The sequence below is a fragment of the Aegilops tauschii genome, chromosome 5 (genome assembly GCF_002575655.3).
Source record: "Aegilops tauschii subsp. strangulata cultivar AL8/78 chromosome 5, Aet v6.0, whole genome shotgun sequence".
Lineage (NCBI taxonomy): Eukaryota > Viridiplantae > Streptophyta > Magnoliopsida > Poales > Poaceae > Aegilops > Aegilops tauschii.
In genome coordinates this window covers 41342718-41414482 of record NC_053039.3, presented here as the reverse complement: position 1 = coordinate 41414482, position 71765 = coordinate 41342718, and the positions used below count along the sequence as shown (strand labels likewise).

At 47.6% G+C, this 71765-nt stretch overlaps 3 protein-coding genes across 3 annotated transcripts in view; all 3 read right to left on the bottom strand.

Annotated features, from left to right (window-relative positions):
- Positions 1-73, bottom strand: part of LOC109735116 (tubulin-folding cofactor A) — a 2200-nt gene extending 2127 nt beyond the window's left edge. Inside the window, exon 1 of the mRNA XM_020294327.4 lies at positions 1-73. This exon is cut by the window's left edge and continues 151 nt beyond it. The gene's annotated coding sequence lies outside the window, so the exon portion shown is untranslated.
- Positions 74-16307: 16234 nt separating this feature from the next.
- LOC109735105 (K(+) efflux antiporter 3, chloroplastic) lies at positions 16308-22056 on the bottom strand. Its single transcript, XM_020294318.4, has 18 exons — positions 21444-22056; positions 21247-21348; positions 21055-21135; positions 20577-20678; positions 20170-20247; positions 19845-19913; positions 19679-19729; positions 19222-19335; positions 19021-19122; positions 18800-18934; positions 18437-18618; positions 18211-18349; positions 18056-18127; positions 17874-17975; positions 17624-17785; positions 17422-17511; positions 17156-17317; positions 16308-17036 (listed from the first exon to the last, which is right to left on the bottom strand). Exons 1-18 carry the CDS (start codon positions 21804-21806, stop codon positions 16803-16805), a joined length of 2340 nt encoding a protein of 779 aa, XP_020149907.1. The 5' UTR covers positions 21807-22056; the 3' UTR covers positions 16308-16802.
- Positions 22057-41433: 19377 nt separating this feature from the next.
- On the bottom strand, positions 41434-51231 carry LOC109735098 (serine/threonine-protein phosphatase BSL2 homolog). The gene is made up of 21 exons (XM_020294306.4): positions 50559-51231; positions 49328-49388; positions 49112-49190; positions 48913-48992; positions 48735-48829; positions 48533-48632; positions 47944-48013; positions 47320-47421; positions 47127-47208; positions 46468-46647; positions 44782-45049; positions 44421-44655; positions 43982-44152; positions 43540-43778; positions 43356-43440; positions 43175-43273; positions 42887-43086; positions 42732-42807; positions 42511-42646; positions 42285-42424; positions 41434-42193 (listed from the first exon to the last, which is right to left on the bottom strand). The coding sequence occupies exons 1-21, from the start codon at positions 50950-50952 to the stop codon at positions 42104-42106; spliced, it is 2982 nt and encodes a 993-aa protein (XP_020149895.1). The 5' UTR covers positions 50953-51231; the 3' UTR covers positions 41434-42103.
- Positions 51232-71765: the final 20534 nt, after the last annotated feature.

Here is a 71765-nt window from a genome sequence, read left to right as displayed (position 1 = left end):
CGGCTTGGTCAGGGGGCAAATGGGCTGCGGGGTGAGGGTGTGAGGGAAATTGTGAAGGGGATGAAAATAATAGGGCATTCTTTCTTTTTTGAGAGAGAATAAAACAACTAGACTAGGTTTTACAACTGAGTCGCTGTTGCATCTCCCTCGCCGCAACAACTGTTGTGTTGCGGGATCTGGATCCCCTGAATAGCAGTCGCCATGTGTGCTCCTCCCGAGGTCCTCATCAGGCTGATGCCTCGTGCATTGTTCTGACCACTGACGCTCGCCGCCGGCAGCATGCCAGCGTCGGTGTGGCCGCTGCCGCCAGGCTCCACCATGAACGTCGGGCGTCGCGGTGTGCTCGAGCTCAAGCTGCATTCGTCGTCCCGCGGGAGCACCAACGTCCGCGCCCGTCCACCGTGAGTTTCCGCGTCCGACGTCAGCGTGTTACTGCTCACTGTCCGGCGCCGGCGTGTTGTTGCTCACTATCCGCGTGCACCGTAACTATCCGCGTCCAGCGCCGGCGTGTTACTGCTCGCTACAGTGAGTTTCTGCCATGCCTCTGTTGCAAATAAAATTGTAACAAGACTTCTGTTGCAAAAAAATAAATTCCAACGGGACCTCTGTTGCAAAAAAAATCGCAACAAGACCTTTGTTGTTAAAAAAATGAAACAAGACATTTGGTCAAAATATAATCTGCAATTTAACCTATGTTGTAAAAATTTCTATTTTTGTAACACGACATGTGTTGCAATGATAGGAGGTGACGCTCGGCAGCTCAATCCGCTAGATCCGACGGCTCGCGAGGCGGCGGGTCTTTTAAAAGGACCCGTCGATCAGCGCGTAGCAGTGCCCTAGAACCTAGAAGCACCAAAAGGCGAAGCATATCTCAAATAAAAAGGCAAAGCCCGGAGTTGTAAGTGTCACTAGAGCAACGACGACGGTGTGAAGGTGGAAAGAGACCACGCTAGAGTGACCCAAGAACAATGACATGAGCGAAGCCTAGGGTGAAGGATATCGCCGTATGTTAGAGTAATGGGCTACGGGTAGCCTAACCCGAGCCCCAGAACCTTTCAAGACATCGGGGCCGGCTGCGCCCCTCAAAACGTCAAGGTAGAGCGCAGCCTTCTGGCGGTCGGCTGGCCAAACGGCCGACTGCCAGAAGACGGCCATGCTCAGGAAGGCAGCTCCAAGACGGGCCGACTCCTGGTAGGCGGCCTCCAGAGAGGCCAACTCCGAGCAGTCGGCCCATGGCACCCTCAAAGTCTGCGTCCCCATTAAGAAGACAAGACAGGGTGAGGCCACAGTGTAGCCCGTCACCCCCGTATCCAGGGCCGGGCGTGGCCACAGTGCTCCGTACAGGCGGAGATCTTCGCCCGGCGCGACACTGTTGCCACTCCGCCCCTGACATCACTCCTGTCAGGCGAAGCCCTGTTCCCACGACCGTCTGTCGGTACGGCCCGAAGACGACGGGCCCTACCGGTCAGAGAGAGCCCGGAAGACGGCGAGAGCCTCACCAGTCAGACCCGAGGGAGGCCGGCCCCCAGCAGTCGGCCCGCTCCTTCCTCGGGGCCCACACGCCATTAACCAGATAAGACGCGGAGTGGCTACAGTGATCTCCCGACCAGGCGGCGGGACTGTACCCACGCTCCCCTGACCAAGCAAGCGTCGTTAGCATTACGGCTACAGTAATCAGCAGCCGGCAAGACCCGCGAGCAGCGGGGACGGCCTGTCGGCTCCGTACCAGACCAGGCGGCGGGACCCAGCAGTCGGTGGAGAAGCCGGCGACCAGAGAGACTGACAGCCAGGTCCTACACCCGGTCAGATTACCATTGTACCCCTGGGGGGTAGGCCTATATAAACCCCCCAGGGCACCCATGCAAAGGGTTCGAACCTCTTAGAATTAGACTCATACCTAGGGAGAGAAGAGAGCAAGCCTTGCCTTCTTCTACCTCTAGCATACAGCTCGAGGAGCACCATTTGTACTCACTAGTGCCTTAGTGATCATGCGGAGACCCCGCAGAGCAGGACTAGGGGTGTTATCTCCTAGGAGAGCCCCGAACCTGGGTAAAGTGCGCCGGTGTTCGTGTCTACGCCTCATCCCGCTTCCAGGCACCGGCGACGTTCTACTCGCTCCCACCATGATAAGCCATCCATTGGCATATGTCGCATCCAACCCCCGACATTTGGCGCCCACCGTGGGCGAGGTGCATCGTCTCCCGGAGACCTATTCTGGACGGGAACCCTGTTCCTTCCTGGCGAGCGCAGCCAGCCCGGCACGCTAGACGGCGTCTGCACCGATGCGCTGCACGGCGCGGAGGTCGCCTGCGTGGCGAGCTGCCTCGCCGATCTTGTCGGCGAGATTCACCTCTCCGACGAGCCCGCGTCTGATGCGGGCACCAATGGCCCCGAGAGCCACCTCGTGAGCCTCCTCGATCAGCTCCATGTCACCAGCGAGCCTGTTGTTGACTTGGAGTCGGTTGGCTTCACCGACCCGATGTTGGTCGACTCCGACACGGCGTCGCTCGACGCGTTCCCCACCAACGTGGTGGTCTACGACGATCCGCTCCCTCGCGCGGACAGCGGCGGCAGCACCGTCACGGAAGTGCTCGTCATCAGCCATGGCGAGCGCTCTGGCGGAGGTGGCCAGGATCCGTTGCAGACGGCGATGCAAGACCTTACTGCGCCCATCCCGAAAGACGCCGACGCCGAGACGCTGGAGGCATGCCGCGTCCAGCTCGTCGAGAGCGCCAACCGGTTGGCCAGCATGAGACGCCTCTCAGAGGCTTACCAGCGTGAGATGGACCGTGCTGTCGGTGGCACGCCGGCTCCTTGTGGGCCTAGCCGCATTGGCCAGATCCGGCAGCGTGGCACGACCATCGCCAGCATGTTCGGGACTGATCGTCCCGTCTACGCCACGCCTGCGGAGAACATACGAGCTGCCCAGGCGGCAGCAGACGAGCTAGACAAGCTCGAGGGCGACGAGCGTCGCCACATGACGGAGCGAGTCCAGTAGCTCCTGGACGCGGCTGCTGAGCAGCAAGAGGCCGGGTGCCGCACCGAAGCGCCCAACCGGCGAAACGACGACCTGCCTCCTCGCCAAGACCAAGGCGCGACATCCCGGACGCCGACTGGTGGCGTCCATGATAGAAGAGACAAGGAGTCGGCTGCTAGCCGCAGCCGGACTCGCATCACCATCGAGCGCGACCAAGATGGCCGCCCAAGAGCAGTGCAGCGACGAGACGACTGTCCGCCACCTCCTCCCCGCAGGGAGAGGCGCATTTCTCCGCCGCCTGTTGATCACCCATCACTCAGCGACCGCCTTGGCCGCCGAGAAGGAATCGGAGAAAACGATGCCCGCCACCGGATCGATCGCCTCAATCGATCCCTGGCGCTAGAAGAAGAAGATGAGCTGGGTCCGCCTTGCTTCGGCCCCCGCATCCGAGACGAACCTTTCCCCAAAGGGTTCACGCTCCTCAAAGATACACCCAAGTACACCGGCTCCGTGAAGCCGGAGGACTGGTTGGTCGACTACTCCACAGCCGTCAGCATCGCGAACGGCAACAAGCGCGTTGCCGTGAAGTACGTTCCGCTCATGCTCCAGGGCACGGCCCGGACATGGCTGAACAGCCTGAAGCCCCGCAGCATCAACAGCTGGGTTGATTTCACTGAAGCATTCATCCGCAACTTCACGAGCACGTACAAGCGGCCGCCCAAGCCCCGCCAGCTCTCCTTGTGCGTCCAAGGCCCCAACGAGTCGACTCGCGACTACCTCACGCGCTGGGCCGAGCTGCGCAACTCTTGCGAGGGCGTGCACGAGGTGCAGGCCATCGAGTACTTCACTGCCGGGTGCCGAGAGGGCACCCTCCTCAAGCACAAGCTCCTCTGCGACGAGCCGACAACCCTCGACGAACTGCTGATCATAGCAGACAAGTACGCCACGGCCGACTCCTCCATGAAGGCGGAGATCCAAGTTAACGCGTCGGGCAAGGTGGCCCCTCAAGCTCCTCGGACCCCGGCTGGTGACACCAGCCGACGACAGCAACCAAACGACAACAAGCGCAAGGCCATGCAGCCGGCTTCCACGAGCCGGCAGGTGACAACAGTCGAAGATCAGCAGCCGGAGGGGCAGCCTCCTCCCAAGCGCCAGAAGGGCGGCAAGCCCAACTGGTTGCCCGCCTTCTCATACGAGCAGACCCTTGATGCACCCTGCAAGTTCCCCAGCAGCGCGAAGCCATCTAACCACACTACTCGGAAGTGCCACTGGCTCACCAGGATCGCCAAGGGTGACGGACTCCAGCCCCCTCCGCCTGCCGGCCCGCCGCCTCCTCCTCCTCAGCAGCCGGCGGTTCGGCCAGTCGGCGCGATACAAGATGAGTACCCTGAAGAGCATGGAGCTTATGTCGTGTTCACCAGCGTGGCCGACGACAGGCGCAGCAGACGGCAGCAGCAACAAGAAGTAAATGCAGTAGCATTAGAGACCCCCGAATTCATGCATTGGTCTGAGAAGCCCATCAGCTGGAGTAGAGCCGACCACCCGGAGGTGATGCCCAATCCCGACTTTTATGCTCTGGTGTTGGATGCCACCTTTGCCACGGAGAGGCGAGCTGCTCGCTTCTCCCGAGTTCTGATAGATGGCGGCAGCAGTATCAACATCCTGTACAAGGATACCATGGAGAAGTTGGGAATCAAGCAGAGACATCTTCAGCCCAGCCGGACTGTTTTCCATGGCATTGTTCCAGGCCTTTCCTGCTCACCAATCGGCAAGACTCAGATAGATGTCCTCTTCGGGGACAAAAATCATTTTTGCCGAGAGCCAGTCTAGTTTGAGGTGGTGGACCTTGAGAGCCCTTATCATGCATTGCTCGGCCGGTCTGCCCTGGCCAAGTTTATGGCGGTCCCCCACTATGCTTACCTAAAGATGAAGATGCCGAGCTCCAAGGGAATCCTGACGATAGCAGGAGACTATAAGAAGTCGTCCGCCTGCGCAGCAGAGAGCAGCCGGTTAGCCGAGTCCCTCGTGATCGCGGCTGAGAAGCGGCTCCTTGACCGGGTTGTGGCAATGGCCGGCAAGCAGCCGGAAATATCACCCAACCCCAAGGAGTCGGAAGCTGAGGGCTCGTTCAAGCCGGCAAAGGAAACAAAGAAGATTCCCTTGGACCCGGAGCACCCGGAGAGGCACGCTGTCATAGGTGCAAACCTTGACAGCAAATAGGAAGGCGAGCTCGTCGATTTCCTCCGTGAGAATCGGGACATCTTTGCATGGTCTCCCAAGGACATGCCGGGTGTTCCGACGGAATTCGCCGAGCACAAGCTACACGTCCGGTCTGATGCCAAGCCAGTCAGGCAGCCCTTGCGCCGCCTGTCAGAGGAAAAGAGAAGAGTTGTTGGAGAAGAGATAGCCCGGCTTCTAGCAGCCGGCTTCATCATGGAAGTGTTCTTTCCAGAATGGTTAGCCAACCCGGTCCTAGTGCTGAAGAAAAACAAGCAGTGGCGCATGTGTATTGATTATACCAGCCTCAACAAAGCATGCCCCAAAGATCCCTTTGCCTTGCCAAGAATTGACCAAGTGATAGACTCCACAGCCGGATGCGAGCTGTTGAGCTTTTTGGATGCATACTCAGGGTACCACCAGATCAAGCTAAACCCGGCCGACAGGCTGAAGACCGCCTTCATCACGCCATTCGGAGCCTCCTGCTACCTGACCATGACGTTCGGCTTGAGGAATGACGGCGCCACTTTTCAGCGTTGCATGCAGAAGTGTCTCCTTAAGCAACTCGGCAGAAACGTCCACGTCTATGTGGGCGATGTTGTGGTGAAGACGGAGAAGCGTGGAACGCTGCTAGAAGACCTCAAGGAGACCTTTGAGAATTTGCGCCGATTTCAGATCAAGCTCAACCCGGAGAAATGCGTCTTTGGAGTGCCAGCCGGCCAGCTTCTTGGCTTTCTGGTCTCAGAGCGCGGCATAGAATGCAACCTTGTGAAGATCAAGGCCATCGAGAGGATGGAAGTGCCCACTCGACTGCTGGACGTGCAAAAATTCATTGGCTGCTTGGCATCCATTAGCCGTTTCATCAGTCGGCTAGGCGAGAGGGCTCTTCCCCTGTACCAGCTCATGAAGAAGACCACTTTTTCGAGTGGAACGACAAGGCGGATGAAGCTTTTCTCCAGCTCAAGAAGATGTTGACCACTCCGCCTTTCCTGGCGGCTCCGACTCCTAAGGAGCCCATGCTCCTCTACATCGCCGCCACCAGCCGGGTGGTCAGCACAGTCATAGTGGTGGAACACAAGGAAGAAGGCAAAGCACTACCAGTCTAGAGACCGGTGTATTACCTGAGTGAAGTGTTGTCCGCCTCCAAGCAAAACTACCCCCACTACCAGAAGATGTGCTATGGCGTGCACTTTGCCGCCAAGAAATTGAAGCCATATTTTCAAGAGCACCCAATCACTGTGGTCTGCACTACTCCCCTTACTGAGATCATTGGAAGCCGAGATGCCTCAGGCCGAGTGGCCAAATGGGCCATAGATTTGGACCCCTACACCATCTACTACCAGCCTCGCACCGCCATCAAGTCACAAGCACTAGCCGACTTCCTCGCCGACTGGGCCGAGACCCAGTACTTGCCACCAATGCCAGACTCCACCCATTGGCGAATACACTTTGATGGTTCCAAGATGCACACCGGTTTGGGAGCCAGCATCGTCCTCACCTCTCCCAAAGGCAACAAGCTCAGATATGTGCTGCAAATTCACTTTGCCGCCTCCAACAACGTTGCTGAATACGAAGCACTCATTCACGGGCTCCGGCTTGCCAAGGAACTCGGCATTCGCCGGATCCTGTGTTATGGAGATTCCGACTTGGTGGTCCAGCAGTCGTCAGGTGATTGGAACGCCAAGGATGCAAACATGGCGAGCTACCGCTTCCTCGTACAGCAACTCAGTGGATACTTTGAAGGGTGCAAGTTTTTCTCCATGTGCCAAGAAATGACAATGAGCAAGCTGATGCCTTGGCACGGATCGGCTCCACCCGGCAAGCAATACCAGCGGGCGTCGCCCTACAACGCCTCCTTAAGCCGTCCGTCAGGCCATCGCCAGAGTCGATCACCTCGGCCGAGTCCTTGCCGTCCTCCGGGTTCAGCCCGAACCATTCTGGTGGCGCCTCGGCACCGTTCTCGACCCGCTCCGGGATGAAGATGCTGGTGTTGGTGTACTCGGCGATTGCCGCCACCCGCTTGACAAGATCATCCTCCACCGCCACCAGCTCCTCCTGGGCCTCCTATCGAAACATGGTCAACTGGGCTAGATTCAGCCCAGGGTACCACGCCTTGACAAACTCCAAGGCCCAGCATGCTCCAGCCCGGGCCGAGGAGCCCTTCCAGGCCTCAAGACGGTCGGCCGCCACCTCCAGCTAGTCGGCAGTCCGACTGGGAGTGCGCGGTGCCGGCATGTCCGGCCACAGGGCCGCGATCGCCTGGGCGCCGTGATACGTCCATTTTGCATCATGCTTTTAAATCGATATTTATTGCATTATGGGCTGTTATTACACATTATGTCACAATACTTATGCCTATTCTCTCTTATTTTACAAGGTTTACATAAAGAGGAAGAATGCCGGCAGCTGGAATTCTGGGCTGGAAAAGGAGCAAATATTAGAGACCTATTCTGCACAACTCCAAAAGTCCTGAAACTCCACGAAAGTTATTTTTGGAAATAATAAAAAATATTGAGCGGAAGAAGTACATCAGGGGGGCCACCTGGCCACGAGGGTGGGGGCACGCCCTACCCCCTAGGGCGCGCCCCTGCCTCGTGGGCCCCCTGTTGGCCCTCCGGTGGCCATCTTCTGCTATATGAAGTCTTTCGTCCGAAGAAAAATCAGAAGCAACCTTTCGGGACGAGACTCCGCCGCCCGAGGCGGAACCTTGGCGGAACCAATCTAGGGCTCCGGCAGAGCTGTTCTGCCGGGGACACTTCCCTCCGGGAGGGGGAAATCATCGCCATCGCCATCGTCATCACCAACGCTCCTCTCATCGGGAGAGGGCAATCTCCATCAACATCTTCATCAGCACCATCTCTTCTCAAAACCCTAGTTCATCTCTTGTATCCAATTCTTGTCTCTAAGTCCAGGATTGGTACTTGTAGGTTGCTAGTAGTGTTGATTACTCCTTGTAGTTGATACTAGTTGGTTTATTTGGTGGAAGATCATATGTTCAGATCCTTTATGCATATTAATATCCCTCTGATTATGAACATGAATATGCTTTGTGAGTAATTACGTTTGTTCCTGAGGACATGGGAGAAGTCTTGCTATTAGTAGTCATGTGAATTTGGTATTCGTTCGATATTTTGATGAGATGTATGTTGTCTATCCTCTAGTGGTGTTATGTGAACGTCGACTACATAACACTTCACCATTATTTGGGCCTAGGGGAAGGCATTGGGAAGTAATAAGTAGATGATGGGTTGCTAGAGTGACAGAAGCTTAAACCCTAGTTTATGCGTTGCTTCGTAAGGGGCTGATTTGGATCTATATGTTTCATGCTATGGTTAGGTTTACCTTAATACTTTTGTTGTAGTTGCGGATGCTTGCAATAGAGGTTAATCATAAGTGGGATGCTTGTTCAAGTAAGAACAGCACCCAAGCACCGGTCCACCCACATATCAAATTATCAAAGTACCGAACGCGAATCATATGAACGTGATGAAAACTAGCTTGACGATAATTCCCATGTGTCCTCGGGAGCGCTTTTCTCTATATAAGAGTCTGTCCAGGCTTGTCCTTTGCTACAAAAGGGATTGGGCCACCTTGCTGCACTTTATTTACTTTTGTTACTTGTTGCTCGTTACAAATTATCCTATCACAAAACTACCTGTTACCTATTATTCAGTGCTTGCAGAGAATACCTTGCTGAAAGCCGCTTATCATTTCCTTCTGCTCCTCGTTGGGTTCGACACTCTTACTTATCGAAAGGACTACGATAGATCCCCTATACTTGTGGGTCATCACGCCGACACGCTGAAGACGGCGCAGCATCCGATGAGCCGGCTGGAGACGGGCCTGGATGCTGAGAAGCTGCTCACTGAGGGTTCGGGGGGCGTCGGCAGCAATCTCTGCACCTTCCGCCCTCCGCCCTTTGCGGTCGGCCTCGATGGCCCGATTGGCAGCGACGGAGTGACCGGGGAAGAAGTCTGCTCAAACAGAAGAAAAAAGGCAAAGTTAGGAACAAGAAGCCGGCCTGATCAGAAGTCGGTGGCTCGAAGAAGAGTAAAGAGGGAAGCTCACCGTCAACCATGTCTTCAATCTCGCCGAAGCCGGCAGTCAGCATCGCCTCCTTGTCGGTCCAGGCGGAGCGTTCGGTCTCGAACTCAGCTAGGTGATTGGCCTCCTTGTCCTCCGCCTCCTTCTGGGTCTTCTTGAGAAGCTCCGCCTGCTCCGCTAGTTGCGTGACCAGCCGGTCATGCTCTTCGGTCAGCTTGCTGCAGTCCGTCTCCTTGGCACGAAGCGCGGTGTTGGCTTCGCCCAGCTGCTGCTGCAGGGCGGCGTTGGCCTTTGCAAAAGTACAAAAAGAAAAGGACATCAACAATCAACAAAGAGAGATATAGTTGCCGGGAAGATCTGGCCCGACTGCTCAGCAGTCGGCCCAAATCTCGGGGACTACAGCCAGTGAGCCCCCGCAGAGAAAGAAGTCATCAATATCAACGAAAAGAAGAACAATCGCCGGGGAGATCTGGCCCGATTGCTCTGCAGTCGGCCCGAATCTCGGGGACTACAGCCCACCGGTGCGCCAGCGTGCCCCCGCAGAGAAAGAAACAAAGACTTACTCCGGCTTTCCGACAAGTCGGCGGTCCGTTGAGTTAGCTCCTGGACCTTGGAGTTGAAGACGGTCGCACGGAGGTTGTGATAATCCTGCAATGAAGATATCAGATAATGTTAGTACTCGGAGCTTGCCAATTAAAGTTCCGAGCCGCCTGCTCAGCAGCCGGCCCGAAACTCGGGGACTACACCCAGTGGGTGCGCTGGCGCGCCCCCACGGAGAAGTATAAAAATCAAAGAAGCAAGAAGTATACCCGGAGGGCTGCTCGCGACTCCAAGAACGCATTGTTGCAATGCTTAAGAGCGTCGGCCTCGGCATGAAGCTTGGCTTGGACGTCTAGGATCGCCCGGTTCAAAGGGCCCGTCCCGCCTCCCCGCACCCAGCAAGTGGGCGCGGCGCTGGACGCCTCGGCTTCCGAGATCGACGAGCTCGCGGCGCCGGCTTCCAACAGACGTGGCGCCGAGGCCGCCTTCGCAATCCGGCGGCGCGTCGGGGTGCGGACCTCAGGAGTTGGGCCCGTCACCATCTCGTCTCCGGCTGGTGGCGCCGGCGGATCAGCCGGCTGCTTGTCTCGCGCCTCCTCAGAAGGAGGTGGCAGGGGCACGATTACGTCCGGCATGGTGACATCGTCGCCGTCCCTCTCCATGATCAGGTGCTCGTCGCCGGCTCCCCCAGTCGGCGCCACGAACTCTGGTGGTGGCGGCACGGAGTTCAGGGGGGTGACGAATATCGCCGACTGGTGGCGTGCGGCCTCTTCGGCCTGCTTCTTCGCCGCGGCGGCAGCCTCGGCCTCTGCCAGCTTCTTCAAAGCGGCAGCCTCCGCCTTGTCCGCCTCCGCCTTCTCCAGGCGGGCGGCCTCCTACTCCTTGCGCGCCTCCCGCGCGTTTCGCTCTGTCGCCTCCCGGAGGTCGACGGCCGGATCGATTCGACGGGTGGTGGAAGAGGTCTCCGCCGATCCAATGATGGAGGCGGCGGCCGACTTCTCGAGAGAGAGCGGAGCCCTAAAATCAAGAAAACAGAGCAAAGGAAATTCAGAAAGAATCAACAAGGAAAGAAGAAAAGCGCAAGAAAAGATACTTACGCCGACACCATGGGAGGCACCTTCGGGAGCTTCTGAAATTTGGCCGCCTTCGTGGCGGCCTCCTTCCGCCGGGTCGCGGTCGTCGGGTTCTTGGCCTTCTTCGGCGTGCTGCCGAACAAGGCGGCGCCCTGTTTTCGCTTCCGCGTGCCGCCTCGAGCAGTCGGCTCAGCGGAGGGGCCCACGTCCGTCTTGCCCGCGCCTCGTGAAGGACACGGCTCGTTTTCCTCATCGTCGTCGTCGGGCCAGGTCTCGATGCCGCCTTCCTCGGAGCCACCGGCTCCACAGACGCTGCCTGTTGCAGTGTCCTCCAAGGCGGCCGCCCCCAAGTCGGGGTCGTCCACGTCGCTCACGGCCCGGTCCGGCGCGTAGTCACCACCCGGCCCCACGACAGCAGCCGTCGCCGGAGACATGTATATCTGCATCCCAAAGTCCGACTGCTCAAGACCACCAGACGGAATCAAGATGAAGTATTAAAGAAAGGAGAGACTGAAAGACTTACGGCGGGTGGCAGGTCCGCGCGGGAGTACGGCGGCTTGCCGAACTGCCAGGACCCCTCGAGCTTGAAGCCGGAGATTTCGTTCACCAAGTTGGCCACCTCGGCAGCCGGCATCTCCTTGGTGCTCAGCCGGCATGGGTCGCGGTGCCCGCTCATCCGGCTGATCAGGTGAGGCCGGCCTTGGAGCGGGAGAACCCGGCGCACGACGAAGGCAACGAACAAGTCGGTCGCCTTGAGGCCCTCGGTGTTGGTCAGCTCCCGGAGTCGTTGGATGGCGGCGGTGCCGTCTGCCGACACCGGCTTCGGCTTGTAGCCCCAGCTGGCCCGAGGCTCAGCCGGCGGGCCGGCTACATAAGCCGGCAGGTTGATGAAGTCGACGGCCGGGTCCACGTTCTCCACGTAGAAGTAAGATTGCTGCCACATCTTAACCGACTGTGGCGGCTTGATGGTGGGGAAGGCGTTCTTCGAAGACGGCCGACGCACCGCGATGAAGGCACCACACTGGGCAGCCACCTCCCGGGCGGAGGTGCCCAGCTTGGTGTAGAAGAATGCTCCCCACAGCTCGATGGTGGGGAGGATGCCGAGATAGCCTTCGCACATCGTGACGAAGGCGGCCAGGAGCATCACGGTTTTGGGCGTGATGTGGTGAGGTTGGAGATGGTAAAATTCGAGGAACAAGCGGAGGAAGCCGCTCACCGGCAAGCCGAAGCCGCGGATGAAGTGCGAGCGGAAGACGACCCGCTCGTTCTCCCCCGGCGCCGGCGAGATCTCCCCCGCTGGAGGCATGCGCGCCTTCACGTAGTTTGCACCGGGAAGGCGCCGCGTGTCGCGAAGGAAAGCAATGTGGTCTTGTGGACATTCGACCCATCCCAGTCTCCTCCATGCTCGCGCGCCATGGAGGGCTTGACGAAGAGAACGGCGCGGCGGGAGAGCTGAGATTGGGGCGGGGCCAAGAGGGCTCGGAAACGAGCAGCGGCGGCGCTCCGGCGGAGCTCGCGGGCGCTGCGACGAGAGGAAGAAGGAGGAAAAATGGGGTGGAGGGGCAAGCGTGCTTTGCCGCTCCCTCTCCTCCCCCTACTTATAGCCTACGAGCTATGAAGCCGAGGGGGCGGGCGTGGGATCGTGGGATTAACTGTGCCCATGACCCCACGCTCCCGCCTTTACCGCGCGAGTTACTGCGCGCAGTAACTCCGCGGGGAAACCCAACCGCCCGCCTCGGCCGCAGCGGATCCGCTTGCGTGCCGAGGCCCGGTGGTGGCGGGCCCACTTGCAGTCGCGTCCCATCACGCGCGTGGGCTGGCAGGCTGGCCCGGCTGGCTGGCGCCATGTGGCACGCCCACGACGGGCGGCGGGCCTAGAAGCTTAGCTAGCACGCCACCTAGTTCCCGCCGTTACATTCGAAATTCCAGATAACTCCGACTGGACGTGGCCGACTCCCTCAGGCGGCTTGCCAGGAGTCGGATGAAGCTTCCACCCATAGCACCCGGAGGAGGAAACTGTTGAGGCTTCTCGGCTCCTCAGACGCGACGCCTCACCAGCTTCGGGGACTACTGTCGGAGTAATGGGCCACGGGTAGCCTAACCCGAGCCCCAGAACCTTTCAAGACATCAGGGCCGGCTGCGCCCCTCAAGACGTCAAGGTAGAGCGCCGCCTTCTGGCGGTCGGCTGGACAAACGGCCGACTACCAGAAGACGGCCATGCTCAGGAAGGCGGCTCCAAGACGGGCCGACTCCTGTTAGGCGGCCTCCAGAGAGGCCGACTCCGAGCAGTCGGCCCATGGCGCCCTCAAAGTCTGCGCCCCCATTAAGAAGACAAGATAGGGTGAGGCCACAGTGTAGCCCGTCACCCCCGTATCCAGGGCCGGGCGTGGCCACAGTGCTCCGTACAGGCGGAGATCTCCGCCCGACGCAACACTGTTGCCACTCCGCCCCTGACATCACTCCTGTAAGGCGAAGCCCTGTTCCCACGATCGTCTGTTGGTACGGCCCGAAGACGGCAGGCCCTACCGGTCAGCGAGAGCCCGGAAGACGGCGAGAGCCTCACCAGTCAGACCCGAGGGAGGCCGGCCCCCAGCAGTCGGCCCGCTCCTTCCTCGGGGCCCACACACCATTAACCAGATAAGACGCGGAGTGGCTACAGTGATCTCCCGACCAGGCGGCGGGACTGTAGCCACGCTCCCCTGACCAAGCAAGCGTCGTTAGCATTACGGCTACAGTAATCAGCAGCCCGCAAGACCCGCGAGCGGCGGGGGCGGCATGTCGGCTCTGTACCAGACCAGTCGGCGGGGCCCACCAGGCGGCGGGACCCAGCAGTCGGCGGAGAAGCCGACGACCAGAGAGACTGACGGCCAGGTCCTACACCCGGCCAGATTACCATTGTACCCCTGGGGGGTAGGCCTATATAAACCCCCCAGGGCACCCATGCAAAGGGTTCGAACCTGTTAGAATTAGACTCATACCTAGGGGGAGAAGAGAGCAAGCCTTGCCTTCTTCTACCTCTAGCATATAGCTCGAGGAGCATCATTTGTACTCACTAGTGCCTTAGTGATCATGCGGAGACCCCGCAGAGCAGGACTAGGGGTGTTATCTCCTAGGAGAGCCCCGAACCTGGGTAAAGTGCGCCGGCGTTCGTGTCTACGCCTCATCCCGCTTCCAGTCACCGGCGACGTTCTACTCGCTCCCACCATGATAAGCCATCCATTGGCATATGTCGAACCCAACCCCCGACACCGTAAGTGGTCATGGATAAGGGGATCCCCATAGCCCCTCGGGCCTAGACTGATGCATGACCTGTTGGTGAGAATTGCTAAAGCAACTAAGTGAGAGGTCGTGGCATTGGGGGCCGGGAGTCAATGTGTGTGAAAATAGGTTAACATAAAGTGGGGGTGAGATGGTTGAGCCTGAGGCTGGGACAATGCTAACGGAGGTTGCATCATCAAAGGAGGCTAGCATGATGGGAGAGGGGCAGGTGTGTTTCTAGAGGCAAAGAAGAAGATAGGCGCGCGGGGGAAATAATCTTGAGGGGAAGAAAAAGGCAAGTTGGAACGGTTGGATCAAAATCCAATGGTTGTGTGCCCTTATTATTGGGTGCATGCTATGCGTCCAATGGGTGAGTTTGCCCACCTCCCAGACCATCTGATAGACTTGATCACTATATTATGGCGTCCGATATTACCGAAAAAGGGTTGCCCCCCGCTTTATATTATAAAGCAACGACCACACGATACACTGGCTGGGGCCTCAGCACAAGCAAGCCCAAAAGAAACGAAAAAGGAACTGAAGAGAAAATAATGCCAACAACGGCGGATCAACGAAAACGATGAGGACCCGCAACCGCCGCGCCCACCGGAAAATTCCACCACGCTCCTAGCACTCCGGACCGCCGCATACCAAACAACACCTTCAAGAAGGATCGCGACGATGACGACGCTGTCGCCCGGACATGTCCTAGGGTTTCCCCCGGTACGCGAGGGGTGAGGTGGAAGGGGTATGCCCGACGCCCTTCAGGAAGGCATGGCGGCGCCCACGGGCGTCACCGCGTCGGTGCCGGCCCTGCCGACAAGGATTTCTCCCGACCACCCACCAACCACGACCCCAGACGATCCATCCCGCGCCACCAAACACACCGCCCATCAACTTGCGCCACCACGGTCGAGCAGTCTCCATCGTTGTCTCACCATGGCAAACAAAACGGGACCAACGGAAACAAGATGACGCAACCAGGAACCAGGAGCGGCAACATCAGCAGCCTCGCGGGAGGGGACATCCTCCACCGCCCCCGACGGGATCCGGCCGGACGCAGCACAGGGGCAAACCGGGCCACCCCCGGCCCAGCCGAGCCCGAAACGGGCTCGCGAAGCCCCCGTCGCCGCGCTGCAGAAGGCGAGCCACCATCGCCACCACCCCCAGCACGAGTCACGCCCCCGACCCGCCGGAGACGCCGCAAGCAGACCGGGCCAGGCCCGCCCATACCCAGATCGAGCCCAAAAGGGCCCAGATCTGGGCCGGGGAGGCCCGCCGCGAGCCACCGCGCCGCCCCGCCGCCAAGCGGCCGCGCCACCGCCCGCACGCCACCCAGCACTCCGCCGCCCAGGGAGCCGCGCCGCCGCCGGATCCATTGTCGCCGAGGAGCACCCCCGTCGGCCGCCGTCCGCCCGAGCCGAGGCGCCATGCGGGGGGGGGAGACCGGGGCCGCCGCCGCCGGCACCACGCGGGCAAGGCCCGGTGGCCCAGGCCGACGGCGGCGGAAGGGAAGGAGGGGAGGGGAGGGCTGGGAGGGGCGACAAGAGCCCCAAGTCGCCCCGCTCGGGGAGGCGACGCGGGGGAGGAGGAGGGGAATGGTCCTTAATACCAACCTTCGGCGTCCGATATTCAAACATCAAACTCCGATAGAAAAAGAAATTTGTATGTGTGCACCACAAACGCAATATTCGTTTTCAGTCCAAAGACATGCAACAATATCACAACATTTCAAACCTATCATGTAACACTCTTTGTCTTCCCTATGCAACAAATCATTGTGAAAACTGATTTAACTTATGCAACATAGAAACAAACATGCGCAACAACATGAAAACAGCTTTGAAGCATGAACATAGACATTGGCAGCAGACACCTAGAATTATTGCAACATACCACAAGTGTGTATGCGATAAAACATAGCCAACCTTGCCACATATCGACACTTCCATTTTAGTCTGCTGCATGCAGGTCTGCCTCCATTGTCAGTTTATCACACCCTCCGGCCTTCCATGCCTGCAGAGGTTAACTATGCATTTTTTCAAAAAAAAAACATTATTAATGATGCATGGTACTCATTCAAATCTTGCGAGTAGCAAGATTTGAACTCCTTAGTTCCTGATCTTTTACTCCAGCTGCTATCAATACAAAGAGCCGAGCAAAGCAATGCTTCAAGTTCATTCAGAAAGTTCAACTTGTCGCGGCAAGGACAAACCGTTTGGTCCAGTATTATTATACATTCACTAGTTTCTGCGTGTCTGCATGTACATTTATTTTTTACAGGAATTGTTTGGCCTACTGTCCTAGTAGTATACAACAGACACAAATTAGAGAAATGTGATACAAATAATTATCTAGCCATACAGGTTACTTCTGCTTGCACAAATCACCCTGCCAATAATGCTTTTCAGGGATTCTGAAATGTTGATACTTCAATTTCTAAATGCCCGCCGAGAATTCAAATCACGGCTATAAATCTCAATCTGCCCAAATTGGCCTGCCCGGTTTCAATTTGCGAGCTGCAAATCTCAGCTCGCGCGATGCGGTGTAATCGTCATATCCACAGATTGTGTGCCTCCAGGTTTCAGTACTTCAGTCTCCAGATGTGCTGTACAAAGAGAGCTATTACCTATGAGAAAACCACAAGTTCAGTGCCTTCGCTTCATCACCCCTACAAAAACTGGTCTGGTCCATCATCTCCTTGCTTCCGCTGGAGGCTCCACCGTTTCCTCGCCGTCAGCGGTTTCCAGGAGACAATATTTGACACCGTCTTCAGATTCATTTTTGGTGTTCAAATTAGGCATGGGATTCTCTGGAGTCGTTTTTATCACCCGTACCTCCGGGCGACTGCTTAGACCTAGCGATTGCTCCCGGGGAATCATTCCGGAACCGTTCCCATTGGACTCGACCAAGTCCGATACCCTAACCTGCAACAGGTATTTTATTCAGGTCATATGGGGAAGTGAAGCATCATGAAAATAAGAACTACTAATCTGTAGGGAGTGTAATATTAGAGTCGGTTTTGAGCACTAATGATTTTATGAACCTGAAGTGACTCCATGGTAGTAGTTTCACGAGACTCGACGTTGTTGAGTGCCTCCTGAGCTTGTAACTCCATCGAGTCCCTCACAAGCTTACTCAGGAAAGATACATCATCAGACATGACACCCAGCCCTTTCATAAGCATCGAGCCGAGTTGCAAGCTAGTCTGCAGGAAGGGGTCAACAAAAGAAAAGAGTTGATGCAAATTTTTGTTACACATATCCATACATAAGGAGCTTCTCAGTCGATGCAAACGTGTTTCTATATTACCTCAGCATTTTCCAGAACAACATCGGTCGCACCTGCTTTCCTTAAATCCAACAAATGAGACATGTCTTGAGCCCTAACATACACGGGAACCTGGGAAAGCAAAAGGTATTATGAAAGCATTCGTTTGTTCACAATGCATTTATAACAAGTACTATGTGCTAACTTGATAAATAAATCATGAGAAATGGATCATATATTTTACCGCAGGAAAAGCTTGTCGCAATCTGTCGACAGACTCGACTGTTTCTTCCTTCCCGGTATACATGATCATGACAGCTTTAGGAGAAGATATGCCAGCAGATTGCATAACGGCGGGGCGCGAACCATCTCCATATAACACTGGAAATCCTGATTTTCTGGCTGACTGGTAAGGAATGAAGACAGATGCTTTAGTTTAACATATGTATGAAGACGCATCAACTATTAATACCAAATATTCTCTTAATGTCAACCTTTACAACAGCAGGATTTAGATCAAACGCGACATACGGCCATCCTTCTGTATCTCGCTCGAGCCCGAAAGATAATGGTGCAGCCAAAAACTTTGCAAGGACCTGTAAGAATATTACGAGGCATATGATATAACAGTTCAGTGGCCAGCTTTAACAACAAAGGAAAATATGATGTAATATACCTGTCCCATCTCTCCAAAGCCAAGAATGACAATAGGTTCAGTCGCACCATAATTTGCCTCCTCAGCTGGTTTCTGTAAAAGATTGCCTTAAGAATTCACGAAAATAGGCAGCAACCATGACCGTTGTGAGTGTATAAGACATGGCAGTCACGTACTACTTCTTTTGTTTCAGATCTCTCATCAATGATTCCTGCTGCTTTTCTTCCAAGGTCATTCAGTAACGGAGTTAATGCCATTGACAGCACAACGACGATAATGAGCAGCTTATTCAGCTCAAGCGGTAGGACGCCAAGCCTGTTTCAATCAAAGTACCAAGGGCTGAAAACAAGATGTCTGAGAAGACAAGAACAATATAATGGAAGACTTGTAATAAAAACTGACCTGTTTGCCAAAGAAAATACCACGAACCCAAACTCCCCTCCTTGAGAAAGCAGCAATCCTATCCTTACACTCTCTTGAAAAGTTAGTCCGACTCTTGTTGCTAATGCAGTAGTTATCAATGTCTTGATTGCAATAAGGCCAGCCAACAGCGATAGAACATTAGGCCACTCACGGATGAGAAGCTGCAATAGAAGGAGAAAATACAAGGTGTGTTGATAAGAACCTGCAATATGTTCCACTGAAGAAGATAAATAATGGGGCAACATTACTTTCAAAGTGGTTTCTCTTTGATGTACTGCCAAGTTAGACACATGAGACATTAACTAATGTTCACCGATATAGATGATGGCAATGTTGTTTAACCTGCATGTCGATAGAAGTTCCTGTTGTCACAAAGAACAATCCAAGGAGCAAGCCTCTGAATGGTCTTATGTCAGCTTCTATTTGCGTACGGAAGTTTGTTTCTGCAAGGAGGGCCCCAGCCAGAAAAGCACCTAGCTACATAGGACACAAGTTCAACAATCAGCAAATAATAAAAACTGGAAGAGCATAATCTATATTTGATTTCAGAATTAAAAACTTACAGTGTCACTAAAGCCCAACCACTGGGTGAGAAGTGAGGTTCCTGAAACGGTGAGAAGGCAGAGGGCAACAAATGCTTCTGAGCTCCTCGACTCTGCAACAAACTGCAGGAAGGTTTAACCAATAATCATTTTATCGAACATCAAGAGCTGATTGAAAATAACATACAAGCTTGTATTCAGAAAATTTATAAAATAAAAGACCTCAAAGATGCGCCTGATGAGATATTTCCCTCCAAGTGAAAGTATGCCAAGTCCACCCAGTGCTTTTAAGCTTTCAGCTAGTAGCATAGGCCACACACTTTGCTCCACAACATTCTGCGATAAAATGCATAATAAATACTGATGATAACCTAATAGATAAAGCGGAAACTCATATGTTGCAAAGGCAGAGCTGCATTTTTCATGCTTAGAGACCAATACAGTAGTTCACTAGGTAGGGGAACATAACAAGAATAAATATTTGCAAACCATTTGCCAATATTACCTGGCTACTCGCTCACTAAGGCAAATCTCATGCAGTGAACATTTTCCAAGTTATTACACAGAATCCTTAAGTCCTCTTAGTTAGATTATGATGTGATGAGAAAGTCTATCAGGTTGATATTTTTCGAACAACTTTCATGCAGGCTAATATCTCAAGTGCTAACCTTTTGCATACCTGACTCTCTAGAACAGGGAGTATGACCAAGAGAGGAACAACGGCAATATCCTGTGTATCAGCAGAATACATACTGGAATTAATACACCGTTTACTCTTTGGAAAAAAATCTTTAAAATGGACCATTTGGAGAAAAGGAATGGGAAAGAGGGCTTCGGTTAATCACCTGGAGGAGGAGGATTCCCAGTGTGGCCGAACCAAATCTTGTTGCAAGCTCACCTTTCTCAGCAAGAAGCTGTATACAAAATCCACAAGCATTGCACGTTGTTATCTTGTGCAGATGCAAAAAAAGAGGGGGGGGGGGGGGGGGGGGCATATTTTGTGTACTAAGAAATTTAGCTGTGCTATTGTAGCAGAGGTAGTTGCAATGTACCCAATATGGATAAGCTCTCATTGAAAGGTTCATACTTGAAAAAAGTGTCTAACGATATAAAAAAAATACCAGAAAACAGCTGATACATTGCTAGCCAGTGAGTACAATTAGTGTGTACCTGAAGAACAAAAGCAGACGAAGATAAGGAGAGGGCAGCTCCAATCACTATTGCTTCGTCGACACTCCTGATATTCACCTGCATATGTAGATCCAAATTAAATGTAATTATTAAATAGAATAAACAGCTGAGTTAGTATTGATAAGCCAGACAATTTTAGCAATACACGTATCAAGAAAAAAAATTGAGATCACAAATTGAAGAATAGTTTGTGTTATTGGTAAATATTTCAACAATGCATACTTCACGCCCCCGAGAGTATAAGCAATCAGAATAAGAAAGTGAGGAACCATTGGTAGAATATAAAAGGGAAATGAGATCACATGGAAGATTGTTTGGAAAACAATTTCTGCCTGTGTAGAAATACAGGTCACATAACTTTTTTCCGGTTTAAGAGCACTCCTTACCAGGTCAGGTCTTGAATTAAAGAGGAACTGCAGGATTCTTGTTCCAATAGCACCATTAGGGGGAAGCTCAAATGCCGCAAAGGCCAGCGTTGACAAAAGAACCTTGAGAATAAATTGAAAGGCATAAGATCAGTTCCCATGGAGTATTCCAAAATTCTACTTGAAAGTCATCAATGAACAAAACCATAGAAATACGCTGGTGCCAGGAAAAGTTCAGTTCCACAAGTGCCAAGAGAACCTTGTGCCTAATAGCAGGGCATGGCTTGGACAATAATTAATGAGATTAGAATGTACTCCTAGTAGCAATTTGATTCACACCAATCAATACAGATACTTCCATTTGTCAATGCTTATTATTGGAGTCAGTAAAACTACTCTGAACTAACATGAGAAACCGATGACAGATGATAGGTTGGTAGAAATAGTACGGTTAGGATAATGTTATAATAGATCAGTGAGTAAGCAATGGGATGCACACCTGAGGCAAACCGATCCCGAAGGCGAACTTGGCAAGGGCTTTGAGGCGAGAGAGGGAGAGCTCCAGCCCCATCTCGAACAACTGCAGTGCAGAAGAGGCGGAGCGGCAAATCAATCACTCAATCCATCAGTTAATCAATCAATAACGAATCATCTGAATTCCTGATGAGGCCGAACTGGTCAGAAGAAGTACCAGGAAGAGGATCCCCCACTCGGAGAGGAGCTTGACGTCGGTGAGGTTCCTGATGAGGCCGAACTGGTTGAGGACGACGCCGGCGCAGAAGAAGCCGAGGATCTGCGGAAGGGATCAACACGGGAGATATATAATGTCAGGAGGCGCGCGGAGCGGAGGCGGCGGGGAGCTAGCGGAGGCGCGGAGCGACACTTGACCGGGCTAGCCTTGACGACGCGGAAGGCGGGGACGACGAGGACGGTGACGCCGAGGAAGGTGAGGGTGTCGAAGCCCAGGTCGTTGATCACCTCCACGGCGCTGGCGATCTCCACGCCCACCCCCGCGCGCACCCGGAACGCCCGCCGCCCCCTCCTCGTCGTCGTCCTGATCATCGTCGTCCTCGCCGCCGCCTCCCCGAGCCCCAGGCGAGATAGGGAAGGCGACGCCGACGCCCTGCTCCTCCGGCGCGGCTGGACCACGCAGGCGGCGACCGACGTGGACGCGGCCGTCACCCGGGACCGGGAGGAGGACGCGCAGCGGCAGCAAGCGGGGAAGCACCCCGCCACCGCCGCCGCCGCCATGGCGCCAGAGCAGTTGGCTGCAGTGTGAGGCGAGGCGTGTGCCGTCCGGTGGGTGTGCGCGCGCGGGAACTCGGGAGCCGGGAGCTATCCGTTGGGAACAAGATAAGGAGGCGTTTGAGGCGGAGCGGAGCGCCGCGCGGGGTCTCCTCCGCCTCTCGCTGTCGCGCCTTCCCGCGGCCACGCTCTCTCTCGCTCGCCGGTGGACTGACTTCCTCCTCCCGCTTCGCCAGCCACAAACATCTTACCACAAGCACTGCTTGGCTTGGTAATTTGATGAGTGGATTACCACCCTACAAGCATATTAATCCAACACATGCATTATAAGAAAACCATCAAAAGAGGATGAAAATACAGTCCGGTCCAAGGGAGCCCTTCACCCCTCTCCATTCCACACGTACCGATGGTGAGCCGATGTCGCCGTCGCTCGAGTTCCGTGTCGTCGCCGGAACAAGAAAGTGGAATCCATGCAGGCAGACGGGAAGTGGCGGTGATGTCGATGTTGAAGGATCCACGGCCTGGAGAACAAGAGGGTGTTGGGTCGATCAGACCTAGACATCCATGCGAGTCAACGGGATAGCCAAATCGGCGCCATTGCTACCAAAGCACCACCAGCCCAACAAAGACGCAACAACTACCACTCTGTCTCCAGAGGAAAAGGCAAACATGTCCGTCCGAAAATAGTTGTTAGATCCGACTGTTGGGTAAGCAGTAATTTCAAAAAAATTCCTACGAACACGCAAGATCTATCTAGGTGATGCATAGCAACAAAGGGGAGAGTGTTGTTTACCTACCCTCGTAAACCGAAAGCGGAAGCGTTATGACAACGCGGTTGATGTAGTCGTACGCTTCACGATCCGACCGATCCTAGCACCGAAGATACGGTACCTCCACGATCTGCACACGTTCAGCTCGGTGACGTCCCACGAACTCTAGATCCAGCTGAGGTCGAGGGAGAGTTTCGTCAGCACGACGGCGTGATGACGGTAATGATGAAGTTACCGACGCAGGGCTTCGCCTAAGCACTACAAAGATATGACCAAGGTGGAAATCTGTGGAGGGGGGCACCGCACACGGCTAATCAATCAGCTTGTGTGTTCTAGGGTGCCCCTTGCCCCCGTATATAAAGGAGCAAGGGGGAGGCCGGCCAGCCCTCAAGGGGCGCGCCCCCAAGTAGGATTCCTACTAGGAATCCTATTCCTAGTAGGTTTCCAACAAGGGAAGGAAGAGGGGGAAGGAAGGAGTAGGAGAGAGGGAGGGAAAAAAAAAAGGTGGGCGCCGCCCCCCTCCTGTCCAATTCGGACTCCACAAGGGGGGGCAGCCCTAAGGGCCCCTCCTCTCTCTCACACAAGGCTCATGTTGGCCCATTAGTTCCCCTGAGGGTTCCGATAACCCCCGGCACTCCGATATTTATCCGGTGACCCCCGAAACTCATCCAGTGTCCGAATAACATCGTCCAATATATCAATCTTTATGTCTCGACCATTTCGAGACTCCTCGTCATGTCCGTGATCACATCCGGGACTCCGAACTACCTTTGATACATCGAAACACATTTAGATACATTAAAACTGAGCACTTTTCCAGCCCTCTCAGACCATCAGCGTTCTCGGCCGTCCGATCGTCATTTTTTAGCCTTTTCAGCCGTCAGATTAGCTGTGAATCACGTCTAATCTGGCTCCGTTCGCTAACAAGGATGTGTCGCTACTCTGGTCACTTTTTTGGGTGTCGATGGTTATGTTGGGCCTAATGGGCATGTAGCCCCCTCATTCGCGTAGGGCCTCAGAAAAAAAATAAGCGTTTCCTCCCATTCCACCCTGACCTTTCTTCTCTCGTTTAATTCCCATCCCAGATCTCTCCTCTTCTCGTCGGCGAAACAGGTTGCGCCGCCACAGATGCCATTCCGTATGGCTTGCAGCCCCTCGCGGTACTGCCTTCATGGTGGAACGAAGCCTCCATCTTCGCCCAATCATCGATGTCCTCCTTCTCCGGTATTTCCCTGAAGATGCAGTAGTGAGGGACTCTGCCTCGTGGCGGAGACGAGTCCACTTTCTGACCGGCGGAGGCACTACACCGCTGCAGCCTGGACCAGATTTTTCGTACGAATCCTTGGGTTCGCCATCGCCATCTCGATCTCCCGATCCTATGATCTATAGTCCTCGAGCACGACACCGCCAGATCGAGCACCCTCCGTAGGTACTCGCGGACATCGGGGAAGATTTGGCCAGGGCGTGCATCATTTTGCTGGACAGGTTTGTTAATCTACACCGACCAGTTTTGTACATCACAAGAAATCTGAACAGGAAGTTTTCAAACTTGAGTAACTGGATTTCATTGATTCAAATGATAATCTTGTAATCTGTACAGAGTTCCTGTGATTTCTTACCCAACTCATCTCCATACAGACGTCCTGGACTGATTGTAATTCTATTTCGGAAGAAAATATACAATCCATTGTTTCACTATTAAGGCTAGCATCAGGAGGTTGTTCATGTCATCAAAACGTGCAACAAGAATCTGAGCCCAACAGAAATGAGTTATTTTTGCATTGACCGAAAGTGCAACTACACTGCAGCTTCTTCAAGGTATGAAAATAAGCATGTCGTCTCATACACCCAGTGCTTAATCTATCAATTATATCCTAAAGATATGGGTTTACCAGTGTACGAAGTTCATCTTATTGGGATTTAAAAAAAAGATCATCTTAGCAGTGTTAGCCCCCTAATTTACTCTCTATGGAACCCTTTCTTCAATTAAGGGGTGGTATCCTTTAAAAGAAATGTATGACATGGAAGGTTGAGTTTGTGTTCTTTATGGAAGTATCATCACAAATGATAGGGAAAATTGATATTGCCAGCACGTAGATCAGAAAACGTTCCAGCTAAGAGAGCTGCCATTAGTTGTCAAAAAATTATTATTGTCTTTAGTGTCAATGAAAATTGTCTTCTTACCGGAATCCTTCCATTCTGCAATCTCTTTCCGCTTAGGTTCATGTTACCTACACATATATCATATTCAGGGCATCTAGAAGTGCAAGCTGCAAGGTGTTCAGAATACAGCAATAAATAAAAGGACAGTTAGAGAGTAAAAGTCCCAGCAGCAATACTGGTTAAGATATATGAACAGGTTGATCATTTTGTAATAAATTTTCGATTCCTACCATGCAGTTAGTCCATAATGTTTTACCTGTCTTGCCCATGAGATACCAGAAATGATTATTACCTTGGATATACTCTTTTTATTTCATCCTCTCAAGTGAATGAAAGAGTATACTATATGTAAATTTTATGGTTCTTTCCCTATTTGTAGGAAACAATAATAAGTTGAATGCAAGGTAACAGAACATGCATTATTATTTGGAATGAAGGTCCCCTTGATTCTTAAGACCTTTAGATGAGTGCTTGTTCAATATTTCACGGGCCTTCATTTCTAGAATGGTCTTTTCCTTACATTATATTTTAGAATAAACAGTTCTTACATTTTATCGGGATTCATGCAAGTTTAATGCTTGAAGTGATCTACATTTCTACAGTTGTTGTTCAGGAACCCATGTTTGCATTTACTTGACTGTTTAATGCTTCCATTCCAACATGGATGATATTTTGGCTAGCTGAAAGCAGATAGTGTATGCTCCATGGAGAAGTTCCTTTTGCTTTTCTGGATCAGCAAACACTATTAAATAATTGTGCCTACCTTCTTTGTGATAGCGCGCTATAGGTTAGACTCAGTTTGAACATTTTATGCAAGTTTTATGTACGATATATAAGATGTTGGGTAACATCTTTTCGGCAGCTCTACACATGTTGATACTCTCCTATCCTAGCATGTGTACTGAAATGTTAATTAGAGAGTTATGGTAAACCTGCAGTGTGCTATATGTAAATTAGTTGTGTGCCATGTTGAGAACTTGCTTTCTTGGTTCTTAATCTTAGGATTTCTCGCCTGGTTCTATTGGCAAGACACCCTGCCGTGTCACTTTGCCTCTAATATTTCACCATTCTGTCAGCAAGATGGATGGCCGCAGCAATACACATCTTTATTTTCTCCACCCACATGCTCTTGTTACACGTGACTATATGTCCATAACATTGTATCTCAGTGTTGGCCATGGAAATTCATATCGTTGTCATCTAGGTGATCTATATTTTAGCTGCAAGGTCAGCCTCAACAGTCAATGGGAGGTTATCCCTGCTAAAATATTCATGTGGAAAATGGAAAATAATAGTTCTCACGATTTGACTACCAAAAGTATTAGTTCCAAAGTTGTTTTGTGTGTGCAGGCTTACCTGAGTCAATCATCAATTTCAATACGCTTGGAAATGCCACAATGATTGCTCAGAATAAGTGAAACTATTGGATGCTCTCAAGGAAAGCGACGCTGAAGAACCAAGTAAGCGGGCTGCTCAATCATGAGCCATGAATTACCTTAGCAATGTTGTATTTATTTTGATTTTTTGAGCTAAAAGGTAATCGGTTATTAAATTGTGTCCGAGGGAACTTGCGTATTTGAATTAAGGACATCAAATGGAAGCATATGGGCTTTCTCAACTAGATGCTATTACTAAGGAATAATCAACTCTACCATTACTTAAGAAATAAACATATACAAATATATGTGCAAATTCCTACCATTTTATTGTCAAAATGAGCGGGCACGGCAACGCGTGTCATCCATGATCTAGTAAACTCATAATACCGATCGTCACTGAACGTTAAGCGTGCGGACCCTACGGGTTCGAAAACTGTATAGACATGACCGAGACTCATCTCCGGTCAATAACCAATAGCGGAACCTGGATGCTCATATTGGTTCCTACATATTCTACGAAGATCTTTATCGGTCAAACCGCACAATCTCGTTACCGGCAAGTCTCTTTACTCGTTCCGTAATGCATCATCTCGTGACTAACTCATTAGTCACATTGCTTGCAAGGCTTATAATGATGTGCATTACCGAGAGGGCCCAGAGATACCTCTCCGACAATCGGAGTGACAAATCCTAATCTCGATCTATGCCAACTCAACAAACATCATCGGAGACACCTATACAGCATCTTTATAATCACCTAGTTACGTTGTGACGTTTGATAGCACACAAAGTGTTCCTCCGGTAATCGGGAGTTGCATAATTTCATAGTCATAGGAACATGTATAAGTCATGAAGAAAGCAATAGCAACATACTAAAGGATCAACTGCTAAGCTAACGAAATGGGTCAAGTCAATCACATCATTCTCTAATGATGTGATCCCGTTCATCAAATGACAACACATGTTTATGGCTAGGAAACGTAACCATCTTTGATTAACGAGCTAGTCAAAGTAGAGGCATACTAGCTAGTGACACTCTGTTTGTCTATGAATTCACACATGTATTAAGTTTCCGGTTAATACAATTCTTGCATGAATAATAAACATTTATCATGAAATAAGGAAATAAATAATAACTTTATTATTGCCTCTAGGGCATACTTCCTTCAGTCTCCCACTTGCACTAGAGTCAATAATATAGTTCACATCGCCATGTGATTTAACACCAATAGTTCATACCTTTATGTGATTAACACCCATAGTTCACATCGCCATGTGACCAACACTCAAAAGGTTTACTAGAGTCAATAATCTAGTTCACATCGCTATGTGATTAACACCCAAGAGCAATAAGGTATGATCATGTTTTGCCTGTGACATAATTTTTTTAGTCTACGGGTCTGCAACATTCAGATCCGTATGTATTTTGCAAATTTCTATGTCTACAATAATCTGCACGGAGCTACTCTAGCTAAATGCTCCAACTTTCAATATGTATCCAGATCGAGACTCAGAGTCATCCAAATCGGTGTCAAAGCTTGCATCAACGTAACTCTTTACGACGAACTCTTTATCACCTCCATAACCGAGAAATATTTCCTTAGTCCTCTAAGGATAATTTTGACCAATGTCCAGTGATCTACTCCTAGATCACTATTGTACTCCCTTGCCAAACACAGGGCAGGGTATACAATAGGTCTGGTACATAGCATGACATACTTTATAGAACTTATGGCTGAGGCATAGGGAATGACTTTCATTCTCTTTCTATTTTCTGCCGTGGTCGGGTTTTGAGTCTTACTCAACTTCACACCTTGAAACACAAGCAAGAACTCTTTCTTTGACTGTTCCATTTTGAACTACTTCAAAATCTTGTCAAGGTATGTACTCATTGAAAAAACTTATCAAGCGTCTTGATCTATCTCTATAGATCTTGATGCTCAATATGTAAGCAGCTTCACCGAGGTCTTTCTTTGAAAAACTCCTTTCAAACAATCCTTTATGCTTTCCAGAAAATTCTACATTATTTCCGATCAACAACATGTCATTCACATATACTTATCAGAAATGTTGTAGTGCTCCCACTCACTTTCTTGTAAATACAGGCTTCACCGCAAGTCTGTATAAAACTATATGCTTTGATCAACTCATCAAAGCGTATATTCCAACTCCGAGATGCTTGCACCAATCCATAGATGGATCGCTGGAGCTTTGCACACTTTGTTAGCACCTTTAGGATCGACAAAACCTTCGGGTTGCATCATATACAACTCTTCTTTAAGAAATCCATTTAAGGAATGCAGGTTTGACATCCATTTGCCAAATTTCATAAAATGTGGCAATTACTAACATGATTCGGACAGACTTTTAAGCATCGATACAAGTGAGAAAATCTCATTGTAGTCAACACCTTGAACTTGTAAAAAACCTTTTTCGACAAGTCTAGCTTTGTAGATAGTAACACTACTATCAGCGTCCGTCTTCCTCTTGAAGATCCATTTATTTTCTATGGCTTACCGATCATCGGGCAAGTCAACCAAAGTCCACACTTTGTTCTCATACATGGATCACATCTCAGATTTCATGGCCTCAAGCCATTTCGCGGAATCTGGGCTCATCATCGATTCCTCATAGTTCGTAGGTTCGTCATGGTCAAGTAACATGATCTCCAGAACAGGATTACCATACCACTCTGGTGCGGACCGTACTCTGGTTGACCTACGAGGTTTGGTAGTAACTTGATCTGAAGTTTCATGATCATCATCATTAATCTTCCTCACTAATTGGTGTAGGCATCACTGGAACTGATTTATGTGATGAACTATTTTCCAATTCGGGAGAAGGTACAATTACCTCATCAAGTTCTACTTTCCTCCCACTCACTTCTTTTGAGAGAAACTCCTTCTCTATAAAGGATCCATTCTTAGCAACAAAGATCTTGCCTTCGGATCTGTGATAGAAGGTGTACCCAACATTTTCTTTTGGGTATCCTATGAAGACGCACTTCTCCGATTTGGGTTTGAGCTTATCAGGTTGAAACTTTTTCACATAAGCATTGCAACCTCAAACTTTAAGAAACGACAGCTTACCTTTCTTGCCAAACCATAGTTCATACGGTGTCGTCTCAACGGATTTAGACGGTGCCCTATTTTAACATGAATGTAGTTGTCTCTAATGCATAACCCCAAAACGATAGTGGTAAATCGGTAAGAGACATCATAGATTGCACTATATCCAATAAAGTACGGTTATGACGTTCGGACACACCATTATGCTGTGGTGTTTCAGGTGGCATGAGTTTGTGAAACTATTCCACGTTGTTTTAATTGAAGGCCAAACTCGTAACTCAAATATTTGCCTCTGCGATCAGATCGTAGAAACTTTATTTTCTTGTTACGATGATTCTCTACTTCACTCTGAAAATCTTTGAACTTTTCAAATGTTTCAGACTTATGTTTCATCAAGTAGATATACCCATATCTGCTCAAATCATCTGTGAAGGTCAGAAAATAACGATACCCGCCGCGAGCCTTAACACTCATCGGACCGCATACATCAGTATGTATTATTTCCAATAAGTCAGTTGCTCGCTCCATTGTTCCGGAGAACAGAGTCTTAGTCATCTTGCCCATGAGGCATGGTTCGCAAGCATTAAGTGATTCATAATCAAGTGATTCCAAAAGCCCATCAGCATGGAGTTTCTTCATGCGCTTTACACCAATATGACCTAAACGGCAGTGCCACAAATAAGTTGCACTATCATTATTAACTTTGTATCTTTTGTCTTCAATATTATGAATGTGTGTATCACTACGATCGAGATTCAATAAACCATTTATATTGAGTGTATGACCGTAGAAGGTTTTATTCATGTAAATAGAACAACAATTATTCTTTGACTTAAATGAATAACCGTATTGCAATAAACATGATCCAATCATATTCATGCTCATCGCAAACACTAAATAACATTTATTTTAGGTTCAACACTAATCCTGAAGGTAAAGGGAGTGTGCGATGATGATCTTATCAACCTTGGAATATCTTCCAACACACATCATCACCTCGCCCCAGGGGCGGATCCAGCGTGGGGTCGTGTAGGGTCGATCGCCCCGGGTAAAATTTTGAGACCTAGGGTACCTCTAATGCTTTTTCCAATGGCCGCCATGGGCAAGAGAGCAGCTCTCGTGGTCTCGTGTAGACATGTACGTTCAATCGGCGGAAGTTACAAGCAGGAAGAAGAGAAGATAATGATTCGCTTGAGTTGTAAGATGGGCCAATGACTAAGGCCCAAGTGCACGTGGCTATATGAGCCCATTATTTTCTGTAGAGTTTTGGCATTCCCAATTCTCTCGATATATAGGAAACCAAATCGGCCAACACGTATTGCACGATCACGCCGCCCTCCTACCGCTTCGCCTCCATGACGAGGCGCTCGACGCTGCCGGTCCGCATCCTCACCGCGGCGTTGCCACGGTCCTTCCCGATCAAGCCAAGAGAGAGAGCAAATAGCAAGTTTGTTCATTCTCCCCTAACCTTCTGCTCTCATGCTTCTATATTTCTTTAATTTCTTGTTACATTGGCCTAATTCTTGAAATTTAATTAGCAAATTTGATGCTATACTAACCTAAGAAGATGAAGCAGACATTATATTATTTTTTCGTCACATCATATATATTGTGCCTTGAGAATGAAACTACTTTGAAATATTAATTGTATTGATCGTCTTGCCTGTATCCATACTACTTGGTCAATTAATTTTGCTGATTGTCTTCTTTCAATGCATCGTGGTTTCAAAATTTTGTTTTGTACAAAAGTCCGCCCCGGATAACTTCAAATCCTGGATCCGCCACTGCCTCGCCCTTAACTAGTCTCTGATTATTTTGCAACTCCTGTTTCGAGTTACTACTCTTAGCAACTGAACTAGTATCAAATACTGAGGGGTTGCTATAAACACTAGTAAAGTACACATCAATAACATGTATATCAAATATACCTTTGTTCACTTTGCCATCCTTCTTATCCGCCAAATACTTAGGGTAGTTCCGCTTCCAGTGACCAGTCCCTTTGCAGTAGAAGCACTTAGTCTCAAGTTTAGGTCCAGACTTGGGCTTCTTCACTTGAGCAGCAACTTGCTTGCCGTTCTTCTTGAAGTACCCCTTCTTCTCTTTGCCCTTTTTCTTGAAACTAGTGGTCTTGTCAACCATCAACACTTGATGTTTTTCTTGATTTCTACCTTCGCCGATTTTAGCATTGCGAAGAGCTTGGGAATTGTTTTCGTCATCCCTTGCATATTATAGTTCATCACGAAGTTCTAGTAACTTGGTGATAGTGACTAGAGAACTTTGTCAATTACTATCTTATCTGGAAGATTAACTCCCACTTGATTCAAGCAATTGTAGTACCCAGACAATCTAAGCACATGCTCAGTGGTTGAGCTATTCTCCTCCATCTTGTAGGCAAAGTACTGTCAGAGGTCTCATACCTCTTGACACGGGCATGAGTATGAAATACCAATTTCAACTCTTGGAACATCTTATATGCTCCGTGGCGTTCAAAACATTTTTGAAATCCCGGTTCTAAGCCGTAAAGCATGGTGCACTAAACTATCAAGTAGTCATCATATTGAGCTTTTGTCAAAACGTTCATAACGTCTGCATCTGCTCCTGCAATAGTTCTGTCACCTAGCGGTGCATCAAGGACATAATACTTCTGTGCAGCAATAAGGATAATCCTCAGATCACGGAGCTAGTCCGCATCTTTGCTACTATCATCTTTCAACTTATTTTTCTCTAGGAACATATCAAAAAATAAACGGGGAACAACATCGCGAGCTATTGATCTACAACATAGATATGCAAATACTATCAGGACTAAGTTCATGATAAATTAAAGTTCAATTAATCATATTACTTAAGAACTCCCACTTAGATTGACATCCCTCTAATCATCTAAGTGATCACGTGATCCAAATCAACTAAACCATGTTCGATCATCACGTGAGATGGAGTAGTTTTCAATGGTGAACATCACTATGTTGATCATATCTACTATATGATTCACACTCGACCTTTCAGCCTTAGTGTTCCGAGGCCATATCTGCATATGCTAGGCTCGGCAAGTTTAACCCGAGTATTCTGCGTGTGCAAAACTGGCTTGCACCCGTTGTATGTGAACGTAGAGCTTATCACACCCGATCATCACGTGGTGTCTCGGCACGAAGAACTGTCGCAACGGTGCATACTCAGGGAGTACACTTATACCTTGAAATTTTAGTAAGGGATCATCTTATAAAGCTACCGCCGAACTAAGCAAAATAAGATGTATAAAAGATAAACATCACATGCAATCAAAATATGTGACATGATATGGCCATCATCATCTTGTGCTTTTGATCTCCATCTCCAAAGTACTGTCATGATCTCCATTGTTACCGGCATGACACCATGATCTCTATCATCTTGATCTTTTATCAACGTGTCGTCACATGGTCGTCTCACCAGCTATTGTTTTTGCAACTATTGCTATCGCATAGCGATAAAGTAAAGCAATTACATGGCACTTGCATCTTATGCAATAAAGAGACAACCATAAGGCTCCTGCCAGTTGCCGATAACTTTAACAAAACATCATCAGCTCATACAACAATTTATATCTCATCACGTCTTGGCCATATCACATCACAACATGCCCTGCAAAAACAAGTTAGACGTCCTCTACTTTGTTGTTGCAAGTTTTACGTGGCTGCTACGGGCTGAGCAAGAGCCGTTCTTACCTACGCATCAAAACCACAATGATTTTTCGTCAAGTATGTGTTGTTTTAACCTTCAACAAGGACCGGGCGTAGCCACACTCGATTCAACTAAAGTTCGAGAAATTGACACCCGCCAGCCACCTGTGTGCGAAGCACGTCGGTAGAACCAGTCTCGCGTAAGCGTACGCGTAATGTCGGTCCGGGCCGCTTCATCCAACAATACCGCCGAATCAAAGTATGAAATGCTGGTAAGCAGTACGACTATTATCGCCCTGTCGGTGTACAAAAGAAGGGGCACACCTTTGTACCCCTTTACCTGTGCACGGGCAGTCGGAGCCGAGCCCACGGTCGCACCAAGCAGAACAGGGGAGGTGAGCCAAGGTAAGACCGAAGCCCAAGACAGCCAGAGCAACGCCAAGGCCAAGACCACAAAGAGCAGAGGGACGAAGAAGGTTCCCCCGGCAAGGCCCTTGCCGGGGCAGCCTCAGCAGCCCCGGCAAGACCCTTGTCGGGGCAGCTGGCCCCACACCAACAGAGCGAGCCACCCTTGAGCCCACGGTCCCCAATGCCATCATCCACGTGGGGCCAGGGCTCGGGAAGGCACCTCTGTGGTGGCATGCAGATCTTTGTGAAGACATATTCAAGATCAGATGAGGATTAGAAGACGACGATCCTCGGCAAGATCCTTGCCGAGGAAGGCCACCAGACCCCGGGCAAGGTCCTTGCCGGGGACGACAGCGCGCCACGGCAAGACCCTCGCCAAGGACGCCAGCAGGGCCACCGCCAGGCCCGCACCAACCAAGTTTCTGCCGTCGTTCGCATGCAGCTGCCAGCTCAACCAGCTGAGCAGGCACCTGTGTGGCAACATGCAGCTCCCGGGCCAACTCGCCAAGCGCCTGCGTGGCGGCATGCAGATCTTCGTGAAGGCTCCACCACCGCACCACCTCAGCTGCCTGCCTGCCTGCCTACATGGCACCGCATGCCTCACTGGCCAGGGCGCGTGTCGAAGCGAGGAAGAGCGGCGACGGACGAGACGGGCCTCACCCCCGTCCCCGATAAAGCAAGGGGACACCTAAGCTGCGCATTAAATGCGTCTTGTCCTGTAATACGAGCGATAAGCTCATAGCACTGTGCGCCTTTCCACCTCCTGTGTGCCACTGTGGCAGCCCCTTTCGACTATAAAAGGAGGCCCATGGCATACTGGAGAAGGATTCAGCTCTTTCGAACCACGCACTCACCACAGCTAGTTCGAGAGCTCAAGAACTCTCTGAAATACACCCACCAAAGCAGGACTAGGGTTTACGCATCCTCGCGGCCCGAACCTGGGTAAACGATCCTCATGCTGGCTACTGATCCTCCTCTTCTTGCAACCCCGCGCCCCGGCAACCATAGTAGGGATTCTTGTGATCCCATAGGTGTCGTTTCCCCGACACGCCCACAACTCATTTGTGTTCTACTCGTGCATATAACATCTATGCATAAACCTGGCTCTGATACCACTGTTGGGGAACGTAGTAATTTCAAAAAAAAATCCTACGCACACGCAAGATCATGGTGATGCATAGCAACGAGAGGGGAGAGTGTAGTCCACGTACCCTCATAGACCGTAAGCGGAAGCGTTATGACAACGCGGTTGATGTAGTCTGATACGTCCATTTTGCATCATGCTTTTATATCGATATTTATTGCATATTGGGCTGTTATTATACATTATGTCACAATACTTATGCCTATTCTCTCTTATTTTACAAGGTTTACATAAAGAGGGAGAATGTCGGCAGCTGGAATTCTGGGCTGGAAAAGGAGCAAATATTAGAGTCCTATTCTGCACAACTCCAAAAGTCCTGAAACTCCACGAAAGTTATTTTTGAAAATAATAAAAAATACTGAGCGAAGAAAATACCAGAGGGGGCCCACACCCTGGCCACGAGGGTGAGGGGCGCGCCCTACCCCCTGCGTGCGCCCCTGCCTCGTGGGCCCCCTGGTGGCCATCTTCTGCTATATGAAGTCTTTCGTCCGAGAAAAAATCAGAAGCAAGCTTACGGGACAAAACTCCGCCGCCACGAGGCGGAACCTTGGCGGAACCAATCTAGGGCTCTGGCGGAGCTGTTCTGCCGGGGACACTTCCCTCCGGGAGGGGGAAATCATCGCCATCGTCATCACCAACGCTCCTCTCATCGGGAGGGGGCCAATCTCCATCAACATCTTCACCAGCACCATCTCCTCTAAAACCCTAGTTCATCTCTTGTATCCAATCTTTGTCTCCAAGTCTGGGATTGGTACCTGTAGGTTGCTAGTAGTGTTGATTACTCCTTGTAGTTGATGCTAGTTGGTTTATTTGGTGGAAGATCATATGTTCAGATCCTATATGCATATTAATACCCCTCTGATTATGAACATGAATATGCTTTGTGAGTAGTTAGGTTTGTTCCTAAGGACACGGGAGAAGTCTTGCTATTAGTAGTCATGTGAATTTGGTATTCGTTCGATATTTTGATGAGATGTATGTTGTCTCTCCTCTAGTGGTGTTATGTGAACGTCGATTACATGACACTTCACCATTGTTTGGGCCTAGAGGAAGGCATTGGGAAGTAATAAGTAGATGATGGGTTGCTAGAGTGACGGAAGCTTAAACCCTAGTTTATGCGTTGCTTCGTAAGGGGCTGATTTGGATCCATATGTTTCATGCTATGGTTAGGTTTACCTTAATACTTCTTTTGTAGTTGCGGATTCTTGCAATAGGAGTTAATCATAAGTGGGATGCTTGTCCAAGTAAGGGCAGCACCCAAGCACCGGTCCACCCACATATCAAATTATCAAAGTACCGAACGTGAATCATATGAACGTGATGAAAACTAGCTTGACGATAATTTCCATGTGTCCTCGGGAGCGTTTTCCTTCATATAAGAAATTGTCCAGGCTTGTCCTTTGCTACAAAAAGTATTGGGCCACCTTGCTGCACCTTATTTACTTTCATTACTTGTTACCCGTTACAAATTATCTTATCACAAAACTATCTGTTACCGATAATTTCAGTGCTTGCAGAGAATACCTTGCTGAAAACCGCTTATCATTTCCTTCTGCTCCTCGTTGGGTTCGACACTCTTACTTATCGAAAGGACTATGATAGATCCCCTATACTTGTGGGTCATCAAGAATGTTCTTTCGCATTAAGATTTTGTGCATCCAACCCTGAAAGCGCATGACAACCTTTGCTTCCCTCTGCGAAGGGCCTATCTTTTACTTTTATCTCTTACCCTTATGCAAGAGTCACGGTGAGCTTCACCTTTCCTTTTTACATTTTATCCTTTGGCAAGCACCTTGTGTTGGAAAGATCCTGATATATACATACATATATATATATATCCAATTGGATGTAAGTTAGCATGAACTATTATTGTTGACATTACCCTTGAGGTAAAAGGTTGGGAGGCGAAACTATAAGCCCCTATCTTTCTCTGTGTCCGATTAAAACTCCATAACCACAAGTATTGCGTGAGTGTTAGCAATTGTGAAATACTAAATGATAGTTGAGTATGTGGACTTGCTGAAAAGCTCTTGTATTGACTCTTTCTGATGTTATGATAAATTGCAATTGCCTCAATGACTGAGATTATAGTTTGTTAGTTCTCAATGAAGTTTCTGATTCATACTTTCCATTGTGAGTAGATTATTACTTGAGCATAAGAAATCATATGACAATATCCATATATGTTGCTGTTATAAGAATGATCATGATGCCTTCATGTCCGTATTTTATTTTATCGACACCTCCATCTCTAAACATGTGGACATATTTATCGTTGTCGGCTTCCGCTTGAGGACAAGCGAGGTCTAAGCTTGGGGGAGTTGATACGTCCATTTTGCATCATGCTTTTATATCGATATTTATTGCATATTGGGCTGTTATTATACATTATGTCACAATATGTATGCCTATTCTCTCTTATTTTACAAGGTTTACATAAAGAGGAAGAATGCCGACAGCTGGAATTCTGGGCTGGAAAAGGAGCAAATATTAGAGACCTATTCTGTACAACTCCAAAAGTCCTGAAACTCCACGGAAGTTATTTTTGGAAATAATAAAAAATACTGAGCGAAGAAAATACCAGAGGGGGCCCACACCCTGGCCACGAGGGTGGGGGCGCGCCCTACCCCCCTGGGCGCGCCCCCCTGCCTCGTGGGCCCCCTGGTGGCCCTCCGGTGGCCATCTTTTACTATATGAAGTCTTTCGTCCGAGAAAAAATCAGAAGCAAGCTTACGGGACGAAACTCCGCCGCCACGAGGCGGAACCTTGGCGGAACCAATCTAGGGCTCTGGCGGAGCTGTTCTGCCGGGGACACTTCCCTCCGGGAGGGGGAAATCATCGTCATTAACATCACCAACGCTCCTCTCATCGGGAGGGGGCCAATCTCCATCAACATCTTCACCAGCACCATCTCCTCTAAAACCCTAGTTCATCTCTTGTATCCAATCTTTGTCTCCAAGTCTGGGATTGGTACCTGTAGGTTGCTAGTAGTGTTGATTACTCCTTGTAGTTGATGCTAGTTGGTTTATTTGGTGGAAGATCATATGTTCATATCCTATATGCATATTAATACCCCTCTGATTATGAACATGAATATGCTTTGTGAGTAGTTAGGTTTGTTCCTGAGGACACGGGACAAGTCTTGCTATTAGTAGTCATGTGAATTTGGTATTCGTTCGATATTTTGATGAGATGTATGTTGTCTCTCCTCTAGTGGTGTTATGTGAACATCGACTACATGACACTTCACCATTGTTTGGGCCTAGAGGAAGGCATTGGGAAGTAATAAGTAGATGATGGGTTGCTAGAGTGACAGAAGCTTAAACCCTAGTTTATGCGTTGCTTCGTAAGGGGCTGATTTGGATCCATATGTTTCATGTTATGGTTAGGTTTACCTTAATACTTCTTTTGTAGTTGCGTATGCTTGCAATAGGAGTTAATCATAAGTGGGATGCTTGTCCAAGTAAGGGCAGCACCCAAGCACCGGTCCACCCACATATCAAATTATCAAAGTACCGAACGCGAATCATATGAACGTGATGAAAACTAGCTTGACGATAATTTCCATGTGTCCTCGGGAGCGTTTTCCTTCATATAAGAAATTGTCCAGGCTTGTCCTTTGCTACAAAAAGGATTGGGCCACCTTGTTGCACCTTATTTACTTTCATTACTTGTTACCCGTTACAAATTATCTTATCACAAAACTATCGGTTACCGATAATTTCAGTGCTTGCAGAGAATACCTTGCTGAAAACCGCTTATCATTTCCTTCTGCTCCTCGTTGGGTTCGACACTCTTACTTATCGAAAGGACTATGATAGATCCCCTGTACTTGTGGGTCATCATAGTCGTACATCTTCACGATCCGACCGATCCTAGCACCGAAAGTACGGCACCTCCGCGATCTGCACACGTTCGGCTCGGTGACGTCCCACGAACTCTCGATCCAGCTGAGTGTCGAGGGAGAGCTTCGTCAGCACGACGGCGTGATGACGGTGATGATGAAGCTACCGGTGCAGGGCTTCGCCTAAGCACTGCAACGATATGACCGAGGTGGATTATGATGGAGGCGGCACCGCACACGGCTAAGACAATGTCTGTTGTGTGTTCTAGGGTGCCCCCTGCCCCCGTATATAAAGGAGCAAGGGGGAGGCCGGCCATCCCTTAAGGGGCGCGCCCCCAAGTAGGATTCCTACTAGGAATCCTATTCCTAGTAGGTTTCCAACAAGGGAAGGAAGAGGGGGAAGGAAGGAGTGGGAGAGAGGGAGGGAAAAAAGGGGGCGCCGCCCCCCCCCCCCTCCTTGTCCAATTCGGACTCCACAAAGGGGGGCGCGGCCAGCCCTAAGGGCCCCTCCTCTCTCACACACACACACAAGGCCCATGTTGGCCTATTAGTTCCCCCGGGGGTTCCGATAACCCCCCCCCCCTCCCGGCACTCCGATATTTATCCGGTGACCCCCAAAACTCATCCGGTGTCCGAATAACATCGTCCAATATATCAATCTTTATGTCTCGACCATTTCGAGACTCCTCATCATGTCCGTGATCACATCCGGGACTTCGAACTACCTTCGGTACATCAAAATACATAAACTCATAATACCGATCGTCACCGAACGTTAAGCGTGCGGACCCTACGGGTTTGAGAACTATGTAGACATGACCGAGACTCATCTCCGGTCAATAAACAATAGCGGAACCTGGATGCTCATATTGGTTCCTACATATTCTATGAAGATCTTTATCGATCACACCGCATAACAACATACGTTGTTCCCTTTGTCATCGGTATGTTACTTGCCCGAGATTCGATCGTCGGTATCTCAATACCTAGTTCAATCTCGTTACCTGCAAGTCTTTTTACTCGTTCCGTAATGCATCATCTCGTGACTAACTCATTAGTCACATTGCTTGCAAGGCTTATAGTGATGTGCATTACCGAGAGGGCCTAGAGATACCTCTCTGACAATCGGAGTGACAAATCCTAATCTCGATTTATGCCAACTCAACAAACACCATCGGAGACACCTGTAGAGCATCTTTATAATCACCCAATTACGTTGTGATGTTTGATAGCACACAAAGTGATCCTCCGGTATTCGGGAGTTGCATAATCTCATAGTCATAGGAACATGTGTAAGTCATGAAGAAAGCAATAGCAACATACTAAACGATCAACTGCTAAGCTAACGGAATGGGTCAAGTCAATCACATCATTCTCTAATGATGTGATCCCGTTCATCAAATGACAACACATGTCTATGGCTAGGAAACGTAACCATCTTTGATTAACGAGCTAGTCAAAGTAGAGGCATACTAGTGACACTCTGTTTGTCTATGTATTCACACATGTATTAAGTTTTCGGTTAACATAATTCTAGCATGAATAATAAACATTTATCATGAAATAAGGAAATAAATAATAACTTTATTATTGCCTCTAGGGCATATTTCCTTCATCCGGAGCTATCCATTGGGAGGAAGATAAGGAGCGAGGGAGGAGAGGTGTTTGAGGCAGAGCGGAGCGCCGCGCAAGGTCTCCTCCGTCTCTCATGGGGTCTCCTTCACCTCTCGTTATCAGGCCTTCCGTGGCCACACTCTCTCCCTCTCGCCGGTAGACTGACTTCCTTCTCCCGCTTCGCCAGCCACTCAAATCTTACCACGAGACGACTCACAATGGCTGCTTGCTTGGCTTGGTAATTTGAGTGGATTACCACATCTTTTTTTCCGGGGTAAAAGGGAGCTTTATTCCACAACTAGATGGTTACAATCCGCTAATACAAGATCGAGAATAGGAGGAGCCTTGCTGCAACCAACAAGTGGTGCTGCGAACACTTCACAAGCACAGTCTTTGTATAGCATACAAAAAGCCCACTCTTTGTATTTTTAGCCGAAACTGCATATTGATTGAACACCAAAATTATAACAAAATCAGAGGAAGTAGAATGAAAATACAATCCAGGAGTCAATGGCAGGTAGATGTTGCTGTTACTGAAGTCCAATGTCGGAACAAGGAAGTAGCATCCACAAGCATCAAATCAGTATTACTGGATTTATCGTAAAATGTTCTATTGTGTGTATGTTTATTCATATATGTGAGACGACATCGTTGCACATAATTAAACTAATGGTTAAATTACCTTGTAGGAAACTATGTCAATGTCATAAAGTACATATAATCTGGATCAAGAAAATAGTTTGTCCTTTACATAAAAAAAAAACACCACAATCTATATATATATATATTCTTTGCTAATTGTAAATAATTGTTTGGATTTGTTAGATATTCATTGCAAATAATTTTACAATATGTATCTTTTGAAACTAAGTACTCAAGTATGTATAGAGATTGTTTGTGAAAATTGCTCGCTCGTGCCCTTGCAAAACCTAAAGCATCACTCTTTTTTTCCAGTGAAAAACGACCTTTATTGGTTAAAGAGAGTTAACTTTGCAACGCAACTAGGGCAAAGTCTCACCCCCGCCTACCACTCCGACGGCCAATGGCAGGGAGGGGCCTGGTGCCTCAGCTCTAACTAGTTGATAGATTAGGGGTTTAGCCCTTGCAAGGACGATGCTTCATCTTCGAGTCGGTCTTCCAGGCTCCAATACATCAAAAATTCGTCTGTTGGGACAGATTAGACAAAGTTTCGATGTAAATTCCTCTAGTTCGTTCTAGAAACCTTAATGTAACTTTCAATATATTTGGCGTGCTTTGTATTTCTAGTGAATCTTTATAACATATCTACGTTATTTTCAAAAGAAAAAAAAGAGTTAACTTTTAGAGTTCTCACATGTTTGCTAATTCAGTAAAAATGTAAATCTGCATAAATTCAGATTTTTTCAATGATATTTTGCCACAATATACAGCACTGCACATAAACAGAATCTCCATGGCAAGGTTTGGTTTTGATATCTACTAACATCGTTCACTGACAAATATAAATACTTCTACAGTGCCAAAGTTGTTTCCTATCAGAATTGTCCAGGGTTAAAAAGAACCGGTAAAACTGCATCCACCAAAATAAACACAACAAAGATGTAAAAACTGGGCAGCTCCTACAATAAATTAAATTAAATCACCAATTGTGCTCACCACCACCAAAAACCTTTAAACAGAAAAAGAATGGTATTGTACACAAGCACCAGAGACAAATTACAGTGAGAGGGGGCACTGTGATAACACAAACAGGTGAATACCACTATTTTACAAGGGCTGGCAGACAGGCCCCCATCAAATGAAGTTTACTCCTCCTTTGGCCACTCCATTACTTTGCAACATGTTGGGAAAAAGAAACTAGACACAGGAAAAGAATACCTAGTACAGTAACACTATCATCCCCTTCTGCCCCCTCCAATCTGTCGACAAAACAACATACACCCCATCTATCTGCCGGCTGGCATCTGCGCATATGTACAGGTGAAGCCTAGCAGGCAGGATCTATCGGTAGGCCGATGGCCGGCTCCTCTACTTGTCATGTTTAGGGAAAAGCTTGGAGAGCTCTGTCCGAGGTGACCGGCAAAACTTCTGCGCCTTTGCCCTCAGATCGCTAAGCTTAGATGATCCCCGCAAAAGATTTCCTGTTGCCATTGCTGTGGGATAGCATGTCACCTGGGCATAAGATCATCCGCCTGTGGGCAGAATGGATAAATATAGCCAGGACCCACTGACGGAGACTTAGAACAGATTGCTTCAGCATGCCGCGAAGCCGCTATATCCACGCAAGAGGGCCTGCTCGGTCATTGCTAGCTGCTTGAGGGCGGCCCCTGGTCGGAGTTGGTGGCCTGTTGGCATTTAGTTCCTGGTTTTAACACAAGATGGGAGTTAGAAGTGGGCAAACAACGTTATGACCTCGTGCAAATACATCAGTGTCTTTCAATAAAGCAGCCTACCTGCATCCATGTGTCCTCAATATGATGCTCCGGGGATGTCTCAGGAGATGTAATGGCAGGTGGCAAAGGATGAATGAGTTTTGGGACAACCACAAGGTCCCTTCCCAGAACTAAGATTGCACCTGCGTTGTTTGCCGTACCTGTGCATATAATGTATGAGCAAATGGGGCCAGTCCAACTGCAAGGGATGACAAGAATAAATTATGCAAGAATAACATGTCCATACCACAGTAGTTTGTTGCCGAGAAGAGGGTGATCAAGTGACCTTGGGCGAAACGCTCAAAGCCATCCATCACACACTCGTGTGCTCGCACAATTAATTGTAGGTCATTGTTGTTGCAGAACTCCATAACACGGTCAGGCTGTGGTAACAGTGCATGTTAGTTTTCATAGGCCACAGGAACCAACATGGAGAAAAGATCTAATCAAAACACAGATGGTGCTTACCCCAAAGGTGACAAGACCTGGGCCCCGAGCATTTGGTCTGAGTCCTTCAACACTGTCATTCTCAGTTGGATCCGACCTTTATAACAATAAAAAAAATATTGAATGAGGATCTTTCAATAATAGTGTGATAAAAAAAGAGCAGTTAAATTGCTAACCATAAAAGATCCATTAGAACAACTGAGCCTGCTTCCATGGTAATCGGTCTTTGAAGATTTTCAATTTGCTCTATGTGGTTAATGGAACGCCCAATACCACCATGCATGCAGATTATTTTCTTCTCTATTAGGGCAGCCAAAGGAAGCCAATTAAATAACCTATTAACACGATGCCAGGTCCAGATTCCATCCCGCTCACCCTAATTTTTAAACCAGAGCAGAGTGATTTAGGCACGCAATAAAAGCGTAGCGACATCAGACATGTAATATGAAAAGATGAACCATTACCATTCGCTCTATGCACTCTATCCGGAACCCAAACAGCGCATTGATATCTGCTGCCTCATGATTCCCTCGAATCAAATGTACATTTTGAGGATATTCAACCTGAATTTCACAGTGAGCTTGGCATCACAATTCAAAATAAAAAAACAACCTAATGGTACGCTCACAGCATGATAGTTACTACCTTCAGTGCAAGGAGAAGAGTAATAGTCTCCAAACTATGTTGACCACGATCAACATAGTCTCCCAAGAAGAGATAATCAATGTAACTGTAATTTAAAAAAATACATGTGAGATCATCAACGTGGTCTCTGACAAGATAGTAACAAATCCTCAAAATAGGAAAAGGTGAAAAAAAAGACACTCACGCAATATCTCCTGCTGTTGAGGGAGCACCATACTCGTCGAATAAGCGCATTAGGTCACCAAATTGACCATGCAAATCACCAAATATCTTAATGGGAGCTTTAAGCTTTATGACACTTGGTTCACTTGAAAATATCCTTTCGGCACTATCACATAGATCTGCAATCTCATTACAGTCCAAGAAGAATTGCCTTCGTACAGGGGGCTTCCAACCACGGGGTTTCAAGAGAGAGGCAATTACCTGGTTAAATGACCCAAGAGTAGAATTTTAAGGCAAATTAGAAATCTCCCTCTAAGTAAGTTTCATCTATATACCCGCATCTCACACAAAAATGGAGGGTGTACTATATAACCTTTTATCATACAGATTCTTCAAATCTACAAAAAAGTACTTCTAGCATGTCTTGTTTTCACAGATAACTTGGTTTCTGCAGAGTAGAATACCTTTTTGGGCACACTATTAATAGACATTTGCCGATCCAGTAATTTTCTAGCTGCAGTTGCATTCTCAGGAGTGCCATAGATAACCCTTCTTCCTTCATTTTCAAACTGATCAATTGACAGCTGCCTAACCATGCCACCTAAGGCACCTCCTGTTTCTGCTGCTACCACAACCTACAAAAAGAAAAATGTTGTCAAGCATGCCACCGAGCAACTTGAGCTAAACTGTTCAGAGGACAACCTCTAAGATATACCCCCTCCGTCCCATAATATAAGATCATTTTCCAAGCTATGTTAGCTTGAGAAACGATCTTATACTGTGGGACAGAGGGAGTAATATATTGCTGTCAGTTGAAGGATAATCCACCAAGAAAATAAATGAACAGAAGGACATGGAATTAATAAGGATACAAAGCTCAGATTAATTGTATTTTTTACTCACCGCTCTATGGTGTAACCGAACCCCAGGAGGTGGTGTTGAATTGTTTGCAAGAGCAACATCTGGTTTGATAAGGCTTGAATTTAGCTTCCCGCTTTGTGTGGTGTCTGGAGAGTCAGGTGAATGCTCCATCTCACCATTAACTTGCCTGGCCTTTACAGCAGCCAAAGTAGCACTGATTGCCTCAGCCTCTGCAGCAGATGCTTCAACCAAATAATCAACACCTTTGCTTGATCTCCTAAACACATACACCCAAAAAAAAGATTTGAAACACACATCTCAATATAGCTCAAATTTAATATGAACAGAAGACCCATGCAAAGAAAGATGGACAGCACAAGTCTAGAACAGAAATGATGCAAACCTCTGTCCCTGGATCACCGCATTCTCAGGGCTGATATCAGTATACACATCCCCATTAACAGGAGGTGCAACTGGGGTTCCAAGAACCACAGCTCCATCAGCAGTTGTTTCTGTAGTCGTTTGCCCTGTTTGTTCATCATTGTAAGCAAATCTGCCAGGTGTTCCTCCAGCTTGCATATTAGCGGCAGCTGCAGCTGCATGGTTAGCTGCACTTGTTGTTTCAGCAGCAGCAAGATCTTCTGCAGCAAGAAGGTCGTCTAACAACACACCTGTGGTACAATTACATATGAATTCTTGCATCAACAGAAAGAAAACAAATGAACACCTATGTACTTTGAAACTGGAGGAAATGTTAAAGAAATGAAAAAAAAACATTCTTCCCAGCTACTCCACAAACAAAATCAACAAAGTAAACAAACAACAAAGATAAATTATAAGATAGCTACACTGTACTTTATTGTAATGCACTGTGCAAGGAATAGCAATTATGTGTGTGGTCGCTTCTGAGCAGGATTTGAAACCAATCCTGAACACAGTTTCAAAGACTTGCTTGTACCAGCTTCCAAATTCCAATCAGTCAGAAGCAGCACTTCTACTGACCTCTAAACAGGTAACTAACACAGATTTATGGAGTTGGCTTTTCTAGATTTCTATGAATGAGAAAAACATACTTGTTGAAATAATGCTTCCAAATGTTGCCAAAATTGGTGAGATTTGGCCATAATAAGGTGTACGGGTTCGAATTGGGGGTCTTCTGACTCTGCTAACTCAGATGTCAAATTTCAAGAAGAAATGTGGTGCGGTAATTTACATTGAGAACAGGAGGCTTTAATCATATTAATGAACTAGGGATTATTTAAGTTTGAATATTGAACCCCTTGCACACCTTTTTTGAGAGGAAAAAAGAATATGTAAGCATAGTCAAAATCTAATTATGTGCTGATTGCCTAATACTGGATGTTCCTACAGTTTTCCTAACAAAGAAAAGGCTTAGAAGGAATATCATCACCAGCATACAAGTAAAGATGCCTCAATGGACGAACACTGGAATGACAACATTTTGTGAATAGCGCAATCATATGGCTGAATTGTTTATAACATCAACCAACCATGCGACTTTGCTACCCCACAGGAAGATGCCAATATCCAAGCTTCATGCACAAGAGCACTACCAAGTACTAACATCATTTAACAAAACACAGCAAATCACTGAGAAAAAAAAATCACATGTTCTCGGAGAGGTTATCGACCATTCTGTACTAAATCTGAGTAAGAATTTGTAAACAAGCAAAACCATTTCGAATGAATGTGTCATTTTAACTGATCAGCATCTCATATATATCAGTGATCAGTTACTTCAGTTAATCTGGATAAACTAGCAATATAGCTCCCCATAAACAGAATTTACACTTAGCAAACAGGAAGCAGAACAGGTAAATTGCATATAACTAACTAAACTACAAATTCGTAAGAAATGGCCAGCCCTGTGAAGTAAGTTCAAACATCTAAAGCAGGAATGGTAATTTTAGCATGCTGCCCTTTGTAAATTTGCAACCACTGGTTTAGCGAACATTTTGATTCAATAGGACAATTCCGCATTCCACCGTAAGAACAGAACTTGCAGGACAACAGAGGATAATTCATGTATGTCGGGAGTAAGAAGAGGCTTAGAAACTGAGGTGTTTACCTCCCCGTAAACCTCCATAAATGAATATCATATCACCAACCGCAGCAGCTGCATGCCTGCACCTTCGTGTAAGCTCTCCAGAAGCCTCACCACCCGCTGCATCTGCACTATATCTTCCTGTCCTTGGAGTTGTAACTACTGATTTTGTGTCACACCAAACTCCAGCAGCAGTGTCCAACACTAAGAATGACAGAATGGCACAACAAATAAGGATTGGAAATAGTAATGCATTTGAACATCAACCAAGTGGTCAATGCTGAAAATATCAAGTATTTGAACATAACATCTATCTACTTCCATAAAAGGGGTATATGTGCTGCACATATAACCAGTAACAGCATGCATCTTTCCATGTTTAGTAAATAGTGAAAACCATTGAGTTCACTCCAAAACAAAACCATTGAGCAAAAAAAAAAAGGCCGTATGTATCAACAGGGAGGCGAAATGAAGTTCAGCATAGTCAAATATATAATCTAAAAAACTAATTCATTTAAAATTATCTTCCTGCACATTACAGCCAAATAAACTAAGATCCATTTCTTTTAGTTACCAACGGAAGAAAGATTTAGTACAAAGCTGTACTAACTCAAGACAATTAAAATGGACCGGAGGGAGTAATAAATAAAATGTTAATAACTTCAAAGTTCTAAAAATAGAACCTGCCACACTAGAGGAGTCTTCCACCATGCGACCGCCTCCAAGAGCCCCTCCTGAGACATGAAGTCGTGCATTGACAAAAACCTAAAGCATGAAAATGAAATAGCAATATTGCATTGCACCAACAATAAAGTGAGATCAATCTCAAAATTAAACAAACAAATCAAACCAGCAGGAAAAAAAATGGCAACTTACAGCTGCATGTTGATATCTGGGTGATGGAGAGACACCAGGGGCAATTGCCCACTCCCAACGCCCATCCCTATGCTTTGCAAGACCGTACGCACTTGACAGAGGCTGATGATTTTAGCCAAAAAAAAGCATATTGTTAACTGTGCAGAGTACGCTGGAGCACAAATTTAGAAGACATTAATAACAGAAATCGCTGCCTCTAAAAACTAACAGTAAAATACTGTAATCCCAAAAGGACCCCGAAAAGGTTGTTTCAGATTCTGATCCAAAATTGTTTAAAGGGCATGATTTAACAAGTGAACTGACTAAAATGTGCACACTCAAAAATCATGATGGACTCACTGATCCTATGCTGCAAAGAAGTACATGCATGTAAAAGAATGACCCGCCGGTGACTCTGTACAAGCATGCAGTGCTTCTGACTATCACTTGTACGAGAAAAGTGCATGAGCCCTTGTTGTGACTTATGGCAGCTTTGAACCTAAAAACTACGTGAAATAGATACCATATATTCCTATTACAAGAAAATTAACAAAATGGTCAAATAACTAAATATACCCAATCAGTAATTCATAAATTGCGCTCCATACTCTTGAAGAACTTACTGCCAAGTAGTATGTCACTTACCACACTATTAGTGTCCCTCCCACCACAGAGCAAAAGAAGACCATCAGAGCGGGCACTTGCAGTTGCATACCTGAGCAACAACATTATACAAGACTACAGTCAGCATAAGGATAAAAAAACTAAAGTCAACTCTGCTTTCAGCAACATACAAAAATATCTTGCGGCTACTCAAATGTGAGGTTTCGTTGCAGCAAATAACTAGTAACTCTGAAGTACAGTAGATAGCAAAAGGTTCTATTTAGATTTGTGATGTTTCTCATACAAGACGACTTAACAAACCTGAAAACACTTGGCTGGCGAGTGCTTTGGAAAATAGCAATAGCAATGAGTTATATATGACGAAGATTTTCCATATTTACCAGAGCAAAATAAAGCGCTGCACTGCAAACCTAAGTGTAATGGGACTGCTGAGAGCCTTGTAGTTATAATTAATAAAGGCAAGGTAGCATGCACAAAAAAAGCTAACTCATCATCACCACTAACAGCAGCTTGCTAATAATTACTGCAAGATTCCAAGACAATGCCACCATAGAAAATTTTCTTCTCTCCTTAATCTAACTACGGTCAAAAGGAGAAGGCTTTCACTTACATGCATGGAGGCGGTCCTTCGCCTTCTGGTTCAAGTTTCCTCCATTCATATGGCTTTGCTGCAGTATCAAGGGCCCAAACGTCTGCCAGGGGACGCTTTCCTGAAATAAGTATGTATTGTTAGCATTGAAACCAATTAGGATGGAACAATCTGCAAGAAGCTACGATTCTAGGCCATATAAGCACATAAGAAAATTGTCTACCATCATTTCCGCCAATGGTCAACAAGAATCGTTGCCCAACCAAGGCCATGACATGTCCGTATCGTGGACCAGGACCAGGCCCTTGAACCACGACTCTGCATAGAAGGCTTAGAACCCTCAGCACAGATGGTAGCAAAACTATTTTTCTGAAATGAAATTATAGTGAAGTGAAAAACACCTGTGCCATCGCGGACGTTGTTGTGTAAGATCCAAAACATGAAGGTCCTCTGCAGATAAACCAGCAGGGCCTATACCACCCTGCATGGCAGAAAACAATGAGAAAGGGAAATTATAATTAGTTTTATATTAGCACTGACCTGACAAAAAATGATGCACCTATTAATGTAAAGCAAAAAGAAAACAGAAGTGTAAAGTACCTGAATGACCACCATGGTTCCAACAGCAGTTGCTACATGTGCAGCTCTTGGTGAAGGAGGTTCACCAAGTGGAGTAAGCCTAACAACATTGTGTTGTGGTATATCAGAACTAATAACTATACTAAGCCAGAAAAGGCTGTGGGATCAATAAAAAAACTTAGGAAAAGGAGTAATACACAGCACTGAAGCACCAAACTGAAAAATACAAAACAGTACCTGGTCCATTTATTTGATAGCACATCGTAACAGTGAACATCTGCGGTGGCACCAGCAAGACCTGCCATCAAGGAGATCGTTAAGCAAATCAATTGTATGTACAACCAGTCAGACATGTTCAAGTAAAGGAATTAAATAAACCAAGTTTCCTTCCAACCAGCTAAGATCCTCCAACACCTCTAAGTATGGGTTTTGAGCAATTTATTTCATCCTTTGTTAGACCTCCATAAAGAGTACGGACACATAAAAGTTCAAATCAACATTTCCAGTTTGAGACCATAGTGTACTATTTCTAACACGTTAAAACAATTCTAACGTGACAACACAACTAGGGCAGGCATCACAGAGACAGAGATCTCGTGAGTGGAATTTAATTGTACTCACATTCGGAGTACTAAGTTTGGCACCTCAACCGATATAAGAGCACTATATTTAGCCATCCAATTAAAAGCGTGAGTACAGAATCACATGGCAATCTAACGCCTTAATTTCCAACTCGTTATTACTTCCCAAACAAGGTAGCACCTCAAATTCTCACAGCATCATTAATTAACGGAATCCCGCCTAAACCCCGAAGAGCACCAAGCAGCCAACACTCTGAATTCCACCTCTTAATGAGACACTGGACCACTAAATTCACAATCCATCCTACGTAGTTTCTATCCCCAACAAAACATTCCCTCCCAAAATTGATTTCTTTTTCCCTCTCTCCCACTCCAAAGCAAGATTGGTTCAGGTTTCAGAAAATTAAAAAACTAAACCATTCGTTACGGTTACAATTCCTTCAGACTATGTTACACCTCAAACAATATAAGATCCCTATATTTAGCCTTCCAATTAAGGTGAGCAGACTTAGACCGTGAATAACACATCGATGTCCAACTCATTATAGTATCCAAACAAGGTAGCACCTCAAATTCTCACAGCCTCATTAATTAACCCAATCCCGCCTATACCCGCGAGAGCGGCAAGCAATACTCTGAATTCTACCTCTTAATGAGACACTGGAAGACTAAATTCACAGTCCGTCTATCCCCAGTAGATCATACCCTCAAAATCGTGTTTTTCCCTCCCTTCCACTCCAAAGCAAGATCACCAACTACATCAGTGCCTGCTGTTCAGTTTCCCTTCGAACTATAGCTCTCAGACAACACAAGCTAGAAAGCAGGACCTACAGCACCCAGCTAACCATTTGAAACAAGAAAAAAAACTCGGGTAGAAGGGGCCGTACGGATCCCGGCGCTCCCAGCCGACGAGGGTGGAGTTGCGTTGTTGCCCTCGAGCGCGGTGGCGCCGCCGAAGAGGATCAGCCGCTGGCCTATGTAGCCCGGCGAGCCCTCCTCCCCGACGGCAGGCACGGCCGTGAGCGTGTGCCCGCAGCGGCACCCCGGCCCGTCCTCCTTCTTGTCCATCAACGCGTCCACCACCGTGTACCCGGGGGCCGGCCTCGGCCCGGCCACCGCCGCCGGAGGAGCTGCCGCCCCCGTGGCAGCCTCTGGCGGCGGCGACACGGAGGGGGTCTCGGTCCCGCTAACGGGGACGCTCACGGTGCCGCCGGCCTGCGCCGCCGCGGCGGCGTCCGAGTCGGAGTCCGACTCCGTGGCCATCCGCGCGTCCACGTCCATGGCCGCCGCCGTTGCAACTAGCTAGGGTTTCCGCGAGCTCGAGATCCCCCGCGCGGTCACGGAAGCTAAAACAGCCGCCTTTAGGGGAGCTCACCGGTCCCCGGCGGCCTCCATCGCCTGAACCCTAGGCTCCGCCGGCGGCCGCGCGAGGAGATGGGATCGCGAGGAGGTGTGGGAGGGATGCGAGCGCGCGAGAGCCCCTGGGGATTTGGGAATTCGCGCGGGCGGCGAGGAGGCGGGCGGGGCGGGGGAGGGAGGGAGGGGCGGGCGCGGGATAACGGCGGAGCTCGGGGACTGGGGCGGAAGATGTCTGTCGCGGACTGGAGCAGGTGACGGAGACGGCGGAGAGGAGGGACGTGGGCGTGGGAGAAAGCGAGGATTTTTTTCTGTATTTGTATTCGAAAAAATGCGATCTTTTTTAGAAAGAAAAGAAATGCGTTTTGATTTGGTTTGGTGAGGGCTGTGTGAAAGTTTTGGCGCTGCTGGCTCTGTTTTAAATGAGGCTCTTTAAGAGGACTTAATTCTTGCCTATTTGGCCAGAATTTGTCACATGGGCAGTTCTTCAAACCATGGATCTTGAATTTTTGATGATGCAACAGTTTTTTTTTGTTTTGGGATTACATTCGTGACATTGGGTACAGCTTCTGCAATGCACATCACCGCACTCATGTTTGCCTATAGAAAACATGGAGTAAATCTGTAGTAGTAGAGCTTTGAAAAATGATGAAGTCAACCATAAACGCTTTGCATAGCTTGGATGTAATTGAGATTCAAGAATAACTAGAAGGATTCGACGCGCTTTGCTGCGCGGTTGGTGTTGTTGGGATTTCGATAAAAAAAAATTGGTTTGGCGTGTGGGGAAGATGTTGAAGTGTGTTTTCTTTTTTTATATAATGTGGTATTTTGATGGACTCTTTCTAGGAGTATAATTATGTATTATCTGCACATTAACCCACACGTAGGGGAGTTTCTTACAGTGGTGACTACATGTATTATATTTATGCTACAGTGCCGCATGTTGGCATTTATTTATTTTTTCAGCTAATGAGAGGGTGGGAGGCTGATGTATTTTTATAAGCTGGCTATTCTTGATTGATTTGAGAATTCACTAATTAGTCAAAATGGTTAACCAAATTCAAGATTGAACACCTCACTTGAATGAGAGAGCTCCTTGTGAAATTGTTGACCACATGAAAAATTAGGAACTCAATCCAAAATCATATTTGGTGTCACAATGTTGCATATTGGCATTTATTTATTTTCTGTTAGGCAATGATAGTGTGCGCGAGACTAGTATATTTTTATAAGTTGATTGTTGTTGCCGATTGATTTGAGAAATCGTTGACCTATCAAAATCATGAACCAAATTAAAATTACCCACCTCACTTGAACGAGAGAGGTCCTTCAAAATTGTTGACCAAATAAAAATTAGGAACCCAATCCAAAACCAATGTCCTCAATTAAATGCCTCTAATCCAAGGGAGCTTAGTGATGTAGTAGATAGATACGCCTTGATGAGACACACATGACATCGATGTTGATGTTGCAGCCTTGATGGGCTAGAGGCACATCCACCTTCACTCACCGGACACATATGACATCAATGTTGATGTTGGACCCCCGATGGGCTAGAGGCACATCCGCCTTCGCTCTCTAGCCAAGCTATGGTGTTGGTTCCTATTGAAGTCAATGCTTGCTGCTAATGGATAGCTGAAATTTCAGCCGGAAATGATTCCCACCATACCCACTACGAGCAGTGAAGAAATATATAATTGTTTGTTAATTTTAAATGGGGTGCTTTTGATAGTCAAAGTCTTGTACAATGCCATCTAGCGAGTGAATAGACAACAATTAATTTCATGTGGTATTGATCTGCAGAGTTGTTGTATTTATATTTGAATCTTTCTCTATACATTTTCACACAAGTCTTGTGGCTTTGGTTCTATTTTGAATTACGACTCTTACTTTAAATGAACGCTCGAGAGCAACGTGGTTCATTCCACGCGAGCATAGAGAAAATTGGTGCGTCATTACATGTGTTTTTTGATGTGGGGCTCTTTGGTATTGTATGGTGTTCTGCAGTTTTTTATTGATGTGTCACGGGTCTTGTATTCAAATCTTCTATTTAGACTCTTGTGTTTATGTGTCTTCATTGATGCTTGATACCATTGGACAACATACATAAAACATTGCAGTCAAAAACTCATTCCCATCTTACATACACAAAACAAAATAGAGAATCTTACAGGGTGGAAATCTCTAGTTTTCAAATTAAGGCGTTATGCATTACAGTGTTGTACCATGCTATTCCACAAGCCGACAGACGACAACAAGCATCATGGCATATTGAATCTCAATGGTTGGTGGCTAAGCAAAACATCATCCTATGGCGAAGGGTGGTATATATGAAATTGAGCTCCTTTGCTTGACATGTGTGTTTGGTTCTTGTCAGAACTAAGGAATTTTTTTGTTAGCACTAAGGAAATTCTTGTTTGACATCGTGATGCTATCTATATATATTTTTGTAGTGATTGGCATTAGATCACTTGCCATGTGTGTTTGGTTCTTGTCATAATAACATATACTTGTTATTATTTTAAAGTTCCAGCCATGACTAGCTGGAACAGCCACTACCAGTCCTCGTGCAACTTCGCGGCCTATGATGAAGTTGACAAAGGAGAAACAAGCACCAACCAGGTAAGATTACAAAAACATCCATAAGCATTGCAAACACATGCATATATACATATATCATCTAACCATTCATTATTGATGATTTCAAATATTTGACTTGCCAGGCATATGTACGAGACCCATCTACAGAACCGGTCCAGCAGCAGCTACCGGTACGTGACGTGGACATGCTCAGTCGTGAGCTTGTCGCGTCAAAGGAGAGTACAATGAAGGCACTTAAGGAATTGAATGACTCCCTCAAGAAAGAGAAGGAAGAGATGATCGACGAGAACTCTGATCTCTGTGATAAGAAATTGAAGCTCATCGACCAGAAGGAGCTACTGGTCACCGAGATCGAGTCTATGAAGAAGGAGATACGGCTCCTGAAGGCCGAGAGGGCAGAACTGAAGACCCGCAAAGTCTATTTTAGAAAGGAGGGACAGAGCAACAGGAACAAGTTGCGTGAGATGAGGATCATTCTTCATCGTAGCTAGCTAGCGGATAACAAGTTGCGTGAGATGAGGATAACTTTTGCATGTAGCTAGCTACCGGATAACTTTTGCTTGTAGGTAGCAAGCTAGTTGATCACTACTGTTTGTGGAGAAGTTAACACTACAAGTTTAAATGGTTGCACATATACTAATAGCCGGGTATATTATTTTATTACTAAAAAATACATAATGCTGGCGTTGCCTCACAATAAATGCCATAGCTAACACAATATATTGCTGGCGTTCGCCAGGTGGCACGCCATTGTTGGGGAACGTAGCATGGAAAACAAAAAAAATCAATGCACACGCAATGATCTATCCATGGAGATGTATAGCAACGAGGGGGAAGAGTGTGTCTACGTACCCTCGTGGACCGTAAGCGGAAGCGTTTCACAATGCGGATGATGTAGTCAAACTTTCTTCACGATCCAACCGATCGAGTACCGAACGTACGGCACCTCCGAGTTCTGCACACGTTCAACTCGGTGACTTCCTCCACCTTCTTGATCCAACAAGACGGCGAGGTAGTGGATGAGTTCCGACAGCACGACGGCGTGCTGACGGTGATGGTGAAGCTATCTCCGCAGGGCTTCGCCTAAGCACTACGAAAATATGACCAGAGGTGTAAATTGTGGAGGGGGGCGCCGCACATGGCTAGGCAATTGTCTGTTATGTGCTAGGCGCCCCCCTCCCATATATATATAGGTGGGAGGGAGGGAGGAGCAGCCAAAGAAGGCGCCCAAGTAGGAGGAATCCTACTTGGGATCCCTCCCAAGCCGCTGTTGGGAATCGTTGCATGGAAAACAAAAAAATTCTACGCACACGCAAGATCTATCAAGGAGATGCATAGCAACGAGGGGAGAGTGTGTCTACGTACCCTCATAGACCGTAAGCAGAAGCGTTTACAACGCGGTTGATGTAGTCGAACTTCTTCGCGCTTCAACCGATCAAGTACTGAACGTGCGGCACCTCCCCGTTCTGCACACGTGCAGCTCGGTGATGTCCCTCGCCTTCTTGATCCAGCAAGACGTCGAGGTAGTAGATGAGTTCCGTCAGCACAACGGCGTGGTGACGGTGATGGTGAAGTGATCTCCGCAGGGCCTCGCCTAAGCACTACGAAAATATGACCGGGGGTGTAGACAGTGGAGGGGGGTGCCGCACACGGCTAGGCAACTGTCTCTGGTGTGTGCTAGGCGCCCCCCTCCCACGTATATATAGGTGGGAGGGAGGGAGGAGCAGCCATAGGAGGCTCCCAAGCAGGAGGAATCCTACTTGGAGTCCCTCCCAAGCCGCGCCCCCTGCCATATATAACCGAGGGGGAAGTAGAGAGGGGGTCGGGAAGGAAGGGGGAGTCCTACTCCACACTTTCCTTTCCCTTCCCCTCTTTCCTTCTCCTCCTAGGTCGGCCTTCTATGGGGGGCGCACCAGCCCCTTGTGGCTGGTGCGTTCCCTCTCTTGGCCCATAAGGCCCATATCTTTTGCCGGGGGTGCCCGGAACCCCTTCCGGTGACCCGATAAGTACTCGGTACCTCCTGAAACACTTCCGGTGTCCGAATACCATCATCCTATAGCAGTCTTTACCTCTCGACCATTTTGAGACTCCTCATCATGTCCGTGATCTCATCCGCGACTCTGAACAACATTCGGTCACCAAATCATATAACTCATATAACACTATATCGTCAACAAACGTTAAGCGTGCGGACCCTACGGGTTCGAGAACTATGTAGACATGACCGAGACACCTCTCCGGTCAATAACCAATAGCGGAACCTGGATGCCCATATTGGCTCCTACATATTCTACGAAGATCTTTATCGGCCGAACCGTTATGACAACATACGTAATTCCCTTTGTCCATCGGTATATTACTTGCCCGAGATTCGATCATCGGTATCTTCATACTAGTTCAATCTCGTTACCGGCAAGTCTCTTTATCGTTCCGTAATACATCACCTTGTGACTAACTCCTTAGTCGTTTGCTTGCAAGCTTATGATGTGTATTACCGAGAGGGCCCAGAGATACCTCTCTGATACTCGGAGTGACAAATCCTAATCTCGACCTATGCCAACTCAACAAACACCTTCGGAGCTACCTGTAGAGCATCTTTATGATCACCCAGTTACGTTGTGACGTTTGATAGCACACAAGGCGTTCCTCCGGTATCCGGGAGTTGCATAATCTCATAGTCGAAGGAATATGTATTTGACATGAAGAAAGCAATAGCAATAAACTGAACGATCAATATGCTAAGCTAACGGATGGGTCTTGTCCATCACATCATTCTCCTAATGATGTGATCCTGTTATCAAATGACAACACATGTCCATGGTTAGGAATCCTTAACCATCTTTGATCAACGAGCTAGTCTAGTAGAGGCTCACTAGGGACACAGTATTTGTTTTTGTATTCACACATGTATTTAAGTTTCCGATCAATTCTAGCATGAATAATAAACCTTTTTCATGAATAAGGAAATATAAAATAACAACTTTATTATTGCCTCTAGGGCATATTTACTTCAGTCTCCCACTTGCACTAGAGTTAATAATCTAGTTCACTTCGTCATGTGATTAACACCCATAGTTCAGATCGCCATGTGACCAGTACCCAAAGAGTTTACTAGAGTCAATAATCTAGTTCACATCGCTATGTGATTAACACCCAAAGAGTACTAAGGTATGATCATGTTTTGCTTGTGAGAGAGGTTTAGTCAACGGGTCTGCCACATTCTGATCCGTATGTATTTCGCAAATTTCTATGTCTACAATGCTCTGCATGGAGCTACTCTATCTAATTGCTCCTACTTTCAATACGTATCCAGATGGAGACTCGGAGTCATCTGGATCAGTGTAAAAGCTTGCATTGACGTAACTCTTTACGACGAACTCTTTATCACCTCCATAACCGAGAAATATTCCTTAGTCCTCTAAGGATAATTTTGGCCGATGTCTAGTGATCTACTCCTGGATCACTATTCACTACAAAAAAAGGCACTTCCATGATGATACGTGTTTGTCACAGTAGGTCACGTTTTCTGTCATGCATGTACATCCATGACAAATTTATGACAGAATCAAGATAGTCATACCTGTGCTGTCGTAGAAGTGTTCCATGACATTACGAAAATTATCATCACGGAAGTGTCCACTTCCATGACGATAAATCGCGCGTCATAGAAGTGTTTTCATCAAGGGTGACCGACACGTGGCATCCACCATAACGGGACGCCGTTAAGCTATCGGGTCCGGTTTTGGATCTGATAACCCGTTAACAACCCAGACCAATGGGAATTTTCCACGTGTAAAATTCTCATTGGCCGGAGGAAACACGTGTTGGCTCAACGTTCGGACAGATGTCATCCACTCATTGGATAGGAGGCGCCTATGATACGTCGACACGTGGCACGGCCCAACAGAGGCCCATTCCGGTGAAAAGGCCGGGCCTGTCAAAATAAGCGGGCCGGCCCATTAGCGACCTACTTGAGTCAGGCCCATTTACAAGTACGGCCCATACAAGTTACACAGAATCGGCCCATCAAAGGCCCATTCTAGATTCGACAATTTCCAGCCCATCGTCAGTTTAAGCCCGTTAACGGCCCGCTACGTTTTTGGGCCCAATTGCGGCCCGAGCTTCTTTCGGCCTGTTAGCAGCCCATCGTCAGTTCCAGCCCGTTAATGGCTCGGAACGTCTTTTGGCCTTTTCTCGGCCCATTCTGCAGTTGGGCCAATTCTAGCCCGCTGTGACTTTAGGCCTGTCCTCGGCCCATTCGGTAAATGGGCCAACTCTTAGCCCATTTTGTCTCTCGGCTTGTTAAGGGCCCGCACAACAATTGGGCCTTTGACTTTAGGTCCATTAGGGGCCCATGTTCCGCAGGGCATCATTTCAGTCCAACGCGACTTTCGGCCTATTAAAAGCCTAGTTTGCAAATTGGGCCTCCTCTGGCCCATAACACTTTCGGCCTCTTACTGGCCTGTAAAGTAAATGGGGCGAGACAAAATTGACATTTATTTCGGCTTGCTAAAGGCCCGCAGGCCATTTCCATTTATACGGCCCTATCGAGCTTTAGGCCTGTTGACGGCCTGCTAAGAGCCGTTGTTACAGTGGGCCCATTTTGGATCTACTTAATATTATTTTGACCAGCCCAATTAAGGCCCGCTTTGACTGACCAGATTATGTTTGTTCGTTTGTATGGCGTCCAGGAAATGTTTGGGCATGTTGGCCCCCGTTTCAACGATATAGCATATTCAAGAAATATCCTACTCTATACTATCGCCTCTAAAAAACATACACTATACAATAAAAAGCATAGAAACGTAGAATAATCCTACACTATACAATAAAGAAATTACAGCCGAATATACCCATTGGGCATTGTAGTTCGGCACTAGTGATTATAAAGCGTACACAAACAGCAAATTACATACACTGGACAAATAAAGCTCATACATCATGGAAACGCATCAACAGAACTTACCATTTGAACTATAATCTCTTCAGAAAAAGGATTGGCCGGATTCAGATAGCACAAATTTCAGTCTGCAAAATCTCCAATTCCTTCATGGTTACCTCAGTGTCTTGTTTCATTTTTTTACTCCTGCATCTAATACCTGCATGTCCAGTCTCAACTTGTTGATTGTACGTTGAGAATCATGTACACGTTGTCTTGGTACCTCTAGTTGATGCTCGAGAACATCAACACATTCCAGTTCCAATCCATAATCATTTGGTAACGGCCATGCCGCACTGCTCGCAGATCTTTGTGTTGATGTCACTTCATCCTGAAATATTTCTGTAAGTACACATGACTAGGGCAAATATATAGTTACAACAGTGAAGCGAGCAAGACAGATTTTTTTGTACATGGCAAAACAGGACTAACAATAATGTTACACGTCATGAAGCATAAGCAGGTGATATTTTAAAAATTATAAAAAAGGTAGTCTGTGCAGCCTGCATACAGAATTCTCTCTTAGCTCACCAGAGGAGCATGATGTTGGGGCCCAATCCAAAACATAGACAAGTTATAAATTTAGACAACACGTTGCGTATAAGTAAGCAAGCAGTTGGTCACTCTATAGCTCAATTAAAGTCTTAGGGAGCATAATGAACAGCAGAGGGATTCATACAAACCTACTATAGCAGGCAAAACTATGCAATCATTAGCCTAGTATAAACTAGATTGTGAGCCTCATGCAATAATAGTTGGTTAATAGACTTCAAAGCTTCAGGCACACTTCGCCAGAGTAATTAAATGGTAAGGCCTTTAATTATGTCAACTAATAGTTATACAAGTACCCAACATCAGGCATCATTGTTTGGGCATCTCATTAACTGAGGACAAATAAAGCAATTGAAAAGAGCAAATTAACTATGCCTGAAACAAACAAGGAATTGAACTATTGAGTTGGATACATTGACTTACCTTAACTGGTTGAACAGGCTCCGCGCAGCTCCTACTTCTCTTGCAAGGCTCCTTCCTAACATCTTGTACTTGGAAATCCTCAATCTTATCTTCATTGCACCCCTCTGCAAGGTGACACAAACTAGTTACTCGTCTCCTTGGAAGATAAATATGCACACTTTCCAGTCTGTGAACAACACAAAAGGATGAGATTATAACAAAACAATACCACATAATGAAACATGCCATATCTCTTGCACTTGCACACAATGAAATGAGCATTTACTATGTCTGCACTATGTAAAAACTAGGCATACCTTCGAACTGGATCTCCAGGTACTCTTGGAGAGCCTACTTTAGTGTACAGCCAAACCTTTATGTCACCTATGAGTTAGACAAGGCCCCACTACAGCAACCCTTAGTGTTTAAATCGTTGACAAGCTCTGTTAGAGTGTTAGGTCAAGAACAGCAAGTAATCAAAGCAAACAGTCCTAGTATGGCTGGCCAATGCAAACAACAATTGAACAGATGTGTGAGCAAATCTTATATATCAAGAAAAGAAGCAAAGAAGGAGGCTTAAAGACCATCACTTGACTGACCATATTTAAGGGGCATTTAAACATCATGTGCAACGTATGAACTAACATAAACATTGCATATTTCAGATTCTACAATGGAATGCACATGTATTAGGTTATGCCATGTATGATGATGCCTAAATGTACACTATAGTTGGCAGGAGTGATTCGTCATTGCACGCACAATTGAATTGCAGGTTAAGGGCCAGTTCGATTCCGCCTTTTCAGGGCTTATTGTCAAAATAAGCCATAAAAGATGTAAAGAAGTCATTTTTGAGTTATGGGCTTGGGCTTAACTTATTTCGCTTTGGAGGGGGTGTTTCGGGTAGAAGCTCACTAGAAATTGAAGGGAAGGGGAATAGTGAAATGACTCTGTTGTCTGCCTATATTACACTCAAAATGCAACTGCTCACGCCCGCGTCACACCTGACTCTCAAGTAAAAACAAACACGCAAGCGTTCATTGCCCTGCCCGCTTGCATCTCCTCTCCCCTTTCCCTCTACCTCGATCCCCTGCATGCAACCCTAGGGTTCCTCCAGTGAGCCGTCGCCTCTGGTCCCATCTGGCCTGGTCCTCGACGATGCTCTGTCCAGCTAGGCTACATGGCCGGCAGGTAGGAGTAAATCTCCCTGGCTGCTCCTCCCTCTGGCGCCGCCCCTCATTCTCATGGTCTCCAGCAGCTGCTCCACTGTGGTCCGTCCAACGCACTACTCCGGCGGGCGCCGCACAACTACGGCTGATGTCACACTGCAGCAGAAGGCACCTTATTCCCCCTCCCCTCCTCCCAGGGCGTGGCCTTGAGGTGCTGTTGAAGGATGAGCTCATCCAACAAGGTGAGGATCTCCTTTGATTTTTTGCCAAATTTTCATTCTGATCCACTATACGATGAATTTCTATGAGCTGCTTCTGCTGCTGCTATATCATGCATTGCTATGAGCTGCTCTTGCTGCTGCTATATGATGAATTGCTATGAGCTGCTCCTGCTATATGATGAATTGCTATGAGTTGCTGCTGCTATATGATGAGTTGCTATAAGCTGCTCCTGCTGCTGCTGTATGATGAATTGCTATGAGTTGCTCCTGCTGCTGCTATATGATGAATTGCTATGAGCTGCTCCTGTTGCTGCTATATGATGAATTGCTATGAGCTGCTGCTGGTATATGATGAATTGCACACTGCTGCTGCTGCTGTATGATGAGTTGCTATGAGCTGCAGCTGCTATATGATGCTTTCAGGTGCTGCTGCTATATGATAATAACCAGCCACTTGGACCATCGAATTTCAATAAATAATTGTTCTTCATTTAAATGTGGGTCATGCGTTCTTCGTTTAAATTAGGCAATGGGATCTCTATGGAAGACATTGACCAAAGTAGATTGTGACAAGTAGATGGTATCTTTGTATTTGCATTTTGAACAAATAGTGATGGTTTGTTTTCCTATCATATTAATTACTTCACTGCGTTCAATTTGTGATGTTTGCAAGTCAAATTATTTTTCACATGGGCAGCAAAATAAAAAAATATAATGCAATCTAGAATTTTCACTGATCATACCAAAGATAAGCTGAAAAGGAAGGCAATGAAAAGAACTGGTTGGCTTATAAACTGGAGCTTATATTCACAGGTGCTTATTTTCTTAGGATAACTCGTAATAACTGTCCCTAAGAAACTTGGCCAATAGAACTGACATACAAATAACATGTCACGATGATTGCAATGGAGGAGTGACCTACCATAGCACACTGTATAGGCTCACCGCTGCCTCTCCTTTTTTGCGATGTTCCATGAAATTGCCACACACATCTTGTACTTTTTCATTGTGTAACCCTATCTGCAAGTTGACACGGCTAATTTCAGACATCTCTACATGATAATACATTGCATATCCCTTGCGCATATTTAAACCACCTATTAATGATTGTGTGCATAGCATAAACTAGCCATGACTCTGTGTGCTGGACTAGCAAGCACTCTAAGGGAGCCTAATGTAGTGCACTGGAATTCCTACATGCCACCTACAATTTTGTGTAATGTACCGCCTCTGTTCCTAAATATATGTCTTTGTAGAGATTCCAGTATGGACCACATATAGATGTATATAGATGCATTTTCGAGTGTAGATTCACTCATTTTGCTCCGTATGTAGCCTATAGTGGAATCTCTAGAAAGACTTATATTTAGGAACGGAGGTACGAGGTAGTATCATGTATGACATCTACATATCTAATTTAGCAGCTAGTAGTAGAAATCATTATCTGCACAAAGGGATTACTGGTCGAAAATCCTAGCAAAGCACGCTGGCAGGCACACAACAATACAAGAGAGAGAGATGCACTTACAAGATCATAGCAATGCCTCAGTCCAGGATCTTGGTTGGCCAAGCTGTTAGATCCAGAAGAAACATCGTCCTTGTAGTTTTTGCCAGCTGCATAAAGGTAACAACGACCTGTTAGTATATTGGAAGTACATCGGGCAGGTGATGCTGGACGGGTTTAAAGGTGACAAGTACCTAGGCTGTGGCACATGGTTGGCATCTTGCCAGACGGTGGGAATCAGGTTAGAAACATCAAGGGTGATGATGCTGCGCTGGCTGTCGGGGTCCGGTAAGGAGATCTAGAACCGTCGAGTAGGGTGTTTGTGGAGCGGCTCCGATAGGGTGGACTATGGTGTGGGCGAAGCGGATCTGTGGCCGTGGACGAGGGCGTCGGTGAAGCTGCTCCGGTGGTTGGGTTAAGGATGGTGTCGATGACGCGGATCTGCAGCCGTGGACGGGGCATCAGAAGCTGCTCCGGTAGGTTGGATGAGGGTGTGATGAAGCAGATCTGTGGCCGTGGACTTGTGAGTTGGCAAAGCGGCCCAGGTAGGGTTGAGAATGGTATAGGCAAAGCTACTCCGGTAGGGTTGACGATGGTGTCGGTGAAGCGGCTCCGGTAGGGTTGAGGAAGGTGTCAGCGAAGAGGATCAGAGGCCGTCGGTGGGGCGGCTCCGGGGGGTGTGGACAAAGCGTCTCCGATGGGGAGTACGAATGAGCTGCTGCAGATGCGCTACGGTTGACGAGAGTACCGGCGAAGCAGATCCGACGCCGTGGACAAGGCCGGCACTGAATGGGCTGTGGTACAGTGGTGGATGAGCAGTCTACTTGTTTCTAGTGGAGGTGGGAGGGGTAGATGCGGCCACAGAAGCAGATCCGACAAGGTGGACGCCGCTGGCAGTGAATGGGCTTAGGTACGCCGGTGGATGAGCAGTCTAGGGTTTCGAGAGGGGAGGGGTAGAAAGGCCGATGAAGTACGGACGGCGTGATGTAAGATGCTCTGGTGCTGTGGAGTTGGTCGTTTTTGCGGGAGGGGGAGAGGAAATGGGGGTGCCGTGTGCTGGGGGGAACCGGAAGTTACCAAAGCAGCCCCGACCTATTATGTAGATGAGGGCGGTATTGTTACTGTTGTTCTCCGTGCACCAAGGACAAAAGGGGAATTTCACATGCTAAAGACTAGGTGGCGGAAATTTTAGAAGGAGGCGGGAGATTTTGCCGCCCGCGGGATCGTTCGTATCCAGTTTCAACTAATTTTGGACCGTGCTAGCGGGAAGGTCATGCGAGACTGTGTACACGGGGCACGCGTCAGTAGTTAATAACTGGTGTGAAGTCCACCCCAGGAAAAAAGACAATAACTCGGGATGATGCACCGATAACTTGGACGTTCACACGGGCGCGGCCAATTGTACGGGTGTAGAGGCCCGTTCACAAAAAAAGGGATCAAACGCTCAGCCTATGTATTTCTCGTGTAAATAAATAATTTAGTGCCATTGGTTATTTACTTTAAACATAATGCATTGACGTGTTAGTGTAGAGGCGCACAAAAAGAAATGGATATTGTAGTCCCACAAAAGAAATGGATATTGTAGTCCGCTACTTAAAAGTGTTACCTCATATGATTAGATAGCCTCCATTTCATAAGTTGCGTACCCGTTGAATTCATATATGAATATTACATATATTACTTGATAATAGAACCTTAAATCATCCAAGACTAATGAATTTGAATGCAAGAGTAACAATGGTGCATGTACATGATAGCTACATTGGTTGTTTGAAGAAACATCACTGTAACCTTGGCATGCACAATTGAAAAGGTTTATTTAGATAGAAAAAATGTGATATGTGAGTGTCCAATCTTTATAGTGTTGAATTGATATTGTACCTTTGGCCACGATATGGAGTAGATATTGATTTATGTTCAAGCGATGCACGTCCACGATCGCTAGATAGTGATACGTGAATGAATTGTGCAATCTCTCTCACACGCATACATATCTCATTTCCCCGTGGGCATCGGAATCACACACGCGCACTTCGTGTATTTCTCTCCCTCCGTCAAGGTTAGAATTCGTCTTTCTACCCCGTCCTACAAGTCTCTCACACAGAAACACACACGCTCTCTCTGTCGAACATGCCCACCCCTTTAATTCCGCCCACCCACAGCCACTAATGTCTCAAAGGATAATTATGTCTCTCACACATATGCCTAAGGTTAACTCGAGTTCCGGAACCATATGAATACATACAATGGGATTCCAGCAGAGCACCTTTTGTTTTGAGATCTCACTCTCGCTCTCTCTCTCTCTCTCTCTCTATCTATCTCTCTTTCTCTCTCACACACACACGCGCGCGTAGACATTGTTTATCGCTTCATTTTTCCGGCACTTGCATGCACACCGTTTGTTTATCTCCGTGATGCTTTAAGTATGCCTCGCACACATCCTATCTACCTATCCCTTAATATAGATATGGGTCACACAAACTCCTTCTCCCTACTAGCAAGATGCCCATGCGTTGCACGGAACATCAAGATGCATTTGTATGATTAGTTTATCTTGTGGGAGAAAAAGATGAATGAGGAAATGCCTTATTTGCAAATGTGGAGAGGGATGTGGGTATCTTTTTGCAAAATTGCCATAGTTTCCTTCCTATCCGTCAGATATAAATCGGATGGCCTATATTGCAGGATGGCAGGAACACCATCATCACCAACTCTGTTTTTTATAAGAGTAGAGATATGTAAGTGTCACTGCCCCCCCACCCACCCACCCCCCCCACACACACTTCCCGACACCGAAGGAGTAGGGTGACACCTCAATCTTGATACTAATCTATCGACTGGCTTCTCTCTCAAACACACACACACACACACTACCCGACACCGAAGGAGTAGGGTGGCACCTCGATCTCGATAGTAATATATCTACTCCTCTTTCAAATACACACAGATACACACACACTCGCTAGTTGTGCCTCTCTGCCTACCGCGCACACTCTCGATATGTCTTTCTCTCCGTCCCCTTCCCCACCCCCAACCCCAACAATGACAGCAGAAGGGTGACAACTCGATCTGATCTTAATCTGTCAATTGGTTTCTCTCTCAAACATTGTGTCTCTGTGCCTCGCTCAAACACACGAGATACGTCTTTTTCTCCGTAGCCCCCTCGATATGTAGACTTCTCACGCGCGCACAGCTGTAGTGACGATGACGCTGAACCCAATGTGCCTTGTTTTCACCGGCCTCATGTGATAGTTTTCACCCTGTTTTCTGTTAATTAACAAGACAACCTTTTCTTCGTTACTACTAGTGAATCTAAAATCATTCGGGGCAGACATATAATATATCACTTCAACCCAATTATCGCAGTAACTATTTTAAAAGAAACTAGCTAGATGCCTGTGCATTACACGGAACATCAAGATGCATTTGTATGAGTAGTTTATCTTGTGAGAGACTAGCAAGATGCCCATGCGTTGCACGGAACATCAAGATGTATTTATATGAGTAGTTTATCTTGTGAGAGAAAAGGATGAATGAGGGAAGGCCTTATTTGCAAATGTGAAGAGGGGCGTGGGTATCTTTTTGCAAAATTGCCATAGTTTCCTTCCTATCCGTCAGATATAAATCGGACGGCCTATATTGCAGGATGGTAGGCACACCATCATCACCAACTCTGTTTTTATCTCTAACTCCTATAAAAGACTCAGTTGGTGATGATGGTGTGTCTGCCACCCGTCATTTCTCACCATCAGATCTGCATCTAACGACTATGATGTAAGTCGTGGCATTTCTGCAACAAGACCCCACTTCTCTGCTCCAATTTGCAGAAACCCCTTAGTATCTTGAAACCAACCACATCCCTCCCCCACCTCATCAAAACAGCCACAAGGAATATATTTTGAGTGAAACCTAATATGAGTATATTTTTAGTGATATATACACCAAACTAGAGTGCTTTTCTTTCAAGTTTGTGAACATGTATTATTCTATTTTGGATCCGTTGCAATGCACAGGCACATTGCTAGTAAGAGTAGAGAAAAGGATCAACGAGGGAAGGCCTTATTTGCAAACGTGGAGAGGGGTGTGGGTATCTTTTTGCAAAATTGCGATAGTTTCCTTCCTATCCGTTAGATATAAATCCGATGGCCTATATTGCAGGATGGCACGCACACCATCATCACCAACTTTGTTTTCTACTCCCTCCGTTCCTAAATATTTATCTTTTTAGAGATTTCAACAAGTGACTACATACGGTGCAAAATAAGTGAATCTACACTCTAAAATATGTCTACATACACATCCGTATGTGGTACTCCATTTGAAATCTGAAAAAGACAAATATTTAGAAATTGATGGAGTATAAGAGTAGACATGGAGATATATCTCTAGCATGGTCTACAACAAAAATGTGCTGGACTGGTTAGCGCCGGATGCTCACAACGCGATGACCTGAGTTTGAATTCTGTCTTTAACTTTAGATTTTTATATTATATATTACTTATTTAATATATACTTCTTTCACTACTGTATTGACAGTGGAACCCACAGAGTACTTAGAATACAAGATTAAGGATGGACTTGTTTCTTTTTAACTTTCTGTACGAAGCTGTAGCCACCCTGCAAGTCACGTGTACACTATACATGCAATTAAGTTTTTATAGAGGGAGAATCATACACGCAATTAACTCAAATGGATTGGATGTGACTCTATTATTTCCAGCATAAGAGCATCTCCAACGGCAGCCGACAAATTTCCTCCCGCTTCCTTCCACGGAGGACGACATCAAACGCCAGCGGCATACATTTTCACAACTCTAACCAACCAGATGAAATTCGTGCAAACACAGACTGTTTTCATATAAGCATGCAGGATTTCATATAAAAAAGCCGGATCTTCATATAAACATGATGGATTTCATTACATTTTCATGAACTAAGCGGTGCTAATCCGGCTCTCTTGGTATAATTAATACTCCCTCCGTCTGGAAATACTTGTCCTAGAAATGGATGTATCTAGACTTACTTTAGTTATAGACACATCCAATTTATTCATTCTTAGAACAAATATTTCCCGCTAGCAGGAGAGGGAGTACCTAATCTAAATGGCCACCCGCGGATCCCATTGTCTTCCTCATGTCCGGCAGACACTTGCGAGGTCGACGAAGGTCCTCGGAAGAGACGAAGCAGCAAAGAAACCACCTGAATGTGCAGTCGTCGCCTCGGCGGTGGCCTTCATGGGACCCAAGTGGCGGTGGCCTCCCGTGTTCTACTTCTCCTCGATGATGGCGGCGGACACGGAGAAGCTGGCCACCGACTCGTCGCTCTCCACACACCCGGCTTCTGTCTCTGCCTATACGGCGTTGCCGCAGGCACGGGAGGCGCGCCCATAGACACGGGAGGCGCGGCCACCGCAGACACAGGTGGCGCGGTACGATGCGGCAGCGATGATGCTCGTACCGGTGTGCTCGCCGCCGTGCCGGCGTGGAGCAACTCGCCACTCCTCATCGAGCTGAACTGGAGCGGCGAGTTGCTGAACCACGCGCCGGATTGGGCGGCAACTGGCTCCGTCGGGCCAAGCGAGGTTGATGAAGCACCGAGCGGCCTCGCCCGTATCCGGAGGGCTCGGCGGGCCACCCAGCCGGGTAGTATGCCGGAGAATGGCTCCTGGGAAGCCATCGGAAGAGTGGAGAAAATGGTGGAGGAGGAGATGGGGGAGCGGCCGAGGGGTGCAATTCTTGCTCGCTGTCTGTCTGGCCTCGTTTAAATAGAGGGCGGACGGTAGGAGCTTGGCCGGCATCTGGCCTAGTTTAAACTGAGGGCGGACGGGAGGAGCTCGACCGGTGTTGTGTTTAATTTCGGCCCGCTCATGAACGGACGTGTGGCCGGAGTAGGTTTCTCGGTTTGCATGCGGGTTTAACGGAGGGGTTTGATGGAGGCGAGGAGGCGTGTTCAGCCGGGCATGCAGCGGGCGGCGCAGTACTATTCGATTTGACAGCGGGCGGCGCAGTTCCCGATACGGCTTTAATGCAGACGAGGGAGGGGTAGCGGTTCCCGAAATGTTGAGCGGCCAATGATGCATCCTCCTTCAATTAGCATCATGCATGCATGAGGGAAGTAATGGGAGGAGGACCGGGAAAAGAGGCTGCATGATGTGAATGCAACGCAGTTTGCCCTCATATAAAGGCGCCCCTCCATTCCAATGCATCTACCACATCGTACACACCTAAGCATTTGCCTAAGCACCTACACTAAGCGCAAAAGTGCTCACTCCAGACCCATGGCGGCGATGCGCGCGAGCGGTAAGCGGCTGTGCCAGATGGTCCACGACGCCGGCCTGCGGCATGGCGCCAAGGATTAAGGATGGCAATTTTACCCATGGGTACGGGTACCCGCGGGTAGCGCACCCGCATGGGCAGGGTATGGGCATACTTTTATACCCATGGGTAGTACCTATACCTACCCGTTAAGTCATGGGTAGGGTACGGGTATAGCCTTGTACCCGCGGGTATATTCATTCCCTGCCCATTTGTGAACTAATGTTAACATGTCGTCAATTAATCATTAACTTGTCGTGTGACTTGTCTACTCCTATTGACTTATGAGTATGTTGTACTCATCTACCTGTTATTGAGCTGAGATAATTGATTTTTTTTATCAAATGTGCTATCAATGAGTGTAAAAATGTGAATAACTCTTGTACTATTTGTTCCACCGGCTGGGTACCCAATGGGTACGGGTACCCGCCGGGTATGGGTATGGATAAAGTTTCATACCCATGGGTACGGGTATGGGTAGAATTTTGTACCCACTGACTATACGGGTATGGGTATGGCATTGCTCTACCCTGCCCATACCCTACCCATTGCCATCCTTACCGAGTATCGTCTCCAGACGGTGTTCGCGACCGGCTGGTGGATGGCCGCCGTCGACGCCAACTACAGCTCTCAGTTGGACTAGATGATCGTTGGTACCACCAACAAGTTCACCGTCCTCAAGAAGCTCGGGGACGACATCGCCGTACTCCTCCAGCCCGCGCACCCGAGCTCCTCATTGCCTGCCACCCTAATCGGCCTCCATGGCCGGAACCTCTTTCAAGCACTGGTGGCCCTGCGACTGCCCGCCGACGCCACGAAGAATGTCCACCTGGAGGTCGCGCTCGCCGCGAGGCGCCTCGCCCTGCAAGAATTCGTCGACCTACACATCCACATGTACGAGCAAATTGTGTACATAGGTATCTACAAGGCCATTGAGGACGCTACGACGTTGGCCTTCCTCAACTGGTTGGAAGCCTTGGATGCCTTTGCTGAGAAGCACCTTGACCTCGCCACAAAAGCCGCCGCTCCTTAGCCGCCGGTCGGTGGCCCGGCCCACTAAGTTGAGGAGGAGGAGGTCGTACGTTGATGGATGCATCTTTCTTCTTGCCTCCTGTAACCACCACTGCGATTGCATCATCATGGCCTTAATTCTTATTGTGCTATTGCATTCCCGTTCCAGTCAATACCGACATGTGTGATCCTTTGCTTAATTATATGCATCACTGTAACTAGTACTCCATCCATCAATTTATAAGTTGTGCTTACCTTTTCCATCAACTTCGTGCAACGCACGGGCATCTTGCTAGAAACACTAGAACATGTCGGACCGCATGTGACCAAACCGACGATGCGCCAACCTAGCTACTACGGACCCTCCTTATCTTGTGGAAATAGCCCCGCCCTAGCGTTTCCAATCGTTATTTCTATCTATCGATCGTGCCAAGGAGCAGAACCAAATGTTACAATTTATACATGTTTCTCTACTCCTACTCCTATAAAAGACTCAGTTGGTGATGGTGGTGTGTCTGCCATCCGTCGTTTCTGACCATTAGATCTGCATCTAACGGCTGTGAGGTAAGTTGTGGCATTTTTGCAACAATAGCCCACTTATCTGCTCCAATTTGCAGAAAACCCCTTATTATCTTGAAAGCAGCCACATCCCTCCCTCACCTCATCAAAACAGCCTGAGAAATATATTTTGAGTGAAAAGTAATATATTAGGAGTATATCAAAACAGGAGTGATTTCTTTTAAGTTTGTGAACAAGTACTACTATTCTACTACTTTGGATCCGTCGCAACGCACGGGCACGTTGCTAGTAAAAGGAAAAAGCCTGCCGCGTTCGCGTCGCACCCCCGCACGCCCGGGAATCGGGAGTACTCCACGGCCCGTCCGGCACGCCACATAGCTGGGGAAGGCGTGTTGCCTAGCATTTTCACTTTCATGTGGGACCGCCGTTGAGCAAACCGACCATTGGCAAACCGCACCCTGCCCACCGCCGGGTTGGAAACAGAAACGAGGGGAAGATCTAGCTGTAGCATGGAAGCCAAGAAATTTGGTGTCTGATGGGGCTCGTTGACAGAGTGTTATTTATTCATAACTAGCAAGATGCCCATGCGTTGCACGGAAAACCAAGATGCGTTTGCATGAGTAGTTTATGTTATGGGAGAAAAGGATGAACAAGAGAAGGCCTTATTTGCAAATGTGGAGAGGGGTGTGGGCATCTTTTTGCAAAATTGCCATAGTTTCCTTCCTATCCGCAGATATAAATCGGATGGCCTATATTGCAGGATGGCAGGCACACCATCATCACCAACTCTGTTTTTTGTAAGAGTATAGATATAGATATAGATATAGATATAGACATAGACATAGACATAGATATAGATATAGATATAGATATAGATATAGAGATTTGGTTACCAAATCTCATGCGTGCAATGCACATGTAGCTTACTAGTTGGTTACCAAATCTCATCCGGGTTTGGAACGAGCTCGTACTGCGGGAGCACCACAAGGCCTTCCTATCCATTGCAACGCACAGGCACATTTCCCTCTCGGGGCCCACGGGACCGAGCTTTAGTGGCTTAGTGCACCGGCCTATGAGTCAATGACATGAGGACCTTAAATGCGGCTGGCCCACATGTCACTCTCATGGTGGTGGCGTGGTTCACGACTCACTCGTTCGAGATGAACCGGCCGGTGGTGGCGTGGCTGTGGCGAGGGTGCCACAACTGGGCATCGAGGCATTACGAGGCGTAGATGGCCACACCGGCGGGTACTACCTGTAGTACAGAAGTACTCCAGCCGAGGATTGATGCCTGGGACGAAATGCGTCATAGCCGCTGGATGAAAATTCGATGGTGTGGGAGTACGGATCGGAGCAGGCAAACTGCGTCCAATCGGGTGTGGCTGTGGTAGAAAGTTGATGGTCGCCGCAGTTCAGCTGGCCCGCATGTCATGCACACAAAGGCAGAGGAGCGGTGGGGCCGAGAGGGATGAGGCGCACGTCGGGGGACGTCGTGTCATGGGTTGG

Coding starts and splice junctions, on each gene's coding strand:
- LOC109735105 (XM_020294318.4), bottom strand. CDS start 21,806: ATGGCGGCGGCGGCGGTGGCGGGGTGCTTCCCCGCTTGCTGCCGCTGC. Junction 20,248..20,576: donor TTAATTCAAGACCTGACCTG/GTAAGGAGTGCT, acceptor CTACATATGCAG/GTGAATATCAGGAGTGTCGA. Junction 19,336..19,678: donor TCCCTGTTCTAGAGAGTCAG/GTATGCAAAAGG, acceptor ATTTTATCGCAG/AATGTTGTGGAGCAAAGTGT.
- LOC109735098 (XM_020294306.4), bottom strand. CDS start 50,952: ATGGACGTGGACGCGCGGATGGCCACGGAGTCGGACTCCGACTCGGAC. Junction 46,648..47,126: donor AGACTCCTCTAGTGTGGCAG/GTTCTATTTTTA, acceptor TGTCATTCTTAG/TGTTGGACACTGCTGCTGGA. Junction 43,779..43,981: donor TTAATAGTGTGCCCAAAAAG/GTATTCTACTCT, acceptor TCATTTAACCAG/GTAATTGCCTCTCTCTTGAA.